This window comes from Leucoraja erinacea, chromosome 23 (genome assembly GCF_028641065.1).
Source record: "Leucoraja erinacea ecotype New England chromosome 23, Leri_hhj_1, whole genome shotgun sequence".
NCBI lineage: Eukaryota > Metazoa > Chordata > Chondrichthyes > Rajiformes > Rajidae > Leucoraja > Leucoraja erinaceus.
In genome coordinates, this window is record NC_073399.1 from 22,729,925 (window position 1) to 22,802,013 (window position 72,089).

The following is a 72,089-nucleotide window of genomic DNA, read 5'->3' on the forward strand; positions in this document are numbered from 1 at the left end:
TTGGAGGCCAGTGACGAGTGGGGTGCCACAGGGATCTGTGTTGGGTCCACTGTTGATTGTCATGTACATCAATGATCTGGATGATGGTGTGGTAAATTGGATTAGTAAGTATGCAGATGATACTAAGATAGGTGGGGTTGTGGGTAATGAAGTAGAGTTTCAAAGTCTACAGAGAGATTTATGCCATTTGGAAGAGTGGGCTGAAAGATGGCAGATGGAGTTTAATACTGATAAGTGTGAGGTGCTACATCTTGGCAGGACAAATCAAAATAGGACGTACATGGTAAATGGTAGGGAATTGAAGAATGCAGGTGAACAGAGGGATCTGGGAATAACTGTGCACAGTTCCCTGAAAGTGGAATCTCATGTAGATAGGGTGGTAAAGAAAGCTTCTGGTGTGCTGGCCTTTATAAATCAGAGCATTGAGTATAGAAGTTGGGATGTAATGTTAAAATTGTACAAGGCATTGGTGAGGTCAATTCTGGAGTATGGTGTACAATTTTGGTCGCCTAATTATAGGAAGGATGTCAAGGTTCGTTTTTATCATTTAAAAATAAATTGGATAGTTATATGGACGGGAAGGGAATGGAAGGTTATGGTCTGAGCGCAGGTATATGGGACTAGGGGAGAATATGTGTTCGGCGCAGACTAGAAGGGTCGAGATGGCCTGTTTCCATGCTGTAATTGTTATATGGTTATATGGTTACAATTTTGGTCGCGTAATTATAGGAAGGATGTCAACAAAATAGAGAGACTACAGAGGAGATTTACTAGAATGTTGCCTGGGTTTCAGCAACTAAGTTACAGAGAAAGATTGAACAAGTTAGGGCTTTATTCTTTGGAGCGCAGAAGGTTAAGGGGGGACTTGATAGAGGTCTTTAAAATGATGAGAGGGATAGACAGAGTTGACGTGGATAAGCTTTTCCCACTGAGAGTAGGGAAGATTCAAACAAGGGGACATGGCTTGAGAATTAAGGGACTGTAGTTTAGATCCCCATATGAGGGGGATCTTCTTTACTCAAAGAGTGGTGGCTGTGTGGAATGAGCTTCCAGTGGATGTGGTGGAGGCAGGTTCATTTTTATCATTTAAAAATAAATTGGATAGTTATATGGACGGGAAAGGAATGGAGGGTTATGGTCTGAGCGCAGGTATATGGGACTAGAGGAGAATACGTGTTTGGCACGGACTAGAAGGGTCGAGATGGCCTGTTTCCGTGCTGTAATTGTTGTATGGTTATCTGGCAACAGCACAGAACCTGCTGAGCAGCCAGCCTTGCTTCTCAAGTATACCGTGCGAGTGACACATTAGAAGTAACACCCAGGCTGGCCATGCTCAAGCTTCAGGGATGCAGCTAGCAATGGCTCCAGCCCAATAGCAAGCTGCCTATAGATAGGGACCACCACAATCCTCTGAACCTTTTGTACCATAGTATCAGCCCAGAGTGCAACAGGAACCATTGTGGGATAAGAGAAAGGAAGACACAGTATGTTGCATTGAGAAAATACCTGAGGAAATATTAAATTGATGTTTGATCACTGAGCTTGAAATCTTAACTCTGTTTCTCTCTCCATTGATACTGCTTGACTTGCTGAATTTATTCAGAATGTTCTACTTTTATTTCAAATTTCCAACATCTGTTGATTTTTTTTCTGCTTTTTGATTAGAGTCACTGATGTTTGTTTTATTAAAGATGTCATTATGATACTTTAATTTTCTTGGAGATTCTTGTTTGACTGTAAAGTTCCAGCTGACTTGTTCAGTCAGATGATTAAGTCTTGAATAATAATCAGGGCCAGCAAAGTTAGAATGGTTATGTTATAGAAGGGACTTTGTTTTAAAATGCCTGTCAATTATTTAAGTTTGGGAGAGTATGTATGTGGATTGTGACAAATGTTATTACAAGTTCCAGATATGATAGTATTTCATTGATAAGATGTGTGTTGCCATCTTCAGTAAAGACTGATGGTCCTCCAATGCCCTCCTCCATCTTATACCTCTTAAATAGTTTGAGCAATCTTCCAGAAATGATCATGTTCAACTCAGTTTGGATGGTAGTGAATGCCTACTATGTTCTGTGTGCTGAAGCAAAGCAAGAATTTCATTGTCCTATCAGGGACACATGACAATAAACTCACTTGAACTTGAACTTGAACTTGGTGAATTGGTGAGAGATGCATTAAGTTACATGCTCTAGAACCTATCTATAGATACCTTGGTTTAAACTGAACTGAACTGAAGAACTCAACAATGTCCCAGAATTTTCTTTATATTTTTGGTCAGTTTGCTGAAAGAGAAATGTCATCATCCATCATCACTGGAACAAAACCTGGCGCCCTACATAATAGCACCTTCACCGCAAAGGCTCACCACCAACTCTCCAGGGCACCTACACACAGCTTTACCATCAATGACTACAATCAGTACATTAAATCACAAAGCAACGGGGAACTCTAGATGCTTCTTAAATGTCATGATTAAAAAAACTGAGCTCTGACATCAGATATGCATCCTGATGAACTAGTATTGTACGGTAGTGTTTGTATGGCATTTGTACTTTCTCCCCGTGACCAAATTGGTTTTCCTGGATGCTCCATTTTCCTCCCAAGTCCAAAAGAAGTACAGGTTTGTATGTTCATTAGCCTTGGTAATTTGTCTCAAGTGTGTAGGATAGTGTACGGGGATCGCTGGTCGGCATGGACCCTAAAGGGGATGTTTCCACGCTGTATGAGAGTGGTGGCTGTGTGGAATGAGCTTCCAGTGAAGGTGGTGGAGGCAAGTTCATTTTTATCATTTAAAAATAAATTGGATAGCTATATGGACGGGAAAGGAATGGAGGGTTATTGTCTCAGTGCAGGTATATGGGACTAGGGGGGAATAAAGATCATAGAGCGTCGCCATGACCAAAGAGCATAGATTAGAGCGGAGATGGAAGCCAGTTACGGAAATGGCGCTGAGGATTACCCATGACATACTGCGGCCTTTTCGACGAGTGGACTATCTTGCTCCGCTCTATGATCTTTGCTTCTGGCCATCCAAATTTCATTGTATGTATTTACAATGACAATAAAGTGTATTATTATTAACCACAGTACTCTACCAGAAGATTAGCTAAACATTTATTGTTCATTCCTGGAACATGACAGTCCTGGTAACAAAAAGAAATGCAAGTTTCATGAGTCAATCTACTTAAAATGATTACAAAGTATATTTTTTCTCTCTCTTTAGCAAATATTTTTCCACCCTTTAAAATGCTCTTTGATTCTTCCTCTTTGACCAAACTTGTCCCAAAGTTCACTTTGCAAGCCCTGTGTCAACAGTTTGATTAATAGTAAGATTAAACGAGTACTTACCAGTACGAAGTTTGATCTGTATTTTATGAGGAGTTACGATGAGGGATTACGTGAAAAAGCCCGCTCAGTGCGCAGGTGCGGCATACTTCCAAGCAGCGGTGTGGAATCACAGATAGACACAATATTTGAAGTAAAGATAGTAAAGATCAAGGAGACATCAGTTTACTAGTTTGATCTATATAATGAGGGTGGGAGCGGAGGGCACGTAATCCCTCATCGTAACTCATAAAATACAGATCAAACTTCGTACTGGTAAGTACTCGTTTAATCTTACTATTTTACTTCGGAGTCACGTGAGTGACTACGTGAAGATTTCAAAGGTCTGTGATTTCAAACCGTGTAACAGTTTTAATTTCACTCACTGCCGAAGTTCTTGAGGGAGGAAGTGTTATCGTAATCAACCAATGAATCTGCTTTCTCAAGAAACAGAAAGGTATTTATTAACAATAACAACATAAATAGCTCCCCTGAGCTTAAATTAAATATTTGCAGTTTGTAATATTCTGTCTGCAATTAAATCAGGCTTATCAACGGTTTACAATAAAAATATTCTGAACGTCGTTTCCCTTGACCATCCTGCCGTATTGAGAATGTGGTCAACCGGGACGTCCATTCGTTCAGCCGCTGATATCAATGCTGCCCTAGTGGAATGGGATTTAAATGTATTATTATCTATTCCGGCAGCTTTCAGTACCTGTTTGAGCCACCTTGAAGTGGTTTGGCTCGTTACCCCGTCTTGGGGTTTCTTGTGGTTGACCCATAGGCTTTTCCTCTCCCTCTAAGATTGTGGGTTGTGTCTATATATTGTTGTAGATGGGTCACCACACTCAACCTGGACTCTGGTGGGTAGGCCCGGAATACCACCAGTGAATTGGGCATTCCTGGTCGCTTTGGTTATTACCAGACCTAGAATGATGAACGTGATGCGGTCTGGGGTGATCACCATGTTTATCCAGTCTTAGTTTTATGGAGTGACTGGACTCTGTGAGCGGATACGAGAGCCATAAGCATGAGCGTTTTTTAACGTAGATTGCTCAAGACTGAGGGATCTAGCTGGTGGCCATCCTCTGAGATATGTTAATATCACACTGATATCCCATACATGGGTATACCTGGGTTTTGGGGGCTTGTTATTGTAAATGCCCTTCATAAGTTTTATCATCAGTGGATGGGATCCCATGCTCTGCTGTCCTGCTGTTTTTAGATAAGCAGACAGGGCGCTTCGTGCTGTATTTACGGCACTGTAACTCACTTTTCATCATGGTGTAGATGGTCCAGGAACTCCAATACGTCAGTGGTTGAGTAGTTTCGTATGTTGTCCCTGCGTCCTGGCAGTATTTTTCCCATGTTTGCTTCTTGGTGACTGTTCGCAGGGATGCCGACATGGTGGTGATGGTTCATTTGGATAATCCCAGTCCCTGGTAAGGTCTATTCAAACCCTACACACAGGAGTTTGATGTTTTTATGGCATGGGTGGCTTCTGCCTGATACTGGGTGAGTCAACAACCGTGGTCCACTAGGGAAATCCATAGGTGACTCGACCACCATGTCGTGATGAACTGGGAACCATGGCTATGTAGGCCGGTCGGGCGCCTTCAATATCCCAGAGGCAGATTCCATCTGTATTGCGAAGTGCCCGACTGATGAGGCAGAAGGGAGTGAAGCAAAGGCAGAAATTCCCCCTATCCAGCGTGTAGGCATCTACCGCTGCTGCCTCTGATCTGGTTCCTGTCACATACATAGGTTACTGGTGATTCCGTCTTGTTGCAAACAAATTGATATCTGGCGTTCAAATTGCTTAATAACTTTAGCAGATATTTTGGGTTTGACATCCATTCAATGTTGTCATAAATTTTCCCTCCGTGACCTGGTGTCTCCCACTGTGTTCTAGCTTACCTAGGAGATAGGCAGCCGATAGTTAAAAAATGTCTTTTGACACACCATTGCCAGATCTGTTTTCCCAATTTGTTGCACGATAATGATTTTATGCTCCCCATATGGTTAATATAAGCCACCACCATAGTATTATCAATCCTTAACCGTACATGCACGTGCTGCATTTGAAATGCATATGCTTTTAACCCAATAGGCGACCACCATTTCCAAATAGTTGATGCCCAGTGTGTGTAGTAACGATGATTCTGAATTGGTCCATCTGTTACCTGTGCTGGATATGGAGTTAGTTGCTCCCCAGCCTAAAGCACTGGCATCGGTTTTTAATAACCAAGTTAGGATTGGTGATAATAATAGGGCTGAAACTGTGCCAAACATTGTCTGTCCACCACTGTAATTCTGATATAGCTTCAGTGGGTACATTCATGATTTGATTATGGTGACCCAAGCACCTTGGCAAAGTAACAGTCATATGGATAGAATTGATATTAAAGCCCAAATAATCCATGGTAGTTAACGGCTTCAATTTTGGTTTATCTGGGTGTAGGATGAACCTCAGTGTTTCAAGGAGCTGTTTCGTAGCTAGAACTGCTGCCACAGCTAATTCCTTTGTTTTTCCTAATATGAGGATATCATCCAATATATGCCATGATTATGCTTTTGTTTTCTTAATATTTTCATGGCTATTTTTAGTATTTTTGTAATTAGTTTAGGGCTGAGGTTAGACCATTGGGAATGCTCTATACTCCCATAGTTGCCCCATCCAGATAAATTTTAGGTATCTACAATGATCCTTGTGTATGGATATTAGATAGTAAGCATCTTCAATATCAATGCTTGCCATAAAGTATCCTTTGGAGATCAGAAGTCTGGCAGTGACAAAACGTCTCCATCTTAAAGTGTATATACTCAACAGATTTATTTAGTGATGTAGGTCAATGATGATGCGACATCCACCATCTTTTTTAGTTTTAGTGAATATATTCGATACAAATTCCAATGGTTCATGTTTGGTTCTTTTCCCATGATCCCTTTTGTAATGAGCCTTTCTAGTTCAGCTTGACCTTCTCGCTTCTCTTTCTTAGAGGGAAAAATGCCCTTTGGGCGCATTGCTGAACTGGCGGTAATATGCCCAATTTGAATTCAAGTTTGTATCCACTAATACTGTTGAGTATATATTTGTTATTTGTGACAGTACCCCCCCATGCTTTTTTTTTTTTTTTTTTTTTTTATTTTTTTTTTTATTTGTTTATTTTATTAGAAGTTAATACAGCACAAAACAGTACAGTGGAACCTAATTTTAGGTGCCAACTATGTAATACCGTAATCCATTCTATGTACAACCTCTAGTTTTATGTTATAAGAAGGAAATAAGCAGGACAAGAAAAAGAAAACAATAGAAAGAGGAAAAAGTGGAAAAATAGATGGTAGAGAGTAGAAAAACGTGAAGTGTGTATATAAAAAATCAAAAAGGAAGAGAGAAAGTGGAAAGTAGCAATAGAAGAGAAGGCCCCTTAAAAGAGAATTTTTCAAATCTGTATTCGGAGATGTAGATCTATCCGCGTCATGAACTGAAATCAGCAATCTTTACGGTACCGCTGCATCACATGATTCCAGAAAGTCGATGAAAGGAGACCAACTACTTAAGAATTGGTCATATTTATCTATTAGGCGGAGTCTCATTTCTTCAAGGCGTGCTATGTCTGTCATATTCCTAATCCACATTTTAACAGTTGGTATGGTTGTATTTTTCCAAAATTGAAGTGTCAATTTCTTTCCAATTATTAACCCATAATTAAAAAAAACATTTTGATCTTTATTTAAATTGGTATCTTCTCCTATTATTCCAAATATAATCCATTCCGTTTTGGGTTCTATTCTTGACTTGAAAAGCTTTGTAAATATATCAAATATACCACTCCAAAATTTATTCAACTTTGTACATCCTACAAATGAATGTGTTATATTAGCGTTTTGAAACAAACATTTATTGCATCTGGGAGAGGCGTTTGGATAAAATTTATTCAACCTCGTTTTTGAATAATATAGTCTATGTAATAATTTGAATTGAATTAAATTACGTCTTGCATTAATAGAACAGTTATGTGTATTCATCAAATATTTTTCCCATCTATCCTTCGAGATCTTTATCATTAGCTCATGTTCCCAATCTTCCCTTAATGCTTCTGTTGAGGGTGATTCTCTATTTAATATATTATTATAAAAGTATGATATTAATTTTTGTGAATCAGCCTTAATATTCATTGCTTCTTCTAAAGGATCTAAAAATATAGTTTGAAATCTATGTGTATATTTCTTCATAAAGTTACATACCTGTATATATTTAAAATATTGATTATCTTTCAATTAAAATTTTAATTTTAATTGTTGAAATGATAACAGTTTGCCCACTTCATACATATCCCCTACTTTCCTAATCCCCAGCCTATCCCATTGTTGATAAACCCCATGCTTTTTTAAACAAGTGTAAATGCCCCCCCAGTTGGTAGAGCACCCTTATTTTGTGTAAGCTGGCAGGAACCAGACTACCTACCTCCATGTTCATTGTTTTTTCATGAAGGCTCTGTTTTGCTGGTATGCTGGTGCTGTCGGTGGGGCGGCGCATTTTCCCTGGGGACACGCTCTGGGCCCATGTCTTAAAAAAGACCTTTGGGGGTAATAAGCAGTGGTCTCCGAGCTTTCACCAGTCCTTGGATGTGGGTGTTGACTGGTGGATGCCGAGGGGTGCTGCCAGCTGGGTGTTGGATGAGATGTCCTGCTCGTTCCCGGGCCTGCCCTCATGAGGCCCACAGGTTTAGCTGCCTCTCTTTCCGCTGCAGCGGTTTTGCATAGCCCCGCATATTTGGGGTTGAGGGCAGGTCTTATATTGTCCTGCCTTAGATTGTTGATCTGTTGGCAGGTGGTCATGTTAGTATGTTCCGTGGAAACGAGCAAAGGCAGCGATTTTCGATGTTAGGAGCTTCAGAATTCGCTGCTTTTTTAGCTCTTGACTACGAGTCTGCTGACCCAGCTGCCTCCAGATTTGACCGTTGACACTCTTTACTTTTAGTGCCTCTCAATTCAATGGCGCTGTACTCTTCTAAAGCTTCTAGAAAGGCCTTCTCCTGCAGGGCTTTGTTGGAGAGATGGTTGATACTGGCTGCCATCTGGGTTCCAGTAGTCTTCCTGCGCATGGAGGTGCCATATAGTGGCCCACGACACCCAGCAGCTCTTCATGATCCTGCTCCCCTGGCATACTCCTGCTGTCGTCCGCCTGCCCTGGGTGTAAGCCAGCCCAGCCCTGGCCTCCCTTGCTAGCCTCAAATAAAGAGGGAGCAAAAGGGTGCTGAAATTTCTGTGGGGGAGGCATATGCCCTACCTCCGTGGTCCCATCAATCCCTCGACAAGGAAGATGGCTAGTGCAATAGCACTGGGGTGGGAGTGTTAGCTCCCTTGGCATTCAGCCAGTGACCCCTCGTTTTTCTGGAGGTTTTTAGCTCCATGACCTCCTCTGGCTTGGGGAGAACGACATACTTGTTTTTTGCTGTCTCCAGCCTGTTCCAGAGTTAGAGGGAAGTTGATTCTGTAGAACCTGTATTTTTGGTAAGGTTTTGTCTTACCTGTAGTTAGAGGCTGCCTGCCGTTTTTGGGCGGCATTCTAGCAGTTCCCGGGCGGCGATTCTCTTTGTCGGGAGTCTGCAGGGGTTGCCGGTCGGGTTTTAAATTTCCCTCCGGTCCGCTGCTGTTAATCGAACAGCTGTTCAGCGGACCGGCATCAGCGCAGCACCCTGTCAGAGGTCCGCAGCGTGTACGGTCCCGTTTGCGCCTATCCCCCCCCCCACTGTCGGCTCCTTCGCTGGAGTCGAACGGGGGCCGCTTCCTCTGCTGCTTTGCTCCCCCTGGAGCAAAAAACACACGGCCCGATTAAGGTAGGTACTGCCTAACGTTCCTTATTTCAGGCTGGTTTACGGGAGCGCCCGACTCCCGCTGGGCCGCCGTTGCACAGCTGGACGTTAATGCCGCACCTGCGCACTGAGCGGGCTTCTTCACGTAGTCACTCACGTGACTCCAAAGTAAAATCACTGACAAGCATCTTGGTACATCTTATTTACAATGTTGAAGTCAATGTGTAAATAAAAATCGGTTTCATTTAATCTTAATTTTTGTTTGTGTTGAATAAATTCTTAAAATAATCTGATGGAAAAAAAAGAGCAAACTCTAGAAATACTCAGCAGTGGCTAATCCTGCTGCTCAAGCCTGCATCTGTGGAGCAGACATGATAGACCAACCAGTCCTTTCTTGCCTATAGGCCTAGAGGTTCCACGATTTGTGAATTATCCAAACAGGTCACATAAAAATTTCATGGGCAAAAACATATGTGGTGGTTGTATAATCATCTCTGCCAGGTAGCTCTAAGCACATAATATGGTCACATCAACATGTAATACCTTGCCTTTCGAATTCATTAAAGGGCCTGTCCCACGAGCATGCGACTATATGCGGCAAGCGCGACCAAACCGGAAGCGGGGGCTGCGCGGAGGTCGAGCGATCCCCGTACAGGGCCTGCCCCACTAGCATGCGACTGCATGCGGCGAGCGCGACCAAACCGGAAGCGGGGGCCGCGCGGAGGTCAAGTGATCCCATACGAGTTGAGGTGAAGTTCGAGCGAAGTCCACGGGAAGTTCGTGCTAGGCGTACGCCATCAAGATGCTGCGTACGGCGTCAAGACGCTGCGTATGGCGCTGAGACGCTGCGCACTCCCGTTAAGGCAGTGCATATGGCCTCAATGTGGCTGCGGGCCGGTAGGCTGTAGCCGCGCGGAATTTTTGAACAGTGTTAGTTTTTCGGAGCCCCACGCGATGTCAGGACAAGCTCCGCACAACTCCATACGGTTCCGGCGATCGAAGTGGGACAGGCCCCGCGAGGCCTTACGGCCCAAGCGACCACGTTAGGTCACACTTGCCACATGCAGTCACATGCTGGTTCTTGTACAGGCAAATGCATCACTGGTTCATCTTCTCAGGCAAACGTGGTACTCACTAAGCATCTCACTTGAAGGTAAGACAGTTTGAACACTGCAATATTCCCTGCTCTTTGAATAGTGCCATTGGATATTTTACCTCTGAAGTGGCAGATGGTTTGGTTTAATGTCTCATTGAAGAGTTCAACCTTTCCTCAGTATCAACACTGTAAAATCGGCCAAGATTTGTCACTCAAGTGTTTGAAGTGAAACTTGAACCCACCACCATCTGACTCAGAGGTTTGAGTGCTCCTAATTGGGTCACATCTGACACAGGGAGCTCAGATATTTTCAACTGATTCTAACAAGTTTGCCTTAAACTCATCAATGACATGATACATTTCCACATTGTTGTCATTATAATCTGCTGGGCATTTGACATGAAACTGTACAGACCAACAACACCCTAGGCTGAATACTATTTTTTTGTTTAGTTTAGTTTAGTTTAGAGATACAGCGTGGAAACATCCCCTTTAGGATCCATGCCGACCAGCGATCCCCGTACACTATCCTACACACTTGAGACAAATTACCAAGGCTAATGAACATACAAACCTGTACTTCTTTTGGACTTGGGAGGAAACTGGAGCATCCAGGAAAACCCATTTGGTCACGGGGAGAATGTACAAATGCCATACAGACTCTACCGTACAATACTAGTCCATCAGGATGCATATCTGATGTCAGAGCTCAGTTTTTTTAATCATGACATTTAAGAAGCATCTAGAGTTCCCCGTTGCTTTGTGATTTAATGTACTGATTGTAGTCATTGATGGTAAAGCTGTGTGTAGGTGCCCTGGAGAGTTGGTAGTGAGCCTTTGCGGTGAAGATGCTATTATGTAGGGCGCCAGGTTTTGTTCCAGTGATGATGGATGATGACATTTCTCTTTCAGCAAACTGACCAAAAATATAAAGAAAATTCTGGGACATTGTTGAGTTCTTCAGTTCAGTTCAGTTTAAACCAAGGTATCTATAGATAGGTTCTAGAGCATGTAACTTAATGCATCTCTCACCAATTCACCAAGTTCAAGTTCAAGTTCAAGTGAGTTTATTGTCATTTGTCCCTGATAGGACACTGAAATTCTTGCTTTGCTTCAGCACACAGAACATAGTAGGCATTCACTACCATCCAAACTGAGCTGAACATGATCATTTCTGGAAGATGGCTCAAACTATTTAAGAGGTATAAGATGGAGGAGGGCATTTAAAACCGAGATGAGAAGAACTTTTTTCACACAGAGTGGTGAATCTCTGGAACTCTCTGCCACAGAGGGTAGTTGAGGCCAGTTAATTGGCTATATTTAAGAGGGAGTTAGATGTGGCCCTTGTGGCTAAGGGGATCAGGGGGTATGGAGAGAAGGCAGGTACGGGATACTGAGTTGGATGATCAGCCATGATCATATTGAATGGCGGTGCAGGTTCGAAGGGTCGAATGGCCTACTCCTGCACCTAATTTCTATGTTTCTATGTTTCTATTGGGGGACCATCAGTCTTTACTGAAGATGGCAACACACATCTTATCAATGAAATACTATCATATCTGGAACTTGTCACAATTTGTCACAATTTGACATTTGTCACAATCCACATACATACTCTCCCAAACTTAAATAATTGACAGGCATTTAAAAAAAAAGTCCCTTCTATAACATAAACATTCTAACTTTGCTGGCCCTGATTATTATTCAAGACTTAATCATCTGACTGAACAAGTCAGCTGGAACTTTACAGTCAAACAAGAATCTCCAAGAAAATTAAAGTATCATAATGATATCTTTAATAAAACAAACATCAGTGACTCTAATCAAAAAACAGAAAAAAAATCAACAGATGTTGGAAATTTGAAATAAAAGTAGAACATTCTGAATAAATTCAGCAAGTCAAGCAGTATCAATGGAGAGAGAAACAGAGTTAAGATTTCAGGCTCAGTGATCAAACATCAATTTAATATTTCCTCAGGTATTTTCTCATTGCAACATACTGTGTCTTCCTTTCTCTTATCCCACAATGGTTCCTGTTGCACTCTGGGCTGATACTATGGTACAAAAGGTTCAGAGGATTGTGGTGGTCCCTATCTATAGGCAGCTTGCTATTGGGCTGGAGCCATTACTAGCTCCATCCCTGAAGCTTGAGCATGGCCAGCCTGGGTGTTACTTCTAATGTGTCACTCGCACGGTATACTTGAGAAGCAAGGCTGGCTGCTCAGCAGGTTCTGTGCTGTTGCCAGATAACCATACAACAATTACAGCATGGAAACAGGGCATCTCGACCCTTCTAGTCCGTGCCAAACACGTATTCTCCCCTAGTCCCATATACCTGCTCTCAGACCATAACCCTCCATTCCTTTCCCGTCCATATAACTATCCAATTTATTTTTAAATGATAAAAACGAACCTGCCTCCACCACATCCACTGGAAGCTCATTCCACACAGCCATCACTCTCTGAGTAAAGAAGTCCCCCTCATATGGGAATCTAAACTACAGTCCCTTAATTCTCAAGTCATGTCCCCTTGTTTGAATCTTCCCTACTCTCAGTGGGAAAAGCTTATCCACGTCAACTCTGTCTATCCCTCTCATCATTTTAAAGACCTCTATCAAGTCCCCCCTTAACCTTCTGCGCTCCAAAGAATAAACCCCTAACTTGTTCAACCTTTCTCTGTAACTTAGTTGCTGAAACCCAGGCAACATTCTAGTAAATCTCCTCTGTACTCTTTCTATTTTGTTGATATCCTTCCTATAATTAGGCGACCAAAATTGTACACCATACTCCAGAATTGGCCTCACCAATGCCTTGTACAATTTTAACATTACATCCCAACTTCTATACTCAATGCTCTGATTTATAAAGGCCAGCACACCAAAAGTTTTCTTTACCACCCTATCTGCATGAGATTCCACTTTCAGGGAACTGTGCACAGTTATTCCCAGATCCCTCTGTTCACCTGCATTCTTCAATTCCCTACCATTTACCATGTACGTCCTATTTTGATTTGTCCTGCCAAGATGTAGCACCTCACACTTATCAGCATTAAATTCCATCTGCCATCTTTCAGCCCACTCTTCCAACTGACATAAATCTCTCTGTAGACTTTGAAAATCGACTTTATTATCCTCGCATGTTGCTTACAGCCAACACTACTTCTATGCATATGCATCCCAATGACATACAAACTAGCTCACTGCAACTTTCTGAAAGATCCAAGATATGAGTACCCGACATATGTTTGGTGCCCTTTGCAGTGACCACCATATTGGGAAAGTCATGCTATCACCCAAAACGTACGTGGAAATGACACTGCCAAACAGGATTGCAAAGCTCCAGCTAATGTGTTAGCCTCTCCTAGGTTATCTCCTATTCTACAGCAGGATGTAACCTGACTACACCTCACTGGCAATTTAAAGGGGGATTCAGCTGCTCGTAGGCAGCACAGTTGCGCCGCAGTAAAGGTGCTGCCATACATCGTGGAAGACCCGGGTTCTATCTTGACAATGTGTGCTGTCTGTACTGAGTTTGTATGTTCTCCCTGTGACCGCATAGGTTTTCTCCTGGTGCTCCGATTTTCTCCCACACTGGTAAGACGTGGAGATTTGTAGGTTCATTGGCTTTGGTGAAATTGTAAATGCCCCTCGTGTGTAGAATAGTGCCAATGTGCGGGCATCGCTAGTCAGTACGGTCTCGGTGGGCCGAAGGGACTGTTTCCCCGCTGTCTCTCTAAAGTTAGCTAGGCTCATCTCCTGAGCCTTCTGCAGCCTGTTGCTATGATGCCGCAATGGTTTGGGGCCATTTGTAACATTCCTGATTGGTTCTATTGTGCACAAGTGGGTGACCTGCCATATCCAGAAGGATTTTGACTTAACTTTGAAGCTTCTGCCTGAATTATATGTTCCCACAAACCAATGAATTGGTAAGCATTGCCCTCTGAAGTGTAGCATTACTGAAAATATGAGAAAAGTCCAGCTGAAATCTCCTGAGGAAATCATAAGGTAATAAGGTCATTGGTGCAGAATTAGGCCATCGGCCTATCAAGTCTACTCCACTATTCAATCATGGCTGATCTATCTCATGGCTGATCTATCTCTCCCTCATAACCCCATTCTCCTGCCTTCTCCCCATAATCTCTGACACCCTGAAATGTGATAAAAATTCCCAAAACATCAGTTGTCCATTTCCCTCCTCAAAAGCTCACCCTGATTAACCCCTCCACCAAATTGTGAATGAAAATAAGAAAAGTACAAGCCATTGGAAAAAGGAAGGGGTGACAGCTTTCAGCAGGTGTCAATATCCAGCCACTGTGATCAAGGAGCAATACTGAAACCTGATCCTTTGGGAGGTCTGATGCTGTTAGAGAAAAGTGTCACCTGCCCCAGCCTTACAGAGCAACTATCAGTTGTCAAGGACACCGTGGCTGACAACATTCATACATTGGAATCCTCCCAAGCCTAAACTAACTTGAAACATATCATCCACTGCTCCATGGCGGCATCTCCTTCAGGGAAAACCTGATAGAGAATGGCAGATGGTAGCAAACCCTTGCAAGATTTATGGATTGCCCAAGGTGCAGGATGCTATTGACCACACACATTCACTTTACAAAAGCCTTGATTTTTCTGGAAATAAACTGCACCCAAGACCCTGCTACCCATCTGGAATGTATCAGTGCATCTTGCATGCAAATCCTTGGTATCCTGGCAGCATATTTCTGCTATTGGCATGTCCCCATTCCAGATAAATTAATTTTCTTGGAATCACGCAAGGAGTAGAAGTAGCAGCGGCTAATCTGGTCCTTCGTGTTTGCATTGACATTCAAAATGGTCCTGGACAATCTTTTAGCTCATAGTCATATTCCTGGTTTAACCACGTATTACTTAATTTCTTTCATATCTAACAATATTTCTGCCTTGAATATACCCAACAGCTGAACCTCAAGTGCTCGGGGGTAGCGAGTTTCAAAGATTCACTTCTTTTTTGGTAAATAAATTCTTCTTGTCTTTGGCCTGAATGCCTGATATCTTATTTGTGACTGTGACTCCTGGTTCTGGACACATTACCACGGGAATCCAGGAGCCTTGCATCTACCCTGTCAAACCCAATAAGAATTATATGCATTTTAATGGAATCGACTAAATTAAAAAGAAGTGCTAGTATTTGAAATATCTCCTCATCATCTTCATAATCTCTCCACATATAGCAAGCCCATCATCCAATGAATCAGTTTGGTGAACATTTGCTGCATTCCCCTATTAAAACTATGTCCTTCCTTCGATGGGGTGACGAGACCCATACATAGATGCATTCTCACCAGGCCCTGTTATTTGAATAAGATGACTCTCTACGTGGCTACTTAATTCCCCCAGTAATATATGTTGGGGATACAATCCACTTGTTTTACAAACACAATAAATATCATAGAATTATAGGAAATTGATGATACATAAGCAGGTCGTTTAACATAGCATGTCTGTGTTGGTTGAAAAACTAATCCCACCTTCCAGCACTGGTCTGTAGCCTGCAGATCACAACTCTTTAAATTCACATCCCCTTTTTACACGTTTCTGCCTTTTTCTTCCATTTAAGCAGAGGGCTTCAGCTCCCCACTACCATAAATGTTTCCTCATTTTCTCTCTAATCCTTCCAAAAAATATTTTAAATCTCTGCTGCCTAATTTTTGCTCCTTCTGCTAGGCCTCTTCAATTTACTCTATTTAGGTCCATCATCTTTTTTATATGCAATTGTCTCTCCTCTCCCTCTCTGTCTCCTCTGTTTCAGAGTTAACACCCCATCCAATCTGTCCCAAAGCTACGTATTTTCAGTGCCGGCAGTATCATTTCCATTATCATCCTTTTATTGTCATCATGCAAAGCAACAATTGTACAGTGCAAAATGAGAAGACATTTCTCAGGGAATACCGGAGCATCGCACATAAAAACTTAAACATTTCACGCATAAATAAAAACAATCCAGTTCCTGATAAAAAAAAACAGTACAAATAAAAAAAAAAATGCAGGTAAAAAAGCAACATTAAAATACAAGTAAAAAAAAAAAACAGTCATAAAATGTCCAGGGCATCTGATTTAAGTGGCCTGAGCCAGTGCCAGAGTTATTACTCAGTGCCAGTTATTAAATTGTCAGTGCAAAAGCAGCAGAATCAGGTGGAGTGACTGTTTAGCAGCCTCACAGCCTGTGGAAGGAAGCTGTTTAGCAGTCTGGTTGTCCGGGCTTTGATGCTGCGGTATCTCTTGCCTGATGGCAGGAGATCTAGATGTGTGTGGAGTGGGTGCAGCCTGTCCTTTGCTATGCTCGGTGCTTTTTTCAGGCAGCGGCTCTGGAACAGTTCTTGTACCGAGGGTAGCGAGACGCCAATTATCCTCTCTGCTCCCCTCAGCGACTGCACTGAATCCTCTCCAGTGCAAGTACAACTTTCTGGAATGTGGTGCCACGACTGTGTACACTATTCTGCAGTGTGAAGAAGGGTCTCGACCCGAAACGTCACCCATTCCTTCTCTCCAGAGATGCTGCCTGTTCCGCTGAGTTAATCCAGCTTTTTGTGTCCATCTTCGGTTTAAACCAGCATCTGCAGTTTCTTCTTGCACTATTCAAGTTGTGTCTTAAAGGTGTTGTAAAACTCCCTGCTCTTACATTGTTTTAATTAATGAAGATAAATATCTCATGCTTTTTTTAACCTTTTTATCCACTAGCCCTGCTAACTAGAAGAATTTGTAGACCTACTTTCCGAGATGTCCCTGTACCCCCTCTGTATTGACCCATTTATTATCCATTCCCTCGACTGACTGCACCTTCACAAGCGCATTGTCTCATATTCTTCTAGATTAGCATTCACAGTGTGTAAGCTCTTGGGACTTGTCAGTGGTTGCATTTGGTGTTCTGTGCAGGTAGCCAATTATTTCTTGGAAGTAGGCAACATTATAAAGGCATGTGACATAGTGACATCATTGTATCAGCACAAGTATATCCAGACAATTAAATTTAATCTGCTATTCTTCTGCTTATCAGACTGTCAATATCCTTCTGCAGTCTAAATCTACATCCGCCTAAAATCTAAATCTTTTCTCCTCACCATTGTCCACATCACTTTCACCTGAAGATTTTTAAAATCATGTCCCCTAAAGATCAAATCAGTAAAATACAGCAAAAAGCAAGGACTAAATACCAAGCCTTTGGAAACCGGTGATAACAGCCTTATGGTCAGAAAATCAGCTGTCGATCATTGCCCTTCGCTATTGCCCTTACCATCCTGTCCCTGAGTCAATTTTGGATCCAAACTGTTTTTCATCATGGATCCCATTTTTTTTTAAACAGCCTGCCTCAAGCTATCTTGTCAAAATTTTACTGAAAACCATGCTGACCAAGTGAAACTTACTGTACTCCTGAATCCTTCCTGTAACATGACATTCAGTCATGTTAGTCAAATCAATAAAACAATGCTGACAAATAAATAGAACACAATTGCTGGAGTAACTCAATGTGTCAGACAACATCTCCGGATCACATGGATGGGTGACATTTCAGGACTGGAACTCTTCTTCAGTTTGAAAAAAGCTCCTTACCCGAAATGATGCTCATCCATGTTCTCCAGAGATGAGATAGTCAAGTCAAGTCAAGTCAAGTCAAGTTTATTTGTCACATACACATACGAGATGTGCAGTGAAATGAAAGTGGCAATGCTCGCGGACTTTTGTGCAAAAGACAAACAACAAAACAACCAAACAAATTATAAACACAATCATAACACACATATTCTTTTACATAATAAATAATAGAAGGAAAAAACGTTCTGTAGAGTTAGTCCCTGGTGAGATGGGCGTTTACAGTCCGAATTGCCTCTGGGAAGAAACTCCTTCTCAACCTCTCCGTTCTCACTGCATGGCAACGGAGGTGTTTGCCTGACCGTAGCGGCTGGAACAGTCCGTTGCAGGGGTGGAAGAGGTCTCTCATGATTTTGTTTGCTCTGGAGTTGCACCTCCTGTTGTATAGTTCCTGCAGTGGGGTGAGTGAAGTTCCCATAGTGCGTTCGGCCGAACGCACTACTCTCTGCAGAGCCTTCTTGTCCTTGGCAGAGCAATTCCCAAACCAGATGGTAATGTTCCCGGACAAGATGCTTTCCACCGCCGCTGCGTAGAAGCACTGGAGGATCCTCGGAGACACTCTGAATTTCCTCAATTGCCTGAGGTGGTAAAGGCGCTGCCTTGCCTTACTCATCAGTGCTGAGGCGTGTGATGACCATGTCATATCCTCAGAGATGTGGACTCTCAGATATTTAAAACAGTTCACCCTATCCACAGGATCCCCATTTATACTCAATGGAGTGTACGTCCTCGGATGATGTGCCCTCCTAAAGTCCATGATCAGCTCCTTCGTTTTTTTGATGTTCAAGAGGAGGCTGTTCTCCTGGCACCAGAGTGCTAGATCAGCCACCTCCTCCCGGTAGGCCTTCTCATCATTGTCTGAGATCAGGCCCACCACCACCGTGTCATCAGCAAACTTAATTATTGAATTGGAGCTGAACCTAGCCACACAGTCATGTGTGTACAGGGAGTACAATAGGGGGCTGAGGACGCAACCCTGGGGCGATCCTGTGCTCAGGGTGAGGGACTTCGATGTATTCCCTCCCATCTTGACTACCTGGGGCCTGGCGGTGAGAAAGTCCAGGACCCAGGCACACAGGGAGGTGTTGAGCCCCAATTCCTGTAGCTTCCCGGCCAGTCTGGTGGGGACTATCGTGTTGAAGGATGAACTGTAGTCTATGAACAGCATCCTCACGTAGCCCCCCTTCTGGCTGTCCAGATGGGAGAGAGCGGTGTGCAAGACCTGGGAGACCGCATCGTCCGTGGACCTGTTCGGACGGTATGCAAACTGCAATGGGTCCATGTTCCGAGGGAGGAAGGCGCAGATGTGATTCTTCACCAGCCTCTCAAAGCATTTCATGACTACCGAGGTAAGGGCCACCAGACGGTAGTCATTCAGGCAGGCTGGGGAGGCATTTTTTGGTACCGGTACAATGATGGATTTTTTGAAGCAGGCAGGGACCACGGACTTGTCCAGGGAGAGGTTGAATGTTGTAGTGAGCACTGGAGCTAGCTGCGTAGCACAGGACTTGAGTACTCGCCCCGAGATGCCATCGGGGCCTGCAGCTTTTCTCGTGTTCACCCGTGTCAGTGACCTCCTCACGTCGTGCTCGGACAGCGAGAATGTGTGAACATTCCTCCCTTCAGCTTCGGTAGCCAGCCCGCTGTCGGTATTGTTGATAGTCGGCAGACCTGGAGTGGTGTTGCCCCTCTCGAAACGAGCGTAGAAGGAGTTCAGGTCGTCAGCTAGTGAGGTGCCGGCACATGCGGATGAGGGAGGGGTGCTCCGGTAGTTGGTTACAATCCGTAGACCCTGCCACAGGCTTCTGGTGTCCTGCTGCTCCATCTGTAACTCCATCTTGTCCCTGTACCTTCTCTTTGCGTCCTTCACCGCCCTTCGCAGTCGGTAGGACTCTGCCTTGTAGACGTCCATGTTTCCTGATGCCAGGCCCGAGTTGTAGGCAGCGGTGCGAGCATTCAGGGCCACACGAACAGACCTGTCTACCCAGGGTTTTTGGTTCGGAAAGGTGCTTACCCTTACCGTGGGGACGATGTTGTCGGTTACCGTTGCGATGAAGTCCATGACTGCTTCCGCGAACTCACTGACGTCACTGGAACTTGCTTCGAACATATTCCAGTCGACATCACTCAGTGCATCCTGCAGCATGGCCTCTGACTGGTCGGACCACCGCTTTACGTCCCTCGTCTCTACCGCTTCCCGAACTATCCTCTGTTTATACTCCGGCAACAGGAAAATAGCAGCGTGGTCAGATTTTCCTAGGGGAGGGAGTGAAACGGCCTTGTAGCCTTTCCTGAACGGTGTGTAGCAGTGGTCCAAAGTTCTCTCCCCCCTGGTGGCACACGTGATGTGTTGGTAGAAGTTCGGCATGACCTTCTTGAGATTTGATTTATTAAAATCTCCAGCCACCACCATAGCCGCATCCGGGTACTTGTTTTGATGTCGACATAGCACATCGTGTAGGGCCGATAGTGCCACGTCGGTGTCCGCCTGTGGTGGAATGTAGACGGCTGTGACGATCACTGAGCCGAACTCCCGGGGAAGGTAGAATGGGCGGCATGAGATCGTCAGGTGCTCCAGGTCCGGCGAGCAGGAACGGGAAAGCATCTTGATATTTCCAGGGTTGCACCAGTTGTTATTGGTCATGAAGCTGACTCCTCCACCCTTGGATTTCCCAGATGCTTCTGTTCTGTCAGCACGGTGGACAGTGAAGGACTCGGTTGGGCAGATTACCTGATCCGGAATCAGTGAGGTCAGCCATGTTTCAGATATTACCGTCTAGTGAGATATAATCTCATTATTACCGTCTAATCCGCTGAGTTACACCAGCATTTTGTGTTCTGCACAAGATTCCAGCAACTCCAGTTCCTTCTGTCTCCATCTGACTAAATAATTTCAGATTAATTTATGTCTTTCAAAATAAAGGTTACCCTATCCCTCATAACCGATTCCAATCATTTGCCCACTACAGTCATAGAATCATAGAGCTATACAGAAAAATAAAGGCCCAACTCATCCCGGCCAACCATTTTGCTTACTGAACTAAGCCCATTTACCTGTGTTTGCTTCACATTCCTCTGAACCTTTCTGATCCATGTACATGTTTAAGTACCCTTTAAAGATAATTGTACCTGTCTCGACCATTTTCTTCAGCAGCTCCCTTTATCCCTTGGAATCTGCACACTCTGAGTGGCTCAATTGTAATCTTCCATTGTCTTTCCGCTGATTGGTTAGCTCACAACAATACCTTGTCACTGTACCTCGGTACATGTGACAATAAACTAAACTGAACTGTACCACTTTCATCAGCAGCTCATTTCATTTAAGCGCCATCTTTTGCATGAAAAAGGTATCACCACTGAAGTTAAATTAACTGGTCTATAATTACTCAGTTTATCCCCTTTTCTGTTGAACAACATACAAATGTAACCATCCTCTGATGCTGAGGCTCCACACCTGCATCCAAGGAATAATTGAAAAATGATGGTCACTGCCCATGACATTTCTTCCATGGCTTCTGTTATATTGGATGGGTGACATTTCATCCATTAGACGGTTGCTCACTTTGCAGGTGCAGCAACACAGGACTTGTACAGGCCTTGTACTGGATTCTACCACTTTGTCTTCACCCGGTGACTCACACATCACAACTCAGCAAGAGCAGATGGCAGAGAAGAGAAAGCAGTGGAACATATGGGATAAGGATGTTCCGAGTTCCAGCCTGTAGCTGGGGAGCTGACAAAAAGTAGGATACTGCTGGAGCAGCAGTAGGGAATATGTGATATACTAGCTCACATTTGCCAGAATTAAACTCCATCTGCTATTGTTCAGCTCAATTCAAAAAGATGTCGATATCTCTCAATAGACTAAGACTTCCTTCCACTCTATCAACAACCGCCAATCTTTGTGTCATCCTTGAACTTACTGATCTGGCCTTCCGCATTCACATCCAGGGCATCCGCATACATTACAAATAACAAGAATCCCAGAATGGGAGGGTAAGTTCTGCACAAGTCTTCGTGGTGGGGATGTTGCAAAATTTACCTTTGTAAAATATAAGTTTGTAACAGTCATTGCTAAAATTGTGGATAAGTGGGATTTTGCAATACAGCGACCATCTCCAATAGGCAGACCAGGCCACTGAACCTCCAAAATTTAGTTTAGTTTAGAGATACAACATGGAAATAGGCCCTTCAGCCCTTGAGTTCTTGCCAACCATTGATCACCTGTTAACCTTACTTCTCTGTTATCCCACTCTCTCATCCGCTCCCTACATATTTGGGGCAATTTTACAGAGAGCAATTAATGTCCAATCCCACATGTCTTTTCAATGTGGGGGGAAACCGTAGCACCCCGAGAACACCTGTGGAAACTCCACACAGACAGTGCTTGAGGTCAGGATCAGTGATGTAACAACTCTTCAGGCTCCGCCACTGTGCCACTGCAAAGTATTAAAAACAAGAATATAAATTTAAACTTGTTGGCAAATGATTTGAGGATGGGTGTAAAAAGATTGCTTCACCCATTACTGCCATTACACCATTTAGGAGAGACGGTGAAGGCAGAAACTCTCATCAATTTTAAAGAGTACTTGATTGTGCCTTGAAACATTTGAGCGAGTACACCCCTAAAAAAGGGTCTCGACCCAAAATGTCACACATTCCTTCTCTACAGAGATGCTGCCTGTCCCGCCGAGTTACTCCAGCTCTTTGTGTCTATTCTTTGGTTTAAACCAGCACCTGCAGTTCCTTCCTACACCCCTACAAATTGGTTTTACGTTGGTAAATTCTCTTCATATCTTAAACTCCCCAATTGCCAGCATATTTTTCCTTTACATGCACTGGTGAGTATCAGGAGGGCTGGGAAATCACAGACATAAACTCATATTACTGTTGCTCTCACTGAGTGATGAAAAGACAATCTGTTATTGCTGTTAGACATCAAAAGCATCTATATGAGGCTCTGCCACGAGAAGACGGCAATGATGATAGGTTCCACACCATCCAGACCATGCCGTCTTCTCACTATTACCGTCAAGCAGGAGGTACAGAAGTCTGATGTTTCACATCATCAGGTTCAGGAATAACAACTTTCTTACAAACATCTGCCTCTTGAACACACCTGCACAACCCTAATCCTATCTCGGAAACAACGTTCTATCTCTTGCACGACCATGGATTTGTTCATATTTGTCTGCTTGAGTCGATGTACCGATGATATTGGTGTAAGTATGAGTTTTCATTTTGCCTTTACCTCACTGTATTTGTTCATATTAGAACAAACTCGATTTAACTTAACTTCATGACTTGTTTACTCAAATTAGAAATCCTGGTTTGAATCTGGTATCCAGATGTGTTCACTGGATTCTTAGATTGTATCCACTATCCATCGATACCCACAGACACACCTACATCAACCTTCCATGAACTGACTGAGTTGCTTAGCATGCATAGAATTCTAATTTTCCAATCTTTGATTTCCATTTTCATTTGAATAAGAATTCGTAGCTGAGATATGGCACAATGTATATATATCCAATGTAAATTTTGCATAATTCCAATGGAAATGTTCTACAACAGAATCTGACTCCCATGGTCTTCAATTTAGTAGGTCTGGATTCAGCACCTCCAAGCCTACATTTGACTGTTGCAATAAATGCCATCTCATTACTTCAAAACGTCTCCACAATTGAAACCTTCACGTGGTCCACCCTGTTTCGACTAATGCAATCAACCCGACGTGCACAAGCAAAAAGATCAAAGAGAACAAGTTGACCAACTTTATGCTGTGCATGCTAAACACAAGAAGAAGAAGAAAACATCTCCACTACTTTTTTAGCTGACCTCTACCATTAGCTGATTTCTACCATACAGCTATGGACTGAGTAGCTGTGGCAAATGTCACTACTCATTGAAAGGGCAGTCCGACAGTCCCCAGCTGTACAAGAAATGAAATGATGAACATTCACCCTGCTCAATGACCCATCTGTCTCCCCATACCCAGTTCAGTCCAGTTTAGTTTATTGTCACGTGTAGCAAGGTACAGTGAAAAGCTTTTTTTTTCCAACATTGCTGGCAGCCATGGGATAATAAGGTGGCTCCTGTGCAAACCAGGTTCTCGACAGAACTCATTCTATATAACAGAGAAAGAAGAAAAGATCAGTTGGAAGGCTCAGCAATGGAATCTACTCATTGATTATAACATATCATGAGGAATAATCTGGATCCTTCCACATGAATATAACCTAATATAAAAAAGATCAAAGTGTTTGTGAACTAAGTTCAAAACCACTAATTACTATGAAGTTATTAGAATCCTGGTGGGTTCCTCTGTGGCATTGTTCATGCATAGGATGAAGAATATAGGAAACTGTGTCACAGAATTGTTACAGTATTGGAGGAAACCGTTCAGCCTATTTAGGCTCTATTAGCTTGATGTACAAACAGGCCAGTTCACCCTGCTCCTCTGCCCTCTCGCTGTAGCCTAGGAGTTTCTTTATGTACAGATATTTATCTAGCTTCTTCTGAACATAATGGTGGAATCTGCCTTCTCCACTGCTCTGGCAGTCCATTCCATACACGAACCGTTCACTGCAAAATGACATATGTTCTCATATCTTGAAGCTTCTTTTGCCAAACACCTTCACGTTCCTTAGTTCTTAGTTACATAGTTACCATGTTCCTTCATTTTTGGCTGCACCAACAATGGGAATAGTTTTATCAACATGCCCTCTTTGTGCCCTTCATTATTTTCCATACAGTGATCATTTTCCCTTTCAAACTCCTCTTTTCTAAGGAGAGCAATCCCATCTCCACATATCTCAAGTCCCTTATCCCCAGAATCATCTCAGTATTTTCATTTCTGCACCTGCTCCACATTTCTTCGAACGGATGGTGCCCAGAACTGGGCACAATATTCTAGAGGAATGCACTAAATGCTGGAGTAACTCAGCAGGCCAGGCAGCATCTCTGGAGAATATGGATAGGAACTTAGTTCACAAACTCTTAGATATTTTTTTAACATATATGTATTGAATATAGAGAAATATTTTAATTCTGTATTCTTAATTCAGCAATTTCCATTGTTGACCCATGAATAAAAACTAAATCAATAACTCCTATCCAGGAATAGTTCGAATCTGCTTCTGTCCCTTTTTTTAACCTGGTCTCTATTGTTGCAACAACATCATAATCCCACATGTTTAATTGTGTCTGACGTTGTGGACCTTGGTCAACATTTCTTGCATTAACACGTGTATACAATATTCTAACATCTGCAGTGCTTTCTGTCTCTATCTTGGACCTTCTTGTGCTCTCTCAATCCGTTCCCCTCTGAAAACATTCTATTATTCGATCTAGTTTGACATATCTCCATATTCCTCCTAATGCCTTTACCACACTTTTCTTCATTTTTATTGCAATGGCACTATACCTGACCCCTCCCCCCCTCCCCCCTCCCCCTTTCAAATTAGCTTGAGCTATCCTCAAATCTATATTAATATGTACATTGATCCCTGCATTTATAGAGTGAAATCCATCTGGAAATTGCAAGCCTCATCTCTGGCTAATCCATTCTAACATGCCAATATACTAAAGCCTGCCCTCTGGCATAATTTCTCCACACAATTATCTATTCTAATACTTTATTCTATACTCAATGGCATGTGTTACTTGTTAAAATACAAAGGTTACGAGCTTTGAGATTCTGATTTTTAAATTCTTCAATAACTCGTTATCTGCCAGCAAGAAGTCATTAGTTTTTCTGCCTATATTGTTAATGCTAATGCTGACCACAATCACCCCAGTATTTTCTGCACCCACACATTGATACCTTGGTTCTGGATATCAGGGGGACAAAAGCACCAATGGGTTCCCTTGGTATGGAAATCCCCCTAACTGTTGCCCTCTTGATGGTTCTCCTCTCTCTATGCAGAGCAAGGCCACCTGCAGTTCCATGTAAAACACAACACATGATCTTCAGCTGTGTGCAATGTGGACTGTCCTTTTGATGTCAATTGAAGTATCCCCTCCTGCTCATCTCCCAGGTCTATACGTTGTCAACAGGATATTATTTGCTTTTGTTTTAATGCATTGTTTTGTATGGAAGATTCAAAATTTGTTCATGAATTTCCTGATCAAATTGAACAGTAACCAATGATCAGATGAACAAAAAAAAAATCTATTTTCCATACACAGCTCATTATTACCTCTCGCTCCTGGTGTCATCTGAGTAAATCCACGATACCAGTCCTTGTCCAATATGGTTTCCATGAGGTGATGCTCAATACCACACATAATTCATTTCACTTGCACTTTATGTGCAATGTGACAAATAAACCATATTGTATTGTATTGTATTGCATTGTATTGACATAACGTAACCGCATGAAAACTCCCTCTTACCTCTTTCCCCTCTCTGGCCATCTTTCTCATGAAGCCAATAGATGGTAATGGCCATCCACTGGCCACATATGCATTAGTATCGCTTACTGATAAACTTCAGCATAGCTCTGGTTAGTAACTACATTCAATGGGGCCCAATGCAGCTGGCAATAAGCTGAGGGGTGCATCCATCTACTCAGCACAGCTTATGCCACAGATTTCAGTGCTGATAATAATAATAATAATAATAATAATATATTTTATTGTCATTGCACATAAGTGCAACGAGATTTGGTATGCAGCTTCCATCCGATGTCATAACTTAAATAACTAATAAAATTTAGATTTAGATACCCCGAGAACATGGTTTGTAAAAAGAACATTAAACCAGTAAAACAGTCAAAACAGTTCAAACAGACTAAAGTGCAGATGTGTCTGTGCGACGTGACCATCCGAGGGAGACAGTCCATGGGGGTGGGGGGCACTCAGCAGGGCCGGTTCAGAGCCGCTATAGCTCTGGTAATTAAGCTGTTCCTGAGTCTGGAGGTGTGGGCGTAGAAGGCCTTGTAACGTCTGCCGGAGGGAAGTAGTTCAAACAGTCCATTACAAGGGTGTGAGGAGTCTTTATGGATACTGACGGCTTCCTGAGGCACCGTGTGCAGAAGTGAGTGCTCTCTATCGACTTACCGTTCAGACTCTCTATGTGGGCACGCATGTCCAAAACATGTTGACACACACTTTCTAAGGCACTGCTGGCTAGTTGTCAGCTTGACACAACTCCTTATGCCCCCTCCTCAAATAAAAACAGTAAATGCTGGAAATACTTGGCAGGTTTGGCAGGAAGAGTGGACAGAGGAACAGAGTATCTGGTCAATATCCAATCTTCAGACTAGGTGAAGGAACCTCACCCTGAAAACCTGACTGTTTCACTTTCCATTGAGGTTATGGAGAATATCCATCTTTTTCTGTTTTGCTTTTCTATTCCCAATTATGATAAGGTTTTGATTTTGGATTAGCTCATTATTTGCTTTTTGGGTTTTTTATGGTTTTTGTGGCAAGACAACTTTCTGAATCACCTCTCACATTTGGTCAGCATCTGTGCCATATCTAATTAGTCACTGACATTCATGTTACTCATCGTAAAATGAGAGGATACAGTACAGGAAAAGGCTCTTCAGCCCAACAAGACCAGCTGTCCATCAATATCCAATAATCCTACACTATTCCCATTTTATTCTACCCACATTCCCACTCACCTACACTATCACAATAATGTACAGTACTTAATCTACCAACACACACCTCATTGGGATGTTGTAGGAAAATTGAGCACCTGGAGGAAATTCACTAGGTCGCAGAGAATGTTGAAACTACATATGGAGATCACCTGTGATCAGAATTGAATCTGGGTCACTGGCCACTGTGCTGCAAAAGACTGGAGTGAGGTTTCCAATCAGTCATGGCCATGGCTGAATAGTGTGGAGTATTGAATAACTCGTGTTCATATTTTATAGAACTAATTTGTTGCCTGAAGCCCAGCTGATTGGAGACCAGGGTTAGTGACCATCCCTTTGGAAAGGCCCAGGATCAGAAGGGCCTTTGGATATGTAGATCATTAGAGGGATGTGAACAAGGGAGGTATGGATGGTATGTGATTGGATGGATCTGTGGTAGCAGATCTGCAGAAGCGGATTGAAAATCAGGAGAAGCGGCTGATTGTATGACAAAGAGCTGGAGATAGTTGTGGACTAGGGCGCAGAGGTAGCGGGTCGAGGGACTGCTAGGAAATGGCGGGGTATAGATTGGGTGGGGGTTGGCAGGGCGGTCAGTGATTTGAATAACAAATTACCTTCTGAGTCCCTTCTTGCCTCTCTATGTTTCCCAAGAACCTAACAACAGGTTAAACCAGTGGTTCCCAACCTTTTTTTGGCAATGCCCCACCTAATCACCTCTAAAATCCTGATGCCCCCCCCCTTGCTTTCCCTTGAGAGAAAACGGAGGAAATAGATATTATAAGGGTAACTTAGCAAAAGCTCTTTGAATCGCATTTCTAAATCCAATTCAATAAATAAGGTTCTCCCATGACCTCGCGCGCTTCGTGCGACGTGCATGAAGAGCGATGGCACGGTGATTATGTAATAACTACACAATAAAGACCTTTTTTACCCAAAACATTTATTTACTCAAAATAACATCTGAAACATAAACTACATATGTTTACCGGATGGAAAATCCAAAAAAAAAAAAATTTGAAAATTTGGACCCAGACCTCCTCAGTCGTGCTTAATTGCCCCCCTTAAAAGTCAAATTGCCCCCCTGTGGGGCATATGCCCCACGTTGGGAACCACTGGGTTAAACAGTAAATATAAATTTTGAAAATGAAGCCTCTTTAGAGTGTTATTGTGAATGGAATCAAGCCTTTCGATTCGATTTGTCCATGCGACTAAGTTAACAATCTGGATTCATCCCATTTGCCTGCATTTGGTCCATATCTTTCTGAACCTTTCCTATCCATATATATCCAAATATCTTCTGAAAATCCTAACAGTATCTGCTTCTATCGCTTCCTCTAAACGGTTTCAGGGACTGAATCATGCATTCATCCCCATCTTGTTAGTACCAAAAGAAATAAATTATGACGGGTTTAGTTAAGGAGAAGTTTTAGTGAAGTTTTAGTGAAGGAAACTTTTCCCCATATCAGAGGTAGATTAAATTAGATTACACAGATTTAGGGTGAGGGATAAGCAGTTTAGAGGGAATCCAAGTGGGACCTCTTTCACCGGTGTTACGACACCTAAAATACATTTCCTGAGAGAATGGTGGAAGCAGTCGCTGACAATTGAGTTCAGTTTAGTTTAGTTTAGAGATACGGCGAGGAAATAGGCCCTTCGGCCACTGAGTGTGCACTGACCAATGATCCCCATGCATTAACATTGCCCTACACACACTAGGGCAATTTTTTTACATTTACACCAAGCCAATTAACCTACAAACCTGTACGTCTTTGGTGTATGGGAAGAAACCAAAGATCTCGGAGAAAACCCACGCGGGTCAAGGGGAGAACGTACAAATTCCATACAGACAAGCACCCCTATTCAGGATCGAACCTGGGTCTCTGGCGGTGTAAGGCAGTTCCGCTCTACCACTGCTCCACCATGCCACCCTACTGTATTGAAAAAGCGTGTAGTCAAGAACTTGAATCACCAGCATAAAGGGCTATGGGCTGGTAAATAGGATTGATACAGATTAATTGCATGGACATGACAGGCCCTATGCTATATGACTCTGACTATATTAATGGATCTGTGAATTGGGTTTCTATTCAGATTTCTAAGATGTTAAATTGCAACTCGAACAAAACCCAGTACTTTTTTTTCAGGTTTAAACAGTTTCTGCTTAATAACTTCATTCTTTTTCTCATTATAGCTGAATCAGAATAAAATTAGAACCTAACAGCAATCTATTCGGATGATCTCAATTTTAAATCATCTTGTCCTCCAATGTACTATTGTTCAGCCATGGTTCAATCAGACAGTATAAGTGATAATGAGAATCAAAGGACTGCTGGTGATGCAAATCAGGAACAGAAAATGCTGGAAACACTTAGCAGGTCAGGCAGCATCTGTGGGAAGAGAGACAGAGTTAACATATTAAATTGAAGACTCTCCGTGCAGTTTTGTTTTCGTTCTGAATTCAATTTTTACTCAAAAAATGGGAACATTTGACCGATGGGAAGGATTTTTGAAAAATGTCAAACTACAACAATATTCTTGGTTTATCAAAGTTGATATGGGGGAAATATAGGAGCAGGCAAACAACCAACTTCTTGGGAGTATTTCGATCATAGAAAGTTTTTAAGGAGGTTAGAGTATGGTTTACCATAGCAGCAAGTAAGTAACAAGATGGATTCATAAGATAGCAAACCCATGATGGGATAATATTCTGGGACTGGAGCCCTCTGAAAGGTTAGAGATTCCTGAGTTTCACCAACTTTGCTTGGTGAATCTTTGGAATTCTTTATCCTGGGAGGTTGTGGAGCTTTGATTTAAAGATGCAATAGATGTTGTTTTTGAGTGAATGGGTAACTGTGGGCTTTGGGGAACTGACACAGACGTGATGCAGACCTTCTGTGGAACAATCTTAAGGGGTCGAGTGGCCCACTCTTGTCCCTATTTTCTTACATTCTTGCATCTTTGTGAATAACAGTTTAGCCTTTAAGACATTTATCTCATCTCTAGACATCTTTCTTCGTTATTTCTTCCCGTGACCTCTTCCCCCAGAATTCCTCCAGGTCTCGGCTTGGAGAAAAAATGTTCATTTAAATCTCACTCCAGAGACTTGGGCACATAAAGCTTGGCTGACATTCAGTGTCGGACAGAAGTAGGGTCATGCCGTCTTTCAGATGAAATGGCAAATTGAAATTCACTCAATTGAAGGCATTTTTGAAGTAAAGTAGCAAGTTATCTCTGGTATCCTGGCCAATATTGATCAACCAACAAACATCATGAAACTAGGTTGATTAGTTGTCATTTTACTGTTCCTGGAGATTTAGCGAATGCAAGCTTGCTGTTGTTTTTCCACGTTACAAGAATTCCTGAAAGTACTTCATTAGCTGAAGTACTTTGGCATGTTGCGAAAGGTCCAAAAAAGGAACTTTATTCTTTCTTACGTTCTTTTCCATTTGCTTCAAAATGTCTACCCTGTTCTTTTTCCATTTTGCTGGATTGGTGTAAATCTGTCACCACAAAACATGGCAGCAACTCTCTTATCTTCCAGGGCTGAATTCACGTCTTAAATAGCTCAGATTCATTATGTCAGCAGTTTATTCAGTATTCTTGACCTCCTTGCCTATTGAACTCCTTGCCCCATTAGCCTGGCTTAATTCATTTCTTCTAACCAAGCCTGAAGCAATCCTAAATTCTTCACCAGGCTTTATCTACCTCGGTTCTCTGTTTACTCACAGAATAACATTTCTCAAGTGCACAAGCGAGGGATAGAGCCACTTATCTCTACTTTCCAAGTGCTGCATCACAATTGAATTGTAGCTTTTTAGTTTCACCACCCATGGGATTGCACTCTGTCAGTGCCTCAGAAATAGGTCACTAAAGGGTTAAACATTGTCATACTAGTGCTCACATTCATCCATTGGTGTCTCTATTTTCCCACAGCCTTACTACCATCCAAAATCTCAGCGCTTGTCAAATTCTGGCTTTTGTGTTTCTCTGACTTCAATTTCCAATCTCCAGTTTTCATCGATCCACCAATGCTCTGTGATTCCCTATCTTAATCCATCACCTGTCTTCCCCTTAGCTATTTCTTTAAACCTCTCTCATTAGCCAAGAATTTGGATCACTCTGCTACTGTGTCCTTACATTGCTTGCTTGGTAATGTACATTAGGATCCATTAGCATAAAGTCATCCAGCATAGAAACAGGCATTTTAATGTACAGGGTAATGGCAAGCATTTAATGTCATTACTAATTACCTTTATCACATTTTGAACATTAAGTATTTCCATTAAGCTTACTAAAATAGCATCCTCATAAAGCTGTTGATTGTTCTTATATAGCAGTTTACTATGTGAGTAATTACAAGTTCAGAGAATTGTTAAATCTGTCTGTTCTTTAAATGTTGAATCATTATTGCTATGACCATGTTGCAGATCTGCTTGGCACTGGACACAAGCAATGATGCTATTGTCCTTGGTGCTTTACGTAGTTACCACCTGCTCTGCCACACAAACGCTGGAATCAAGCTCTCGTCCTCTCTCTGCCTCTGCAAACACTCAGCACTCCCCCTCCTGGCTTTTCTTCAGCTTACAGATAACAGTTTTATGACGTTTATTCAAACATTCTGCTTTGCTAAAGTGGTGTGGCATTTCGAGTGATGGACATTGCTCCTCTGTATCCCTGTTGCCACTTCAAAAACAAAGCTGTGGTGTATTTATGTACAACATGAAATTAACAGTTGTGGGCATGAAATATAATGACATCATCATATGTGTGTGATGGTATAAGCCCACCTACCTTTTGTTAGATCATATTAAAGCATACATCCTTGCTTGAAGCTTGTGCTGTCCTGTAGATATAGTTGTGGTTACAATTGACCAGCAAACCCAGCAAACCCCAAGAGTGTCCATAAAGTATATCACAACAACTTCCTTGGACAGTTGAGATATCTTTGTGACTCAAGTGTAGAAGTACCGTTCCAGAGCGGAAACGCCAAAGCTTAAGGCCAAGGGAGCTGAAGCATATCCACAATTGTATTGGTATTTTTCACATTTTACACAAGCATTTTACACAAGCATTTTACACATCGGCAGAGCAGGAGAAGGTTGTAGAGGTGGGGAGGGATGAAGAGGTCTGGAAACACGATATTAATGAGACCTGGTGTTTAGAACTGAGACTCAAGAGTTTGCAGATGCTGCAATCTGGAGCTTAAAGCAAACTGCTGGAGAAACTTAGAAGGCCATGCAGCATCTGTGGAGGCAGAGGGATAGTCAACATTTTGGATCAACCTGCATCAAGACTAATAGTGCAGATGAAAAAAAAAGTCAGTATAAAGAGATGAGCTGGAGTGACGGAGAAACTGAAGGAAATTCACATTAGTCAGGAAAAGGTGTTGGGTAGACTGATGGGACTGAAGGCTAATAAATCCCCAGGGCCTGATGGTCTGCATCCCAGTTACTCTAAAATCATGGATGCATTGGTGATCATTTCCCAATGATCTATAGATTCTGGATCAGTTCTCGTGGATTGGAAGGTAGCTAATGTTATCCCATTTTTTTAGAAAGGTGTGAGGGAGAAAGCAAGGAATTATAGACCAGTTAGCCTGACATCAGTGATGGGCAAGATGCTGGAGTCGATTATTAAAGATGTAATAGCAGCACATTTGGATAGCAGTAACAATATTGGTCCAAGTCAGCATGGATTTACGAAGGGGAAATCATGCTGACAAATCTTCTGAAATTTTTTGAGGATGTAACGAGTAAAATGGACAAGGGAGAGCCGGTGGATGTAGTGTACCTGGACATTCAGAAAGCCTTTGATAAGGTCCCTCACAGAGATTAGTGGGCAAAATTATAGCGCAGGGTATTGAGGGTAGGGTATTGGCATTGATAAAAAATTGGTTTGCAGACAGGAAACAAAGAGTAGGGATTAACGGGTCCCTTTCAGAATGGCAGGCAGACTAGTGGGGTGCCACAAGGCTCGATGCTGGGACAGCAGCTATTTACAATATACATTAATGATTTTGATGAAGGAATTACATTAGCAAATTTTCAGATGACACAAAGCCGGGTGGCGGTATGAACTGTGAAGAGGATGCATGGCAGATGCAGTATAATCTGTGCAGGGTGACTTGGACAGGTTGGGTGAGTGGGCAGATGCAGTATAATGTGGATAAGTGTGAGGTTATCCACTTTTGTGGCAAGAACAGGAAGGCAGATTATTATCTGAATGGTGTCAGGTTAGGAAAAGGGGAAGTGCAACGAGACCTGGGTAGCCTTGTACATCAGTCACTGAAAGTAAGCATGCAGGTACAGCAGGCAATGAAGAAAGCTAATGGCATGTTGGCATTCATAACGAGATGAGTTGAGTATAGGAGCAAAGAGGTCCTTCTGCATTTGTACAGTGCCCTGGTGAGACCACACCTGAAGTATTGTGTGCAGTTTTGTTCTCCAAATTTGAGGAAGGACATTCTTGGTATTGAGGAAGTGCAGCGTAGGTTCACGAGGTTATTTCCCGGGATGGCGGGACTGTCATATGATGAAAGAATGGAGTGACTGGGCTTGCATTCACTGGAATTTGAGAGAGGGGATCTTATAGAAACATATAAAATTATTAAGGGATTGGACACGCTGGATTCAGGAAACATGTTCCCGATGTTGAGGGAGTCCAGTACCAGGGGCCACAGTTTAAGAATAAGGGGTAGGCCATTTAGAACTGAGATGAGGACAAACTTTTTTATACCGAGTGTTGTGAATTTGTGGAATTCTCTGCCTCAGAAGGCAGTGGAGGCCGATTCACTGGATGCATTCAAAAGAGTTAGATAGAGCTCTTCAGACTAGCGGAATCATGGGATATGGGGGGGAAGGCAGAAACGGGGTACTGATTGTGGATGATTAGCCATTATCACATTAAATGGCGGTGCTGGCTCGAAGGGCCGAATGGTCTATTCTTGCACCTATTGTCTATGTATCTATATATCTATGGAGGGACATGATCACCAACCAGCTGCTGAATCTCAATATCCTCACCCCTTCTTCAACCTGACTCCATCTGCCCAACATTTCCCTCTTCAGGTTTAGACTGTAGACTTTAGACTGGAGACACAATGTAGAAACAGGCCCTTTGACCAGCGATCACCCCGTGTACTGGCACTATCCTACACACTAGGGACAATTTACAATTTTACCAAAGCCAATTAACCTGTATGGCGTTGGAATGTGGGAGGAAACCAGAGCACCTGGAGAAAACCCACATTGTCACAGGGAGAAGATACAAACTCTGTACAAACAGCACCCGTAGTCGGGATCGATCCCAGGTCTCTGGTGCTGTAAAGCAGCAACTGTACTCGTCCCTGCTGCTGCGCCACTGTGCTGCTCCATTTATACTGGTTCCACTATCGCCTTTTACCTCCTGCCTCACCCCATCCTCTCATCTCATTATACTGGTTATCTCACCGCTACACTCAGTTCTGATTCAGGTTATTGGGCTGAATTGTTGATCATTAGGTCATGAAGTCGTAAGGAACAGGTGTAGAATTAGGCCATTTGGCCCATCAAGTATACGCCGCCATTCAATCATGGCTGATGTATCTCTCCCTCCTAACGCCAGTCTCCTGCCTTCTTTCCATAACCTCTGACTCCTGTACTAATCAAGAATCTATCTATCTCTGCCTTAAATCATCCTTTTGCCGACACAGAAACTGCCTAATGCCCGTGTCCCACTTAGGCGATTTTTTAGGTGACTTCAGGCGATGAAGCTGTCACCACATGGTCGCCGGGGTGTCGCCTGTATGGTCGTGAGTAGCCTCCTCAGTCGCCCAAAGATTCGTAGGTGCTACACACTTTCTCATTCATCTGGAACTTGTTCCTCCACTCCCTTGAAACTCATCAGGTTTTGTTTCCCAGGCACACTTGGAACTAACTAGGGTTTTGTCTTTCTGAACTCTATTTAATCTTACCATTTATTATTCAGTGGCAAAACATCTAAAAAAACTGTGAATTAAAAGTGCACCCAAGAATAAATAGCAATAATATCCAATAGTCTGGAAGATCTGCTATATTGGCATCACTGGAGTCTCGAGCGTGCCGGATTCATGGAGTTTTACTTATGACATATGGTAGTGGTATAAATCCTTCAGTAATTGCACATTAATGCAGCAATCAAGCTGTTCTAAATTTTCAGGGTAAAATGTCCCAATTTTGCAATTCTTCAAAGGTCCACCAATTAGACATTGGTTCCAAATGCAGCACATGTTCAGAGCAGTAAATATCAGTGGAATACATTTTCTTGTTCAATGTGTGGTTGAAAGGCTAAACATTGGCCACAAGACTGGGGAGAACTGCCATGATTATCTTTGGATGTTGCTGTTTCATCGCTTATAAAACATCAAAGGAGATGGACGGAGCTTTGATTTGACAATGCTTTAAAAAAATGACATCTCTTTCAGTCATGACACTACGAGGCATCAGTCTGAATTAGAGTCATGGAGCCACAAAGCCATACAGCATGGAAACAGAAACTTCGGCCCAAATTGTCCATGCTGACCCAGTTGCACCATTTATGCCTACATTTGGCCCATATCCCTCTAAACCTTTCCTATCCATATATCTGTCCAAATGTCTTTTAAATGTTATTATGGTATCTACCTTACTACCTCCTCTGGCAGCTTGTTCTATATACCCACCATTCTTGTGGAAAAGATGCCCCTCAGGTTCTTATTAAACCGTTCCCCTCTTTCTTTACGTTTTTTGTTTCTTGATTGTCCGATACGATACAATAGAACATTCTTTATCCCAGGAGAGAAATTGTTCCGCCAACAGTCAATTGATCTGCCAACATAAAAACACAAAATACATGAAAAATAAAATTAAAGTGACGAGTGGAAAGGATTGGGGATGTGCATAAATTGTGGGGGGCATCTTACTGCAGACATTGAAGGGGCGGAGCCTTCTCAAAAAGTACAGCCAGTTCTGCCCCTTCTTGTACGGGGCTCACTGGTCCTGGACAAGTCCAGTTTACTGTCCAGGTAGACAGGGGTGTTCCTCTCCTCTTAAAGTCCACCATTAAATCCTTAGTCATGTAGGTGTTGAGCTGCAGGTGACTCAGCCCACACCACTCAACAAAGTTGTTGACGATACCTCTGTGTTCAGCTTCCCTTCCCTCACTATCAGCCCACAATTGCAGAGTCATCTGAAAACGTGTCCCACTCTGGGTAAAAGAGCCTGTGCATTTACCCTAACTATTCCATTCATGATTTAATACACCTCTATAAGCTCATCCTTAGCTTTATGTGATCCAAGGAATAAAGATCCAGCCTGCCCCACCTCTCACTATAGCTATAACTGGCAACATCCTTGTAAAATTAGATGTTCAAACTTGTTGATCCCATACTTTTGTGATTCAGAGATGAGAGTAGTGTCCAAAGATGACGATGGTGGGTGAGAAGTGCAGCCAGAACACAAGGAATAGACCCTTTGGATAATGGAACAGGGGCTGCAACCTCACACTCCATATACACCTGGTACACAGACTCTTCCAGTCCGCAAAAGTGGCAGGCGGCTGGCGAGTCTGTGAACCGCGAGAGAAACAGGTCGCAGGGGACTCATCGGTGCAATACACTCCAATCCAGGTCCCCGATGTAGAGGGGGATGATAACCAGCTTTTGTTTTTTAATACATTTTTTAATTAAATTATTAAAAATAATATTTACAATACAATAAAACAAAACCCACCGCCATAATACAAGACAAACAAATATACTAAATAAACTACTATACAACTATGTTCCAATCATTGTCAAGGATGCATTCAACCCCCTGCAGTGCCCAGCGGTCCCGGAAATCCCCCAGGGCGCCCACGGACAGCGCATAGTCCCTCTCTAACACCACACGGGCACGGACGTAACCCCAGAAAAGGGGCAGACAGTTGGCTCGGGCAGATACCTCTCTTGCCTCCTTTAACATGTGCCTTAAAGCAAACTTCAACCATTCAATAGTTCTTTATCTCCATCTCTTATTTGGCTTCAAGGTTGCCTGAGCTTCAGTGGGTCATTTGTAATGACAAAAGGTGCCTTATAAAAATGCCATGATTTGTATTGTCTTTGTTTGTGGGCTTTGAGATTGACGATTGGATTGAGACTGGAATAAAGTCTACCTCGCCTGCCTGCCTCCTCCCTTAGTTTAATAGTCTGTCTGGCCACTCGGATGTAAGTACTGCTAGATATTCAACTTGAATAAAAGCTTTCAGAGCAGTGAATTAAAAAAACCCAATGAGCCAAAAGTAACATGTCCATTGCTTTGGGCTGTTTAGAAGTGTTTTCACCTGTAAATTGAGTTGCAGCAAGTAGCTCTGGGTAATTTTGAATAATTGCTTCAGTGAGGAAATAAAAAAGAATCTTGGCAGGGAAATTCAATCACTTCTTTATGCAGAATGTGATTGAATTAAGTTAAAAAAAAGATTGTTAAACATAATCGGTGCTTGCTGGAATGCTTTGACTTCAAACAAGTGCTTCTGTGTGTCTGTTGGCAGGTAGCTGTGGAGTCAGTCATAGTGCAACATGTGTTTGATTAGAGTGTGAATATTGGAGACCAGCAGGGAATGGCACTGAAAAGCTGACCACAGTGAAGGGAGCAGACCCAGGTGAAGTCTTTGTATCAAAAGGCCTGACCATTGTCCATATAATGAACTATTGGTGTGAGTGACCCATTCCACATAGTATCACCTGAAGACATTGAATGGATTGCTAACCTTGACATTGAACCTTGACTGCTGCCTCTGCCACACATATTGATGAGTGGATCTACTGCAGAAGGTAATGATGCATTCAATGCTCCAGACCATTTTGCTTTTACATTGCTGGAACAGGCCTCCTTCCTGCTCCAATTCTCTTTCTGGAGGCGAATTCTATCACCACAATGGTCCTGCGTTCTTCCCAATAATCTTAATATCAGGTCATCTGTTTACGTAAATTTGGCAAATCATATTAAATAGTTGGGAAGTGTGCTGTTGATGCCCAAGTGACTTGTATGTAATACCTGAGTGCAAATCACTCCCTCTCATGCCCTGCCTTGACTGGCCTTGAATGCAATTTTCACAGGTTCCTGCACTGTGTGTGATGGATAATGTCTGTTTTCAGCCCCACACCATCATAGTTTGTTTAAGTCATTAAACTTGTTTTCTTCAATAACCATTTCTGATCATCTTTTGTAAAACAGTTAAAAAAATAACTTTAAAATAAAAGAAACACTGGATGGTATCAAGGTTTATATCTTCCACACAAGAAGAGCAGTTGAGAGCAAGTTGTATTCTATACGCTAACTATGGAGACATACATCTTGCAATAACAATAATAATTTAGCTGTCAAGGAGTCATTCACGTGTAATTAGGCCAATAGTTTTCAAAGCAACCCCTTGTTTAATGTTTACACGAGAATTGACTGAGTAAATGGCCATTTTGATAATATGAACCTTACATTACAAAATGTGCATCAATTACACTAATTTTCATCTCCAGGAATAACTCCAGATTGTTTGAAATCAGAAAGGAATTTTCAGCAATGTTTTCAGCCTGCTGACCGGAAAACCCAGGGCTGGGACACAGGGAAACATTACTTACATGCACAATATTTCAGAAAGTAATGGGATAAATATCTAGAGCAGAATTTCCTCTTGTCTTCCAAATATTTCCCTGCAGTTTTGATGGGAGATAGGCAGAATCCTTCAGTGAACAAGTGTTTGCACAAAGCTTCCACTGGAGCTCAGCACAGTCCCCACTCAAATTTGTGTGATGATATTTTGACTTTGTACAATAGAGTGAAGCCAGAGTTGGTCGAACCTTTGGACATCTCTGCTGTTTATTAATTTGGTTTGAGTTCAAATAGGAATAACTATTGTTGGAGTTGCAAAAAACTCTAGTAATCTAGTTGCTAAATCACCAGCACAATCACAATTATCCTTCTGCTGTTAGCTGGCAATTAACGTTTAAAATAACAAACAACAAGACAAAGGAGCAGGAGAAGACCATTGAAATGTCTTTTTTTTAATCAAAATCTTTTTTATTTAGTTTTCAGGACATAACAAAGTGCAAAGTTATCTATTTGTTACAGACAGAGTGTACGAAAAGAATAAATAAAAAACAACATGTTAACATATAACAAGACAACAACAATAAAATAAAAATGAGATACCAATAATCCCTCCCCAGTCACTGCCAGTGAGCATATGCAAATATCAGCCTGTCACAACAATAATCCACGATAAATGAATGGGTAGACTGTTAAGTTGTTAAACTGTGCTTGATGATCAAGCATTTATAAATGCTTGACCATTGAAATGTCTTGTCTATTTCACTATTCAATTAGATCAAGGCAGGCTTGAATCTGACCTCCATGTACCCACTTCAATACCATAACCGCTATTTAATTTCTCAACCTTCTGAGGTCCACAGCTGCTTTAAAAAGACCACCATAATCCTGGTGCCAAACAAAAGTAAGGTAGTGTGCCTTAATGACTACCATCCAGTGGCTCTGACATCCACCATCATGAAGTTGTTCCAAAGACTGGTGATGGTGACATCCACCTCCCAGATCCACAGCAGTTTGCCTACCACTACAAAAAGTCCACAGCAGATGCTACCCATGTGGCCCTAAACACCTCTTTAAACACCTAGACAAAAGGATACCTATGGCAGAATCCTATTTGCCGACTATAGCTTCACCTTCAACACCATTATCCCATCCAAACATCTTCAAATGCCTGGATCTAGGAATCTGCACCCCTTACTGCCACTGAATCCTTGACTTTTAAATCAGTGAGAATAGCTGATAACACCTCCCCAACAACAATTCTCAACACATCCTTGTCCCACCAGGATGTGCTCTCAGCCCCCCTACTATACTACCCAAACACTCATGACAGTGCAGACAAATGTGGCTCTAGCTCCATTTACAAGTTTGCAGATGACACTATTGTGGTGAGCTGGTTCATGAACAATGACGAGATGGGGTACATGAAGGAGATAGAGGATTTAGTAACAGTCTTTCAGGACAACAACCTCTCCGTCAATGTCAGCAAGATGAAGGAGCCAGGTGTCGGCTTCAGGAAGCCTGGAGGAGTACCTGCCCCCATCAGCACCAATGGATCTGATGTGAAATTAGTTGAAAGCGTCAAGTTCCATGACATAAATATTACCTACGATCTGGTGTGGACCAACCACATTGAAGCAACAGCCAAGAAGGCATACTGATGCGTCCATTTCCTCAGGAGACTGAAGAAATTCGATACTTCTTCAATAATTCTTACAAATTTCTACAGATGTGCCATAAAAAAAACTGTTGGTTGCATCGCAGCTTGGTTTGGGAACAGGTCTGCCCAAGACCACGAGGAATTGCAGAGAGTTGTGGATTTTGTCCAGTCCAACATGCAGTCCAGACACCCAACCACTGACTCCATCTAGTCTTCACATTGACTTGGTGAAGCAGCCAACATAATCAAAGACTAGTCCCACCCAAGTCATCTTTCTTCTCCCTAATCCTATCCGGCAGAAGAAACAGAAGTTTGAAAGTAGGCATCAACAGAATCAGGAACAGCTCTTTCCTTCTGTTACCAGGCTTCAGAAAGGCCCTTCCATGTGCTAAGGTACTGATCGATTCCCCATTTTCCTTTGCAGAAATTTGACTTTGTCTCTGGAACTTTTACGCATTAATGCTGAAAACTGAAGCCTGAACTCTGAATTTTCCCCTTTGCTCTATATATTGTACTTGAGTTTGGCTTGATTATATTTATGTATATTATCTGATTTGATTGGATAGTAAAGAAAACAAAGGTTTTCACCAAAGATCCTAAAGCGGAGCAAGATAGACCACTCCTACTAAATGCAATGGGCTGACGTGTAGCACGCAACGGAGCGGAACATAGGCCTTTTCATCATCCATTTCAGTAACCCGACCCTACCCGACTCGCAGTGTGATCAACGTTGCGGGGGAACAGTTTGTGTTAATAAATTATAATTCTGAAAATGAGGAGAAGATTTTTCCCAAAGAACTTTGAATTTTACGAGGATGTTTCCGTAACCAGCTTCCATCTCCGCACTAGTATCTTTGCTCTGCTATGGGATCTTTGGTGCGGAGACGGAAGTCGGTTACGGAAATGGGGCCGAAAATTACCCATTAATCTGCCCATGACCATACCACGTCTTTTTCGTCGAGTGGATTATCTTGCTTGCTATAGGATCTTTGGTTTTCACTGTATCTTGGTACATGTGACATTAATAAACTTAAACCTAAACTTGAACCTAAATGGCTGAATGATCTTGGCTAACAAAAACAAAAACCTATTAGTCTCAGTTTTATTGGTCCAATAAATTCATAAAATGTAGACATCCAGATATCTAGTACTCTTGTTATGGGGAAATTTTTCCCATCAGATATTGTTGTTATGGTTCCTTGTCCTGGTATGTTCTTCTGATTTCTCCCTATCTATCCTATCTATTAATTAATCATCTGAGTAACTTGTTAGATCACCCATTATCTACCAAATTCAAGGGAGTACAACAAGCCTCTGCACATCCTCTAAGGCCAGATATCCTTCCTGAAGTTTGGTACCAGGAACTGAATGCAGTACTTGTTGGGGTCTGATTATACAGCTGTAACACAACTTCCACTCTCTTGAGATCAAGCCCCATATTTTATTAGACAAACTCCCCCTCCCATTCTCAATCCGACCTCTCTGTCCTGGGTCTCCTCCATTGCCAGAGTGAGCAACACTGGAAATTGGAGGAACAGCACCTCATATTCCGCCTGGTCAGCTTGCGTCCTGATGGCATGAACGTTGAATTCTCCCAATTTTGCTAGCCCTTGCTGTCTCCTCCCCTTCCTTAACCCTCGAGCTGTCTCCTCCCATCCCCCCGCCCTCGGGCTCCTCCTCCTCCCTCTTTCCTTCCTTTCTCCCCCCACCCCCCCATCAGTCTGAAGAAGGGTTTCGGCCCGAAACGTCGCCTATTTCCTTCGCTCCATAGATGCTGCTGCACCCGCTGAGTTTCTCCAGCAATTTTGTGTACCTCCCATATTTTATTACCTTTTCATATTAGCTTTGCACCTGTACCTTGTAAATAGATGAGTGAACAGCCATAAAAACAAACCTGAGATCTTGAATAATATGTAGACTTAACTTTATCTCGAGGGAAAATAACAAACAGACCTTATGTACTGAACATCAACACAGTCTTGAAGTGGCTCCTTAACTGTAACTTTATGTCAGAATTCAGTTCCTGGTTCATCATGGGTCCTCTTCATTTCTTGTGTTCTCTTCACTCCTACATAATCTTGCCAATTTACCACATGGTTCAAAAAGTTCAGGAGATAATTAATTTCATGTTCAATAGTCATAGGAGCAGAATTAGGCCATTCAGCCCATCAAGTCTACTCCACCATTCAACCTTGGCTTATCTATCTTTCCTTCTCAACCCCATTCTTCTTCCTTCTCCCATAACCCTTGACAGCCCTACTAATCAAGAACCAAAAAAAAATGTTTAAATGATCTTGTTGCAAGGATTGTTGATTCAAACTCCACACCAAAGTATTAACAATGCAGCCAACATTACACATAACTGTCTGACTGTAATGGTTGTTCATGATGCGAGAGACCTCTTACCTGAGGAAGCTGAGCAGTGTTCTGGTCAAGTTGGGATGGCAACTTAAACCCACCCAGTGAGGTATCGCAGAGGTATAGCTATTCAAGTTATAGCCTCACAGTTCTGGAGACCCAGATTCAATCCTGACCTCTTCTGCTATTGCATTGATATGTTCTGTGTTTCCAGTTTCCTCCCACATATCAAAAACTCACAGTTTGGTAGGATAATTGAATCATTGTAAATTGGCCATATTATGTAGGCGAGTGGTATAATCTGGGGAGAAAGAAATGGGATCCGTGTAAATGGGTGCTTGATAGTCAGCACACTCAGTAGGCCGAAGGGCCTCTCAATCCCCTGTCCCACTTAGGAGACCTAAACAGCAACCTCTAGTGACCTTGCCCGCCACTCAAGGTTTCCATCAGGTCACCGGAGGTTTTGGTCACTCTCCCTAATGGTCGAAAGTGGTTTCCACTGGTCGAGGCTTCATCTAGGTTGCTGCTAATTTTTCATCATGATTAAAACAGGCCTCGACTAAAAATAGGTTGCCGTTTTAAAAATCGATAATTTTTTAGTCGTAGGTCTAGTCAAAGCCGGTTTTCTTCATAGTCGAGGAAGGTTTTCAACATATGCGTGGGAGGTGGTAGGAGGTTGCAGGTCACCTCCACCTTGATTTTTTTTGGGTGGCGGGCAAGGTCACCAGAGGTTGCTGTTTAGGTCTACTAAGTGGGACAGGGGCAAGGCTGCTGGGCATGGCTAACCATGACATCAATACTTTTGATTAATTAATTGCTGCTTTGCAAATATAACTCATTCTCTGTAAGTAGTGAAGTTTGTGATGGGGAAGTATGCAAATTAAGGTCCAATTTTTTATTTTTTATTTTTTGCATTTAAAATATTTAAGTAATTGCTGAGGCAAACTGGTGTAAATGGAAGTCTCCTTTGATAGACAAACTGTGTAGGAAGAAAATGCAGATTCTGGTTTATACCAAAGATAGACACAAAATGCTGGAGTAACTCAGTAGGTCAGGCAGCATCCCTGGAGAAAAGGAATAGGTGATGTTTTGGGTCGATACCCTTATTCAGATCAATTTAATTTTCCTTTGAGACAAATTTCATCCAGTGTTACTGACCACGTTTGTAGATTATGAAATTTAAATTAATTCAGTCACGCACCCATGAACTGAAATATGCAAATTACAATTACAGTCCATTGAGATTTAATTTATTCTTGGCAAGATCTAAAATATAATTTAAATTAAGATACCATTTTGAGGAAATATCTCACAAGGCTTTCACAGATGTTTGCTTCTGTTCATGCCAGTGGAAAGGAACATTGTTGCCTCTTCTTGCCTGTTCCAGGATGTTTTGAAGTCTGCATACTAACACACACTTAATACTTATACCAAGCCAATCAACCTACAAACCTATACATCATTGGAGTGAGGGAGGAAATCGAAGATCTCAGAGAAACCCCATGTGCTCACGAGAAGAACATCCAAACTCCGTACGAACCAGGGTCTCCGGCACTGCAAGCACTATAAGACAGCAACTCTACCGCTGCGCCACCGTGCTGCCCCTTTCTTTGACAAAATCTGCAGTATTTTAAGGGTAAGTAACAGTCCACGGCTGACACGCTCCCTTGGCAGGCACATCACCTGCCTAATAAGGCACATCACCTGCCTAATAAGGCACATCACCTGCTGGGCACTAGTTATAAATCAGCTAAAAGAGATGCAATTTTTTAAGTAAATAACCTGACATTTAAAATGACGATGAACTCACATTTATCTGGACCTTTCTGCATATTTGGGATGGTTAGCACGATTCTGTTTTAATTATAAGTTTTTGATATGGAGTTACAATCACCTAGGTTAACACAGCAAACTACTTGTGCACAGTAACATCTCATTGCAATGAGATGAATTATCAGTTATACAAAACATAATGTTGATAGAGGGCTAAATGCTATCTTCAGATTTTTGGCAGTAACTATTACTGGATTATTCATTTTCCTTTGACTGTGTGGGTTTCTTCTGGGTGCTCTCATTTTCTCTGGTTTTCCAGGCAGGCAGGATGGTCGGTTGCCTCTAGTGTATTGGTGCATGGTAGAATCTGGGGAGAGTTGATGGGAATATGAGCAGCAAGCTGATTAAAGTAACTAGGTGGAAATGCCAGAGACTGCAAATGCTGGAATCTCAAGTAAGAAGCAAACTACTGGAGGAGTTGAGCAGCATCTGTGTGGAAGAAAGGAATTGTCAGTGTTTCAGGTTGAGATCCTGCATCAGGACCAAGAGTGCAGGGGGAAAAGGAGAGGGGGAATGATGAGACAGGGGCCAGAAGGAAAAGGTGGACTGTGGAGGGCTGAAGGATAATGGGCAAATGGAATCAGATGGTAATTTTCTGTCCCATACAATTCAGACCTCTCTATCCTTGTTGCCCACACAGCATTCATCTGGGCTCCTTGCAGTCCTTGGGGCTTAGTATTTAATTAAATTAGTTCAGATATTCATCATCTTTTAATTTATCTCTCCATAGATGTTGCAGTAACTTGTTTCATTATATTTGTTTACTCTCTTTTGCCTCTAATGGCTATTGATTAAAGTAATTATCACTGACAACTTGTGTCAAAGACATTCCCTCTGTTCTTTCCAACTCTCCTCTCCACAATTTAAACACACACCAATATTCTCACTTTTCCAATTCTTGACAAAGAGTCATTAAGCTGAAACACTGACTCTTTTTCTTCCTCAACAGATGCTGACTGACCTGCCAAGAGCTTCCAGTATTCTTTGTTCATTATTCTGTCATGGTTGTTGTAAGCAAAGATCTTATAGCGGAGCAAGATAGGCTACTCCTGCGAAATGCAATGGGCTGACGTGTAGCACGCTACGGAGGGGATCCTGGGCATTTTCCCCCGCCCATTTTAGTAACCGGAGCCTACCTGACCCGACCCGACTCGCAGTGTAATCAATGTTGCGGGGCAACAGTTTGTGTGTGTGATATAGGGTTAGATTCATAATTCTGTCAGTTCATACTTCTTGTCAAGAATAAAATTTGACTCTGGTAATTGTCTTTTTTAATGTTTTTTAAATAATTTATTTTTAAATGGCTCACAAGCAGTGTTTGAGTTGATTTTGTAGTAACCGGAACCGACCCGACTCGCAGGGTAATTGACATTGCGGGGGAAGTTTTTGTGTGTGATATAGGGTTAGATTCATAATTCTGTTAATTCTTGTTAAAGAATAAAATGTTTATAAACACACATACATGAATGTGATATAAATGTATATAATCATATAACACACACAATTATATTTCTTCTGATCCAATAATGAACTTTATTTCAGACTAGACAAGGGACATTAAATAAGAAACATTGTAAACCTCCGCGCAACTTCACACACACTAGGCCTTATCCCACCCCCTCACTCTGCACTCCATCGCCTGCCCCCTCACTACAATGTCTCCCCCCCTCCTATGGCCCTCTGGCCGCTGCTCCACACTCCCTCTTCCTGCTGCCCCGGGGCTGCTCTCTCTCTGGCCTCTCCCTCCCTCTCCCCCAGGCCGCACACTCCCTCTCCCTGGGCCCCACACTCCCTCTCCCCTGGCCCCACACTCCCTCTCCACGGGCCCCACATTCTCTCTCCCCGGGCCCCACACTCTTTCTCCCCGCTGCCCCGGGCCGCACACTCCCTCTCCCTGGGCCCCACACTCCCTCTCCCCGGGCCCCACACAACCTCTTCCCGCTGCCCTGGGCCGCACACTCCCTCTCCCCAGGCCCCACACTCCCTCTCCCGGGCCCCACACTCCTCTCCCCGGGCCCCACACAACCTCTCCCCAGGCCCCACACTCCCTCTCCCCCCAGCCCCCATACTCTCTCTCCCCGGGCCCCACACTCCCTCTCCAGGGGGCCCCACACTCCCTCTCCCCCAGGCCCCCACTCCCTCTCCCCAGGCCCCACACTTCCTCTCCCCAGCCCCCCACACTCCCTCTCCCCAGGCCCCACACTCCCTCTACTGCTGCCCCGGGCCACACACTCCCTCTCCCCTGGCCCCACACTCCCTCTCCCCGGGCCCCACACTTCCTCTCTCCCCGGGCCCCACACACCTCTCCCCGCGGGCCCCCACACACTCCCTCTCCCCAGGCCCCACACTCCCTCTCTCGCGGCCCCACACTCCCTCTCCCGGGGCCGCACACTCCCTCTCCTCAGGCCCCACACTCCCTCTCCCAGGCCCCACACTCCCTCTCCCGGGCCCCACACTCCCTCTCCCCGGGCCCCACACTCCCTCTCCCGGGGCCCCACACTCCCTCTCCCGGGGCCCCACACTCCATCTCCCCGGGCCGTACACTCCCAGTCCCCGGGCCGCGCACTCCCTCTTCCCGGGCCCCACAATCCATCTCCCCGTGCCGCGCACTCCCTCTCCCCGGGCCCCCACACCGCGCACTCCCTCCCTCTCCCGGGGCCCCACACTCCCTCTCCCACTGCCCCGGGCCGCACACACTCCCCTACCCCCTCTCCCCGCCACACTACCTCTACCTACCCGGGCCGCCGCACACTCCCCTCTCCCCGGGCCCCACACTACCTCTCCCCGGGCCCCACACTCCCTCTCCCCGGGCCGCACACTCCCTCTCCCCGGGCCGCACACTCCCTCTCCCCGGGCCCCACACTCCCTCTCCCCAGGCCCCACACACTCTCCCCGCTGCCCGGGGCCCCACACTCCTTCTCCCCAGGCCCCACACTCCCTCTCCCCAGGCCGCACACTCCCTCTCCCCGGGCCCCACACAACCTCTCCCCGCTGCCCCGGGCCGCGCACTCCCTCTCCCCAGGCCCCACACTCCCTCTCCCGCTGCCCCGGGCCGCACACTCCTTCTCCCCGCTGCCCCGGGCCCCACACTCCCTCTCCCGCTGCCCCTTGCCCCGGGCCGCGCACTGCTTCTCCCCGCTGCGGAAACAAAGATCCGATCTTTGGCCGGAAGCAAGATGGCGGAACAAGATGGCGGAGCAACATGGCGGAACAAGATGGTGGGGGCTGGTCGCTAAAATGGGTCATATAATCACCCATGAATCCGCCCATGAGCGTACTACACGTTTGCGTGAGAGTAACCCATCTTGCTCCGCTATAAGATCTTTGGTTGTAAGTAGGGCTGAGTGTCTGGTGTGAGACATCATTCAGGAAAGAACCCCGAGTTATGTCAGGACTGGGAACTTGAAGAGGCTTGTGTAGTCTCCCACTGTTCTGTCCGAGTGAACAGGTACCCACAATGTATAACTTGTGTGGGTTAACTCTCAGATGACCTGATCTTCTACAGGGGTGTCCCTCAGAGTTTTGTGCTCATCCCTTGACAGTCCCTGTTCACCCAGTGTGGCCGTGCTGTTTCCGTGCTGTAATCTGTTTCTGTGCTGTAATTGTTATATGGTTATATAGGACATGACTTCAGAATTAAGGGACAGAAGTTTAGGGGTAACATGAGGGGGAACATCTTTACTCAGAGAGTGGTAGCAGTGTGGAATGAGCTTCCAGTGGAAGTGGTGGAGGCAGGTTCGTTGGTATCATTTAAAAATAAATTGGATAGGCATATGGATGAGAAGGGAATGGAGGGTTATGGTATGAGTGCAGGCAGGTGGGACTAAGGGAAAATAATTGTTCGGCACGGACTTGTAGGGCCGATATGGCCTGTTTCCGTGCTGTAATTGTTATATGGTTATATGGTTAAACCCCCTTTTCACGGGGCGACTTGACGCAAGAGGTAACCAGAGTTTAACATCGTGGGAACCTCGTGCGATAACAGTACGGCATTCGTGGACCACCGTTGCGCTAACAGCAGGTAATCGTGTAACTTGGGTACTCGGGAGAAAATTCAAACATGTTTGAATTTGTCCAAGAGTGACTTGTACACTTGTGGTTGAGCATTGCAACATTTTATGAACGTAGTGGCCAGTGCGATATCCGTAGTAACTCTTGCGGTTACCGTGGGAACTCCTGCGAATGGTGAACCCGGAAGTTGGATAGAGTGAATCCAGCCAGTTTGCTATTTACATACAAATCTAATAAAACTAGCTAACAAGCATTTCATTAATGTCAGTGTGTCCCTTTTTGTCTGAAAGCAGTTTCTAACTGGAGGAACTCCGCGGGCCAGGCAGCATCTACGGAGGGAAATTGACAGGCGAGCCTTTCCTCAGGCTGCCTTATTCTCTCTACCCCCCCCCCCCCAACCCCCACCCCACACACACAAATGCTGGAGAAACTCAGCGGGTGCAGCAGCATCTATGGAACGAAGGAAATAGGCAACGTTTTGGCCCGAAAAGTTGCTTAATTCTTGTGTATGTGTCGGAAGGAACAGCAGATGCCGGTTTAAAGAGAATGAGTTCGACGGCAGGCAGCATCTTTGGGGAGAAGGAATGGGTGACATTTCGGGTCGAGACCCTTCTGATATGCTGCTTGTCCCACTGAGCTACATGTTGAATGGGTCGCCTGTCCACGCGGGTGCAGCAGCATCTATGGAACGAAGGAAATAGACAACGTTTCGGCCCCGCTGCACCCGCTGAGTTTCTCCAGCATTCGCATGTGTGGGTGGGAGTTGGGGGGGGAGAGAGACATAAGGCAGCCTGAAGAATGGGTCGCCTGTCCATTTCCCTCCGTAAATGCTGCCTGGCCCGCGGAGTTCCTCCAGTCATGCCTGTGTGAGAGGGAGGGAGGGAGAGAGAGAGAGAGAGAGAGAGAGAGAGGCAGTCCTGGTCAGTCCTTTGAAGATAGACACCAGTTGCTTGGAGCAACTCAGCGGGACAGGCAGCATCTCTGGAGAGAAGGAACGGGTGGCGTTTCGGATCGAGAGCCTTCTTCAGACTGAAAGTTTCACCTCTCAGTAGATCATAAAATAACACAATCATCACGGTCAATGTGAGACACAGTCTTTATTCATATTTGACAAAATAAAAAGACAACTTCTTGCACATATTGAGAGAAGGTGCATCACACCAAACAACATTTGTCTAAAAAAACACAGATTATTCTTCAGCTCATTAAAGAGCTCGGGTGAAAAAAACAAATATAGTGTGTGACAACAAAGTAACATCATTTGTGCCACGTGATTAACTACACTACAGTCCACGATGTTCATTCACGATTAACGGGAAAGATCGGGAGACGGACAAGTCACTCGCACAAATGACAGAATTGCCGAGTACCGTGGGAACTCTTTACTCTGCCCCCGTTATATCATGTGATATCGTGCTAGACCACGACCACTCCACTCTGGCTACATCTTGCGTCAAGTCGCCCCGTGAAAACTAGCCATTATGTGGTGGCCAAGTACAACGCTAACTCTATTTAGTTTAGTTTAGCTTAGTTTAGCGATACTGTGTGGAAACGAACCCTTCGGCCCACTGAGTCCACACCAACCAGCGTTCCCCGCATATTAACACATCCTACATGCACTAGGGACAATTTAAATTTATACCAAGCCAATTAACCTACAAACCTGTACTTCTTTGGAGAGTGGGAGGAAACTGACGATCTCGGAGAAAACCCACAAGAAATGGAGAATGTACGATCACGGGAAGAATGTACAATCTCTGCACAGACAGCACCTGTAGTCGGGATCGAGCCCAGGTCTCTGGAGCTGAGAGTGCTGTAAGGCAGCAACTCTACCGCTGCACACCACTGTGCCGATGTTTAAGTTTGCTCATATTACTGTTGTTGGCCAGATGTACAACAAAAATGAGATGAAGTACAGAAAATAGATTGAGAACCTAAAGTCATGGTGTCAGGACAATAACACCTGACATCTTGCACTTAATGTCAGCAAGATGAAAGAATTGATTGTCGATTTCCGGATTCCAGGTGGGTGTACACAATTTTATCCTCACCAATGGAGCAGGTATAGAGATGGTTGATAGCTTCAAGTCTACATCAGCCTATCCTGGTCCCTTCACACTGATGCCATGATCAAGAAAGTATATCGGCAAATCTAGTTTCTTAAGCACCTGTGAAAATTTGGTAAGTACACAAAAATATTTTTGAACTTTTATAGAAGAGCTGTACAGGGTATTCTGATGGGATGCTTCTCATCATGTGTGGTAACTGCTCCGCTCTTGACTGTCTGAATCTGCAGAGAACAGTGAATACAGCTCAGTCCATCACAGGTTTGTCCCTTCCTTCCATTCAGTCCACCTTCATGTATTGCATCAAGAAGGCCCGAGTATTGTCAAAGATTCCTGTCAACTTGACCATTCCCTTTTTTTTCTTCCAGCTTCTGGGAGAAGATACAGGAGTTTTAAAGTTTGGATATCCAGACTTAAGAACAGTTTCTTCCGCATGACTATCAAATTCCTGAACTAATCGCCTCATTCACTCCCCATTCGCATAGGTGCTGCCATGCACTCTTAAGGGCCTGTCCCACTGTACGAGGTAGTTCTCCCGAGTTTTCCCCTGATTCAAACTCGGAGAATGTCTGTAGAGGGTCCGTAGGAGTTCGTGGATGTCTCGTTGCGGCTCGTACGAGTTAAAAGCAAAACATTTTTTAATCACGAGTATTTTTTTACGGGAGGTCTGGTCCCCCAACACAACCCATTCCCCAATGCAATATTCTACCTGTTCCCCCAACGCAATGGCAGGAGCGTTCTGTAGCTGGGGAATGGGGATGTCTTCAAGAGCCTGTCGAGCACTGGCTCGATGTTATCCCACTTTCCCACTTCTTACATGTTAGGGGCAATTTACAGAGGCCAATTAATAACGTTTTAGTTATAGTTTAGTTTAGAGATACAGTGCAGAAACAGGCACGGCCCACCAAATCTGTGCTGACCAGCAATTCTCACACACTAACACTATCCTACACACACTACAGACAATTTCCATTTATACCAAGCCAATTAACCTGCAAACCTGTACGTCTTTCGAGTGTGGAAGGAAACCGGAGATCTTGGAGAAAATTCATGCAGCTCACGGGGAGAATGTACAAACTTTGTACAGACAGCACCCAAGGTCACGATCGAACTCGGGTCTCTGGCACTGTTAAGCAGCCACTTGAAAAGCCGTGCCACTGTGCCACTCATTTGCTTGGTCTAAAAGCCACTGAAACAACTAGTGTGTAGGTAAATGGAAACATGTCGGAGGGATTGATAAGATTGTGGGGAGAATAAAGTGGGACCGACATAGGATTAGTGTAAATGGTCAGCCTGGATTTGTTGTGCCGAAGGGCCTGTTTCTGTGCTGTACCTCTCAAAGGAAATTCATGTTTTTATTTTTTACTCTGACCTGGTTGATTAGTTATCTCAGTGCAATGATAAACCTAACACCAAACAAAATACTAGCAGGTAGACACAAAATGCTAGAGAAACTCAGCGGATGAGGCAGCATCTATGGAGAGAAGGAATTGGCGACGTTTCGGGTCGAGACACAAAACGTCGGCAATTCCTTCTCTCCATAGAGGCTGCCTCACCCGCTGAGTTTCTCCAGCATTTTGTGTCTACCATCGATTTTTCCAGCATCTGCATTTCTTTCTTAAACAAAATACCAGCAGCCTGGGGCAACTCATAACTCTCGTCCCAAGGAGCTTGGGAATTAATAACCCATGTGAACAACAGATTTACTGGTTGAGTTGATAGAAACACAATACAGGTGCACAACCTTTTATCCGGTGTTCCGGAAACCGAAAAACTCCGAAAACCGGCCATTTTTTCCAGATGTCGTCTGCGCACCAAAGCTCACGTTTGGTGCCAAACTTGACCCGAAACGACCCACGGTCAACCCAGGTCTGTACTACTGTAGCGGCTGCCTCCTCCCCGGAGACCGGGAGACGCTTAAACATCTGTAAATCATTGCTTAAATGTTAGTCAGTTAGTTTGGAGGGCTTTTATGTGAAGGGGGGGGTGAAGGGGTAAACTTTAATTCTTAGTCCCCTACCTGGTCGGAGAGGCGGGGAGCGGTCAATGCCTTACCGGGTCGCCGTGCAGTAAGCTCCGCAGCGCTGTGGCCGGTGGGGCAGCGGGCGGCGCCGGTTGTAGCTCCGACCCCGGCAACTCTACCCCTGGCTGCAAGGCGCTCCAAATCCAGCGCGGCCCGCAGCCGGACGCCCCAGCTCCACGAATGTCGGGAGTCGGCGGCGTCGCAGCACTGGGATACCAGCGGGGAGCGGGCAATGCCTTACCGGGTCGCCATGCGGCAAGCTCCGGAGCGCTGTGGCCGCCGACCCAACGTTCGCGGAGCGTCGCTGGATTTGGAGCCACGCAGCCAGGGGTAGAGTTGCCGGGGTCGGAGCTCCAACCGGCGCCGCCCGCAGCCGGACGGAGCCCCCAGCTCCGCGAGGTTGGGAGTCGCCGACCAGGTAGGGGACTAAGAATTAAAGTTTCCCCCTTCACCCCTACTCCACCACCACCACATAAAATCCCTCCAAACTAACTGACTAACATTTATGCAATGATTCTCCTGGTCTCCGGGGAGGAGGCAGCTGCTCCAGACTTTTCAAGCCGCCCGCGCTACCTACCTAATCTACGCTAAAAATCTTCCATTCGGAAATCCGAAAATGTCCGAAATCCGACAAGTGTCTGGTCCCAAGGCTTTCGGATAAAAGGTTGTGCACCTGTAACATTTTCTCAAGATAATGGTTATCATCAAAATGCCGATCCACTTACCAGCTAGAAATCACAATTCATAAATTCAGGTGCAACTTTCACTTGAAGTAGTTAAACCTAAAAAAAATGTTTGGAATTTTTTCCTAGCTCAAGTCATGCTCATTTGAAAGAAAACAATTGGATTGAAATAACTCCATTCAGGTCCTCAGAGGTTGCAAAGCATTGTAGTGAATGAAGCAAGGTGGGGGTGTTGCTATTATATTTTGCAAATATGCAGCCAGAAATGTCCCACAAACAATGAATTATACAGCTGGAGCATCTGTTTGTAGGTGAAAAACACCCAAACGTGTTCCTGCTCTCCATTGAAAATGCACGTGATCTTTTCCAACCACCTTAGGCAACTAGTAGGAGGGAGAGAGAAAATGGGGAATTACAGACCAGTTAGTCTAACATCGGTAGTGGGGAAACTGCTAGAGTCAGTTATTAAAGATGGGATAGCAGCACATTTGGAAAGTGGTGAAATCATTGGACAAAGTCAGCATGGATTTACGAAAGGTAAATCATGTCTGACGAATCTTATAGAATTTTTTGAGGATGTAACTAGTAGCGTGGATAGGGGAGAACCAGTGGATGTGGTGTATCTGGACTTCCAGAAGGCTTTCGACAAGGTCCCACATAAGAGATTAGTATACAAACTTAAAGCACAAGGCATTGGGGGTTCAGTATTGATGTGGATAGAGAACTGGCTGGCAAACAGGAAGCAAAGAGTAGGAGTAAACGGGTCCTTTTCACAATGGCAGGCAGTGACTAGTGGGGTACCCCAAGGCTCAGTACTGGGACCCCAGCTATTTACAATATATATTAATGATCTGGATGAGGGAATTGAAGGCAATATCTCCAAGTTTGCGGATGACACTAAGCTGGGGGGCAGTGTTAGCTGTGAGGAGGATGCTAGGAGACTGCAGGGTGACTTGGATAGGCTGGGTGAGTGGGCAAATGTTTGGCAGATGCAGTATAATGTGGATAAATGTGAGGTTATCCATTTTGGTGGCAAAAACAGGAAAGCAGACTATTATCTAAATGGTGGCCGATTGGGAAAGGGGGAGATGCAGCGAGACCTGGGTGTCATGGTACACCAGTCATTGAAGGTAGGCATGCAGGTGCAGCAGGCAGTAAAGAAAGCGAATGGTATGTTAGCTTTCATTGCAAAAGGATTTGAGTATAGGAGCAGAGAGGTTCTACTGCAGTTGTACAGGGTCTTGGTGAGACCACACCTGGAGTATTGCGTACAGTTTTGGTCTCCAAATCTGAGGAAGGACATTATTGCCATAGAGGGAGTGCAGAGACGGTTCACCAGATTGATTCCTGGGATGTCAGGACTGTCTTATGAAGAAAGACTGGATAGACTTGGTTTATACTCTCTTGAATTTAGAAGATTGAGAGGGGATCTTATAGAAACTTACAAAATTCTTAAGGGGTTGGACATGCTAGATGCAGGAAGATTGTTCCCGATGTTAGGGAAGTCCAGGACAAGGGGTCACAGCTTAAGGATAAAGGGGAAATCCTTTAAAACCGAGATGAGAAGAACTTTTTTCACACAGAGAGTGGTGAATCTCTGGAACTCTCTGCCACAGAGGGTAGTTGAGGCCAGTTCATTGGCTATATTTAAGAGGGAGTTAGATGTGGCCATTGTGGCTAAGGGGATCAGGGGGTATGGAGAGAAGGCAGGTACGGGATACTGAGTTGGATGATCAGCCATGATCATATTGAATGGCGGTGCAGGCTCGAAGGGCCGAATGGCCTACTCCTGCACCTAATTTCTATGTTTCTATGTTTCTAGTACATAATGTACAGAGAATGATGGCTATACACATGGCTACACATGTTGGAGTCTAAAACAGGAATGATTCATTTCCAAGTCAAAGGTCACTGACTGATTTACTGAGCATGTGCAAGAATGAGTACAGCTCATATGCATAAATTACAGGGATATTGTCACATACTTTCTTTTTTGACATTTTGAGATTACATGTCCGACGATCCCAAAACAAAGCAAACTTAAACGCTTTTCATAATATTGCACCGTAGTAATATGGTTTAACTTAACAGAATAAAACAACTGTTCTGTCTTATTTCACAATTTCAATCATAGTCCCACTTATGACATTTCAATAACATAAACTAACAATCACATGCTTTCTTCTCATAAGCAGGTATGTCCATCAGAGCAAAACACGTTACTTTGTGACATACTCGTCGTACCTTTCCGGTGGCCGGACAGCTCTACCTGCACTAGTCTTTGTGATGGTGTTTCTTTCAGAAATGTCTTTCTTTTCAGTAGGCACATTCTGTACATCACTTCTAGTTTCTTCTCTTGCGTTACTTTGGTTTTCTTTTGATTTCTCTGTGTTAAGAGTTTCACGAGTTGCCTCTTTTTCCGCTGATGCATGTTGTGTTGGTCTTTTCCATGTCAGCTGAGGTTGCAAAGGTGTCCCAGTCTACTCCATGTCTGGTGGTTTCTCTGGAGTTATGTGTGGAGGTAGTTCTCCGGTCTTCTTCAGATCCACACGATTATGTCGGATTAGAAGTCCTGACTCTATCTCGACTTCGTATGATCTCTCATCCAGTCGTCTCTGAACTGTTGCTCTCTTAACCGTTTGTGTTTCGTCTTCCCTGGTGTGGGCTTGGATGCATTTGACCTTGTCCTCTCTCATGCTCAAGGACTCAACTACGTTGACATAATTGAATCTGGTTGATCCTGTGGTGTGAGGGAGGTATGCTTGGGAGAGCATATCTGCTAGATGCATGTCTTATCCCTTTACCCACTTGGTCTCGATGTGGTAGTGTAGCATCCTCATCATCATGCCATGGAGATGTTTTGGTGCTGTATGCAGAGGCTTTTTGACTATGACTTCCAATAGCTTGTGGTCACTCTCTGTCCATAAGTGTACTGATGGAAGCGCTCGAGCGCAAACACTATTGCTAGTGCCTCCTTTTCAATCTGAGCATATCTCTGCTCGGTTGGCATCAATGCTCGACTCACATAGGACAGTGGTTGTCCCTTCTGCATAAGTGTTGCCTAGACCTGCCTTGCCTGCATCACATTGTATAGTTAACTGTTCATCTGGTGTGTAGTACGCCAGGATAGGTGATGTTGTCAACAGCTCCTTAACCTTTGACATTGCCATGTCATGTTCTGATGACCATTCCCGTTCTGCTTATTTGTGGGTCAATCTCCTCAAAGGCTCGAATGTGTCCGACAACCTTGGCAGGAATCTTGCCAAGTAGTTTAGACTGCCTTGTAATCTTTGGGTTTATGTTGGATTGGCCCGGTTGGGTATCTCTAGGATAGCTTGGATCTTCTTCAGATCCGGTTTCAGGCCACAATCTGTAATTATAAGTCCTAGAAATATGATACATGTTGTTTTCACTACCGACTTCTTTCGGTTCTGCTTGATGCCTCTGTCTCTGCATCGCTGAAGAAGATCTTGCAGTCGTGCATCATTATTTCTTTTTGCATCTTCTCTGATGTCCCCTACTCCGAATAGGATGATGTCATCTGCAGCACATTCCACTCCCTTTAATCCTTCTAGGGATTGTTGCAGCTTCTTCTGGAAAATCTCTGCACTTACTTTCAGTCCAAATGGCAACCTCTTCCAGCGACATCTCCCAAAAGGGGTGTTCATGGTTGTGAAACTGCTCTCCTCATTTAGTTCGCAGTGAAGATATCCTGACTTCAGATCAAATTTGGAGAAAATCTTTGCCTTGGATAGCTCATGGAGTACATCCTCTATGACTGGTAGTCTGTGGATCTCCTTTTTCAGGACTTTGTTGAGGGGTCTAGGATCTATGCAGAACCTCAACTCTGTGCTGTCCTTTTTCTCCATAATGACCAGCCTGCTACACCATTCAGTTGGTTCTTCGACTTTAGTCAAGATGTCCTGCTTGACCAGCTTCCAGAGACCATCTTGTCCTTCTCTTTCACAGCAACAGGTACCGGCTTTGCAGAACACTGTGATGGGGTCACATCCTTTGTCCTAGTTACCAACTTTACCTTGCCAGGCAGTCTCCCAGGTCTTTTGTCGTCAAAGACATCTTTGTATTTCTTGAGTAATGAGCCAGCCTCATTAACAGCATTCAGGCTCTTGAAGTTCTCGTAGTTTCATCCGTTGTGCAGCTCTGCCACTCAGGAGCGGTGTGAGCCAGCCTTCCTCTACTTGTGAAGCGAGCCCGGTACTTCTTGTTGTTCATCTAGTTCCAGAGTACGACTCGCCCTACCTTCCGCCAGCAGGTTGGACCCATTGTACATCTTTAAGGTGATTTTCTCTCGTCTAATGTCCTCTTTGTTGGGTGCAAGATGCTTGGGAATCACATTAACACTGGCACCAGAGTCAACCTGAAACTTGATGGCTACTGTGCCGACCTGCATCTCAGCAAATAGGCCTGAAGAGGAATAGTTTCCGGTTGCATTGATCTCAATGCAACTCACACACCCTGTGTCAGAAATGGACGTTGTGCCAGATGTCTCTACGACTTTGTGCAGACCCCGTTTCTGCATGCTCTCCTTCCTCTGCTTGCAGCAGCAGGTGAAGCAGTTTTGTCATCCGCATCTGTTGCAGCCCTTCCCATACGCTAGGCATTCCTCCTTCCTACCCTTGTGCATCCTTGCACAGAACTTGCACTTTACTAGTCCCCGATTCTTCCTCTGCGAAGGAAAATCAAATATCTTTTCCTTTGGTTTGAATCGTTCCACCTTGTGTATTGTCGGCTCTTCGCCGATGACCTGCATTCTTGCCGCTGTTACCTCCGAGGATCTACATATGTCCACAGTCCCCTGCAGTCAGATTCCTCTTCTGAAGGAGTGTCTTCCTAGATGACCAGTTTGCAATACCAATGACGATGCAATCTCGAATGAGGATTTCTCTCAGGCATTCACAGAAGTTGCATGTTTTAGCAAGCTCCTTCAGCTCTGCAACATACGGTTCAATGCTTTCCCCGATTTCTGGTCTCGTTTATTGAAAACGAATCTTTGATAGGTTTCATTCATCTCTCCTATGATGATGGTAGACATCTTGTCAATGATGACTTTCACATCTGTCTCATCTGCTACCATCTCGAACGTCAGGGTATTGTAGATTTGCACGCCCTCCGGTACAACAGTATGCAGGAATACTGCTTTTTGATACTGTTTCTACCTCTTTTCGACTTCTATTATCACTGCATAATTTTCATACATTTGTTTAAACATTTTTCACTCTTCCACCCTGTTCTCGTTGAGCTTTAGATTGGGTTGTGGAGCCACGTGGAAAGATGGACTGGTCTGCGCCATTTTGAAATATCAGCGTATTCCCTCGCTCTTACTAGATTTTATCTTTAAGCAGTCTCCACAGCACATCGTTTTAAACTTCGACTCCCACAGCGTTGATTCACACGCAGCATCTTATCTTTGTGTGTTCACTGACCTGCATTCACTCGTGCATGCAGCTAATCTGGTCGCTAAGTGTTGAAACATTGATTCCTGGAAGCTTTTCAAAGCATTTTTCCTAATCATCATAGTGTCCATTTGATTCACAAATGTTCACTTTCACTGCTGCCACCATGTTTTGATATCTGTCTGCTTATAAAATAAGTAAACTAGTTCATAATGTACAGAGAAAGATGGCTACATGCACACTCATGTTGGAATGATTTATTTCCAAGTCAAAGGTCACTGACTGATTTTACTGAGCATGTGCGAAAATGAGCACAGCTCATATGCATAAATTATAGGGATATTGTCACAGTAACCTCATTCTTAGATCTCATCTGAAAGATGACACTGGGCAGTGTTGGACTCCCCTAGTGTCTTCAGCTTAAGCTCCTTATAAACCTGCAACTTTCTGACTCAAAGATGGAAATGCTGCCAGTGAACAAAGGCTGATGCCTGAGGCAGTGGAACAGTGAGGCCCAGGAACTCTATTGTGTACAGAGTGTTATTATGTGTAGTGCATTAGGCATTTCAGAAACACAGCTGTCGAATGCGGGCAGGTTCTTTGTGTATAGAGAGCACATTTGTTCATATCTCTGTGATAGGGTATGTGTAGTGGGCACACACAATACACACATTCCTGGTGATAGCCCACCATTCAGGTCCCTAAACGCACTCCCTCCACAATCTCCCCTCTGTCCCTCTGATCTCAGGCATCATTCCCTCCTCACCCTTCTCCTTTAGCCCACCCCACCACTTTCTGATAATCCCCTCTCTACTCGATCATCTCTCCTTCACCTTCTTCCCCCTCAGCACCCCTAGCCTTCTCCCCACTCCACTCAGCACATCTCCATGCCCTTCCCACCCACTTCCTCACTATTATGAATCTTCTTACAGGGCCCAAGCAATTTCTTTTCACAATCATCTTTCCATACAATTCTCTCTAATTCTCTACGATTATCTCCTTCACCTTGCCCCATGATCACCTCCACAACGTTGATTTTCCCAGTCGCTCGTCCTACTCGGCTATCGGCTTTCATATCTAGAAATCCTATAGAGGCACACAGCATGGAAACAGGCCCTTCGGCCCTGCAAGTCCAGACTGACTATGAAGCACCCATTTACACTAATTCAACACTTATCCCATTTTATTTTCTCCACATTCACTGCAGCTCCACACATCCAACACTTGAATGAATGTTTTATTGTCACATGTGATAAGTCAATGTGAAATTCTTTGCTTGCATACCCAAGGTATGCAAATAGTCGCCCATAAAGGGCACTTACAAAGTTATAAAGTACCCCCGCGCCATCCCCTTTGTTTTACCTCCTCCCCACCTCCCGCACCATGTCCCCCTTTGTTCTCCCCCCTCCCCCTCCTCACAGTGGTCCCCCCACGCTGAGACCTCCAATGTTCCTCCCCCTTCATCACGGAGGTCAGGTGGTCACTGGGGTGGTGAGGCAACAGCTCTACTGGTATCAATCTGCCAACCCTACCACTCTCCATTGGAACTCACCAACCACCATGGAGATTTCAGAGGCAAGAACAGCAGCACAGTCTCTCCATGAATGCAAGTGCAAGGCCAAAAGTTTCATTTCCAATTGATAAACATTGGAGCTGTGGTTCCATACATCAGGCTGGCAATGCCCCCCTGGAGTACTGCCTCATCCTGTGATAACACATGCAATGAGGAATTATCATACAGGACTATTCATTTTGTTTAATCTCTTTAGGACTTTAATGGTAAAACATAAAATTACTGCAGATTAAAAAAAAAATTCCAATCTAATATTTCCAACTCCCACATCCACTCTTCATAACTCAGGTGCCAAACCCTAATGGTCAGTTGTATTTCCTTTCTTTGTCAATGGCTAGACATTAACCTGACAATACTTTGACCAACTTTCTACCCAGGTCGGAGTAGAAGAGAGTGATATGACCCAGAACCACTTACACCATAATTTTCTGCCCGGGCATGTTGTAGCATTCAGGACTCAATTCTGAACTCTTCAACCTCTGATAACTCATTCTTCTGTCCCATCTGCATCAGCACTGGTCACTTTTGTCAGCCATCATATAGGCTGTATTTTGTATTGTCTAGTTTGCTAGATATATTCTACCAAGCACAGTTTACACTGACAAAGAAAACAAGACTTAAAGTAACTTCATCAAGTCATCTGAATTTGGTCTATCAGAAATATTCTCTTTGTTCTACTCTTCCTTCCTCATCTTCTCTGCCACTAAACCCTAATTTGTTTTCTTACTCTCCATGTTTTGATGAAGGTTCCTGGACATGAAATGTTAACCGTTTCTCTTGCAGCAGATGCTGCCTCACTGCTGACTCTTATTATCTCAGTGTCTGAAGTTTTGTTTTATTTTCAATGTTTTTGCTACGATTCTTGTCTCCTTTCATACAAATCCTGATGGATCAGATTTGGGTTAATTTAGATGTTATCATGTTTATTCATTACAGTTTATTTAGCTTGGTTTTGGATGCCTTTTGGAAGATAAATGTAGGTAGAACATTGGCTGAAATGTCCAATAAATCTAATTGCACCAATTTAGAAAATCCTACCCCAGTTATTAGAATTTAAAATAAATTTAAATATATGAAACCAATATTTGGATTCTAATTCTGTAATGTTCCACCAAGTGAAAAAGTTGCCCCTCAGGTTCCTGATAGATCTTTCTCCTCTCACCTTAAACCTTTGTCATCTGGTTCTTGATTCCCCTACCATGAGAAAAGATTCACCCTTTCAATTCCCCTTATGATTTTATACGCGTCTAAGGTCACACCTCAGCCTCCTGCACTCCAAGGAATAAAGTTATAGCTTGCCTAACCTCTCGGATCTTCAAGTCCTGGTAAAATCCTCCTAAATCTTCTCTGCACTCTTTCCAGCATACTGTTATCTTACCTACAGCAGAGTGATCTGAACTGAACACAATAATCCAAATGTCGCCTCACCAATGTCTTGCACACGGTAACCTGATGCCCAATATCGGTACTCAATTCCCTGACTGAAATAGGGAATATTCACCACACTATCCTGTGATGCCACTTTCAGGGACCTATGTACCTGTTCTCCTGGATCGCTCTGATCTACAACACTCCCCAGGGCTCTATTGTTCACTATGAAGGCCCTGTCCTGGTTTGACTTCTCAAATGCAAACTATAAAATGAATCTAAAGTAAATTCTATTAGCCATTCCACAGGCTACCTGCCTAGCTGATTAAGATCCTGCTGTAATTCTTGATAACCATGATTAATTTCTACAATATCACCTATGTTAGTGTCAATTAGCAACTCACCGATATTTGCATTGTTGGCTGAATGGCTCATTCCTGTGATGTACTGTTCTATTCCGTGTATATTTCCATCCATATCATTGACATAAATGATAAACAACAATAGGCCCACACTGATCCCTGGGTCTCAAAACTAGCTACAGGCTTCCAGTCCAAAAAAATAACTTTCTGCCATTCTGATTTCTACCACGATCCAATTCTGATTCTGGTTTGGTTAGTGAGTGTCACTCTATACTCATGACTGCGTAGCCGGTCATAGTGCGAACTCCATCATCAAGTTCGCTGACGACACCACTGTTGTGGGACGCATCACTGATGGGGATGAGTCAGAGTATAGAAGAGAGATCAAACGACTGTCCATATGGTGCCAGCACAATAACCTGGCCCTCAACACCAGCAAAACCAAGGAACTGATTGTGGACACCGCCAACCATTTGCCGTGCTTTATTTCAAACCAACCACCACCAACCATTTGCTGTGCTTTATGGGTTCTGGGTTTTATAGTCCCTCCGGAAGGGGTGTGGCCTTCAGGAGAGAGAATCTCAATATTTTTTAAACACTAATAAATCTTTTATTTTTCATCGATGGGAAAAATCCTCTTGTTCTGCGCAGCGGAGGGGGACTCTGAGTAAGATGGCCAAAAATCACAGCCGTACGTGGCAGCGTTTTTTCTAAAATCAATATACAGAACAACAGGAAGTGGTCAAGATCAGACTTTTAGTAATATAGATTATCATTTTATAATTTTAGTCAGGGTAGGCAGTGCCTACCTTGCGTACCCTGATGGCACGTGCCTGGTATTAGTTTAGTTTACTGTTATGTGTACCAAGGTACAGTGATAAGCTTTAGTTTATAGATACAGCATGGAAACAGGTCCTTTGGCCCACCAAATCCATGCTGACCAATGATCACCCATACACTAGTTCTGTCATATTCGACAAGTTACAGAAGCTAATTAACCTACACACCCGCACATCTTTGGGATGTGGTAGGAAACCAGAGCACCTGGGGAAAACCATGCAGTCACAAGGAGAACATATATACTTTGTACAGACAGCACCCGAGGTTGGATAGAACCCGAGTCTCTGGTAAGGCAGCAACTCTACTGCTGTGCCCCTGTGCCACCCACTATGCAATTGTCCACTCCACCCAATCCCGTGCACTACGTCCACTCTCCCTGAATCCCATAAAATCTAAACTTCTAGAGCAGCGTATCATGCAGAACCTTATCAAAGGCCTGAAAAATGCTGGAGAAACTCAGCGGGTGCAGCAGCATCTATGGAGCGAAGGAAATAGGCAACGTTTCGGGCCGAAACCCTTCTTCAGACTGATGGGGGGTGGCGGGGAGAAGAAAGGAAAAATGAGGAGGAGGAGCCCGAGGGCTGAGGAAGGGGAGGAGACAGCAGGGGCTAACAAAATTGGGAGAATTCAATGTTCATGCCCGCAGGATGCAGACTCCCCAAGCGGAATATGAGGTGCTGTTCCTCCAATTTATGGTGTTGCTCACTCTGGCCATGGAGGAGATCCAGGACAGAGAGGTCGGATGGGGAATGGGAGGGGGAGTTGAAGTGCTGAGCCACCAGGAGGTCAGGTAGGTTTTTGCGGACCGAGCGGAGGTGTTCGGCGAAATGATCGCCCAGCCTCCGCTTAGTCTCACCGATGTAGATCAGCTGACATCTAGAGCAGCGGATGCAATAGATGAGGTTGGAGGAGATACAGGTGAACCTCTGTCGCACCTGGAACGACTGCTTGGGTCCTTGAATGGAGTCGAGGGGGGAGGTAAAGGGATAGGTGTTACATCTCTTGCGGTTGCAACAGAAAGTGCCCGGGGAGAGGGTAGTACGGGAGGGAAGGGAAGAATTGGCAAGGGAGTTACGAAGGGAGTGGTCTTTGCGGAAGGCAGACATGGGGGGAGATGGGAAGATGTGGTGAGTGGTGGGGTCACGTTGGAGGTGGCGAAACTGACGGAGGATTACTTGTTGTATGTGACGGCTGGTGGGGTGAAAAGTGAGGACTAGGGGGACTCTGCCCTTGTTGCGAGTGTGGGGATGGGGAGAGAGAGCAGTGTTGCAGGGTATGGAAGAGACCCTGGTGCGAGCCTCATCTATGGTGGAGGAAGGGAACCTCCGTTCCCTGAAAAATTATGACATTTCAGATGCCCTGGTGTGGAACACCTCATCCTGGGAGCAGATGCGGTGTAGACGGAGGAATTGGGAGTAGGGGATGGAGTCCTTACAGGAAGCAGGGTAGGAAGAAGTGTAGTCCAGATAGCCATGGGAGTCAGTAGGTTTATAGTGAATGTCGGTCAGAAGTCTATCACCTGCGAGGGAGATAGTGAGGTCAAGGAATGGTAGGGAAGTGTTGGAAATAGTCCAGGTGTATTTGAGTGCCGGATGGAAGTTGGTGGTGAAGTGGATGAAGTCAGTCAGTTGTGTGTGGGTGCAGGAGGTGGCACCAAAGCAGTCATCGATGTAACGGAGGTAGAGGTCAGGGATGGGGCCCTGGTATGTAAAATGCCTAACTGAAATCCATATAGACAACATCCATGGCCCTGCACTCATCAAACGTTTAATTATTTCAAAACAATCATTCAAATTTATGAGACACGGTCTCCATGCACAAATCCACTCTGATGATCCCTAGTTAACTCATGTCTTTCCAAATGCAGTTATATCTTATTCCTCAGAATCCTCTCCAGTAACTTTCTTATCACAAATGTTCGGCTTGCCGGTCTACCGATCCCAGATTTCTCTTTGCAGTCTTTTCTAAATAGAAATAGAGACAAAACATTAGCCATCCTCCAGTTATCCGCCACCTCACCTGTGTCTAACGATGATTCATATATGGCAGCCTGTACTCCTGCATTTTCTAGCTTCCCACAATGTCCTTGGATTTATCTGGTCAGGCCCAGAAGATTTATCTACCTTCATATATCTTCGAACATACAACTTCAAACATCTTCAAATGTATGGCATTTCCTTTAATGCGGGAGATTTTGTCTTATGAATTTGATTTAGCTTTTTGGAGGTAACCACAAAGGTTGATGAGGACAAAGCCATAGACGTTGTCTATATGTATTTCAACAAGGCCTTTGAAAAGGTCTCACATCATAGGCTACTCTGGAAGGTTAGATCTCATGGAATCCATGGAGAGCTAGCTTACTGAATAGAGAACTGGCTTCACGGGAGGAAGCAGAAGTTGATGGGTTATACGGACTTGAGGCTTGTGACTGGTGGTGTGCCTCAAGGATCGGTGCTGATATTTGTAGCATATCAACAATTTGGATGAGAATGTACAAGGTATGATTAGTAAGTTTACAAATGACACTAAAGTGGGTTGTAGGTTAGATAGTGAAAAAGGTAATTAATAATTACTGCAAGATCGTGATCAGCTGACTAAATGGGCTGAGGAATGGCTAATAGAGTTTAACACAGATAAGTCTGATGTGTTAAATTTTGGGAGGCCAAACCAGGGCAGGACCTTCACAGCGAATGGCAGGGCCCTGGGCAGTGTTGTAGAGCAGAGGGATCTACAAGTATAGGTACAGTTCCATGAAGGTGGCATCACGGGTAGATAAAGTGGTCGAGAAGACTTTTGGTACATCGAGCTTCATCAGGGCGGTTGCTTGCAGTTTTGATGGCATGCTATAGAGAGGTTTTTTTCTCCTGTTTTTTGTAATATATTGGAGATTTTATATTCTGAAACTAATTATTGGCATAAGTACTCTTGTCTTTATCCTTCACTTCTGACTGATCGATGCTTTGAGTGACACAATGAGCTGACAATGGATGGATGCTGAATTCCCTGAGCTAAAAGCATTTGTTAACAAGATAGCCTGTGGCTATATTGAATGTTCTGTAATTGGAAAACGTTACTCTGAGCTGGAATTCAAATGTTATATAAGGCCTCACCAAAGCATAGGGTGAATAAAACCTTTCAAGAGTAATACAAATTAATAAGTCAATAAAATTATCATTTAGGAGCAAAATTGTATTTTCAATGGTGGTGGCTTTAGACACTAGTCAAGAACGATCAGACCGGTGTGCGATGGGATTAATGCCAACGAGAATGCTGCAAAAGGCAGAATCAGCTGAGGCGAATGCTGTTGATGTTCTCACCTCTTAAATCAAAATAAATCAAGATAATCTGGATCACACCCTGGGATTCTGGACACCGCATTCACATTGCAGGACTGAGGAAGACTGTGCACTCAAATTAATTGGATAAGGGATTCAACTGAGTTCCCAGTTTACTTACCAAAATGGGTACAAAAGAGTATAGCATTACTTTGGAAAGATGGCAGGGGGGGTTTTCCCAACAAAATTTATATGTCAGCTTACTAAATAGATTCTCCAATTACTATCACAATTGCATGTAGACCCTCTATAAATTGGTTGTTGTATTTCCTATATTGCAACAACTACACTGTAAGTAATTACATAGCTGTAAAATTAAATATTTATATGGTGAGCAGTTTAGAATATACTGCCAGGGGTAATCATGGCGGCAGCTTCAAATAGGAGCTGAGTAAGTATCAAGAGCCATGGGGAGAGAATGAGGGAGAGGAACAGACTGGATTACTCTTACTTATGATGCCATTGGCTCTGTGGGTTGAATGGGCTCCTTTGCTGTGAACATACTGTGATAAATGCAAGCGTTTCTTTAAATGGGAGGTCAAAAATAACATTGTGTTCTTTTCGATATTTTATTACCTCGAGAAAGGTGGCGGACAGCATTTTATTTTGCAATTTCCATAGGAGAAACTAAAACTGTCAAGAACGCATTTTGACGTGAGAAGGGAAAATAATGTTTAGTCCATGAACCATGAAGTGAAGAGAAATAATATTACATGCAAAGGTGATAGTTTACTTAAGATCATTCATTACAGGGTTTGTTGGAGAAAATAATTGGTTATTGATCCAGGGAAAGTTAGCTGTCATGCACAGCAGACTTCAAGATGAATGAGTCACATGAACAGAGAGGCAGTTTGAGATGGAAATTACCTCATCCAGAAAATAATTTGTAAAATGTCATCTATAAACTGGTTAATTCCCTCAATAGGAAGGAATGGCACGACATCTATATTAGATATAGATATAGATATATTAGATATAGATATAGCCTGAAGAAGGGGTTTGACCCGAATTATTGCCTATTTCCTTCGCTCCATAGATGCTGCCTCACCCGCTGAGTTTCTCCAGCATTTTTGTCTACCTTCGATTTTCCAGCATCTGCAGTTCCTTCTTAAACATCTATATTATTCCTCCTCTGGATATTGGCCTTGGAGAAAGGCATTTTCCTGTGAAGAGCTTGAGGTTTTAAACAATGAGAGCATCAAGGTGACTTTAATTCCATCCTGGAATAAAATTTGTAATGTCTGAGTCTAGTTTTTTGAAAAACTTTTTTGGAAGATATGTAGGTATTGATTGAAATAAATATAGGATTTGTGGTAAAAATATCATTTTTGTAGCATTTATTCGACCGATTAAAGACATCGGGAGTGTTTTCCAGAATTTGATTAGATTATTTAGTTTCTTAAGTAAGGGACTATAATTGTCATTAAACATAGCGTGATAGTTTCTAGTAATTTCAATTCCCAAATATTTGAATTTTTCTGTGGCTATTTTAAAGGGGAATTTCAAGAGATGTGTTGAGTCTTTCGGTTTTATCGACATAATTTCCCTTTTGTTCCAGTTTATTCTGTATCCTGAGAAAGATCCAAAGTCCTCAATTAGATTTAATATGTTTGGTATACTGATTTGGGGTTTTGTGATATACAGTAGTACATCGTCTGCATATAAAGATATTATGTTATTTGAATATTTTGTATTATAACCGTAAATATCCGGGTGTGTTCTGATTTTTTCAGCTAAAGGTTCAATTACCAGAGCAAATAACAGCGGTGATAATGAACATCCTTGTCTATTGCCCCTTGATAATTGGAATTTCGTAGATAGTATATTATTAGTTAATATTCTAGCCGTGGGTTTGTTATATAATAATTTTATCCATGCGATGAAGTTCTCTCCCATTTGAAATTTTTGCAATACTTTAATCATATAATCCCATTCTACTTGATCAAACGCTTTTTCTGCGTCCAATGAAATGATAGATAACTCTTGTTCTTGAGGTTTGTGAGAGTGCATTATGTTAAGCAGACGTCTCAGGTTATTAAATGAATGTCTCTTAGGTATAAATCCCGTTTGATCATTTATTAATTTACTAACATATTTACTTAGTCTTCTAGCTAATGTTTTCGCTAATATTTTTTGATCCGTATTTAACAAAGCAATAGCTCTATATGAGCCTGGTTCTTCTATATCTTTATCTTTTTGAAGTATTAATGTGATCGTTGATTCTGCTAGTGTTTCAGGTAAGATTTGTTCTTTAAAAGCGTATGTATACATTTTCTGTAGACGTGGTGTAACTATGTCGTAAAAACATTTATAAAATTCATTACTGAATCCGTCTGGTCCTGGTGTTTTTCCATTCTTAAGTGTGTTTATTGTGTCTTCTATTTCCTTAGATGTAATTTGTGCTCCCAGTTCCTCTTGTTCCTTCAGTTCTAGTTTTGGAAGGTTACAATTGTCCAGAAATTCTGAAACTTTATTATTGTCTATTGTCGTTTTCGATGTGTATAAATTCTTGTAAAATTAAGCAAATCTTTTATTGATATCATTAGGTAGTGTTAATAATTCCCCTCTATCTCAACCAACACGCGGAGCTCAACCGACCAGCGAGGCTGGAGAACACCACCCGACCCGCGGGGCTGGAGAACGCCAGGTGAGCCCCGGGGCTGGAGAACGTCACCCGACTTGTGGAGCTGGAGTACACCACCCGACCCATGGAGCTCACCTGACCCGCGGAGCTGGAGAACACCACCCGACCCGCGGAGCTGGAGAACGCCACCCGACCCGTGGAGCTCACCCAACCCGCGGAGCTGGAGACTGCCACCCGACCCGCTGGGCTGGAGAACGCCAGGTGAGCCCCGGGGCTCGAGACATTCAGCAGAGCTGCGGGGCTGTAGAACGACTGTGGAGCAACGGATACGCAGACGCGGAGCAATGGAGCGGCAGAACACCAGCGCGCACCAAGCCAGCTCGGCCGACCAGAAGCACCAACAGACGGCGACGTGTACGAAAGCACCGCCGGGGACGCAGAGGTGGGTTAAAGGCCAGGTTAGAGCTAGCCCCACACAGGGTAGCGATTCCTAGCCTTTTCCTCGCCAACGTGCGCTCACTGGCAAACAAAATGGACGAACTCCGGCTAAGGGTCACCTCCCACAACTGGATCAAGGACTGCAACATCCTGATCTTCATGGAAACTTGGCTCAACTCCGACGTTCCTGATAGCGCCATCCAGCTTACGGGGCGTCATTTACTCCGAGCGGACAGGACATCAGGCTCCGGTAAGACCAGAGGTGGGGGTCTGTGCATTTATGTAAATAAAGCATGGTGCACGGACTCCACCATCATCGAGAGTCACTGCTCAGCTAACCTTGAGTTCCTCTTGGTTAGATGCAGACCGTTCTATCTGCCCAGAGAGTTCACCTCCACTGTTGTGACTGCAGCCTATATCCCTCCTGATGCTAATGCCAAGCTTGCAATGAAAGAGCTGCATACTTCCATTAGCAATCAACAGACGCACAACCCTGAGGCAGCCTTCATTGTTGCGGGTGACTTCAATCACTATAAACTGAAGACTGTACTCCCCCAAATTCCACCAACATGTCTCCTTCCCCACTAGAGTAGACAAGACACTGGACAAAGTATACACCAACATGGCTGAAGCTTACAAAGCCGTCCTTCTCCCCCACCTTGGTCAGTCTGATCACGTCTCATTGTTCCTGCTCCCTAAGTACTCCCCACTCATCAGACGGGTTAAACCAACTGTGAGGACAGTTAAAGTCTGGTCAGAGGAAGCGGACGTCACACTTCAGCAGTGTTTTGGAAACACTGACTGGAAGGCGTTTGCAGCCCAGGCCACCCTTGACTCCCACACGGACATTGATTCCTACACATCTTCTATTCTGGACTTTATAAACTCCACCATCAATAGTGTCACCTCCCTCAAACAGGTGACCATATTCCCGAATCAGAAGCCATGGATGAACAGCGAGGTCAGGCTACTGCTGAAAGCACGGGACACCGCTTTCAGGTCAGGCGATGCTCGAGCCTACAGCTCATCCAGGGCTAACCTGAAGAGGGGCAACAAGAAGGCCAAGCGCTGCCATAAGCTCAGGATTGAGGAGCACGTCAATAACAACTCTGACTCCCGATGCATGTGGCAAGGCATCCAGGCCATCACGGACTATAGACCCTCCAACACCACCCCCACATCCAGCGAAGCCTCCTTCCTTGAGGAGCTTAATCACTTCTATGGCCGCTTCGACAGGGACAATCTAGAAACAGCCATCAAGGCTGTGCTCCCTGCCGATCACCAACCCCTCACACTCACCCCCTCAGACGTATACGTGGCACTGAGTAGGATTAATGCACGTAAGGCTGCTGGCCCTGACGGCATCCCCAGGCGCGTGCTCAGGGCCTGTGCTGCGCAGCTGACAGACGTCTGGACTGACATCTTCAACCTGTCACTTGCCCAAGCATTTGTCCCCATGTGCCTTAAAACACTATGTCTGTATATATGCTAATGTAAATATTTATTCAAATCATATGCTATGTCGCTCTTCCAGGGAGATGCTAAATGCATTTCGTTGTCTCTGTACTGTACACTGACAATGACAATTAAAGTTGAATGTGAATCTGAATCTGAATCTAATCTTTAAAATTGCATGATCTTTTTCCTGTTTTTTTCAGTTGGCTTGACAAAAGTTTATGGGGTTTATTCCACAATTCGAAATGTTCTTGTTTTGTAATTTGGAATAGTCTTATAACTTTCTCTGACAATAATTTATTTAGCTTAAATTTCAGTATTAAAATTTTATTATGTTTATCCATAGTTGGATCGTTAGCATTATCTATATCTAGTTGTCTGATTTGTTCTTCTAATTGTCTTTGTTCATTCTGGCGAGGAGGTGAGACTCTCCCGTGAGGGACTGTGGCGCTCCCGTTGGAGTGGCCCATCCCGAGGGTGGAATGGCGCTCCCGTCGGAGCGGCCCAGCTCGAGGGAGGAACGGCACTCCCGTCGGAGCGGCCCAGCTCGAGGGAGGAAAGGCACTCACGTGAGGGCAATCCGGCTCGGGACTGGAACGGTGCTCCGGTGGCTTGGACGGTGTTCTGGCGGCTATGACCTGAGACCGGGGTTCAGCCGCGGGCCAGCGGCTGTGTCCGCTGGACTGGAGGGCGGCAGCTTCGACCACCCCGGGCCGCGGTGTTTGAGCCGGCCCGTTTGCAGGGTTCGGTGAGCCGCGGGACTGTTTGTGCCATCGCCCGGTGGGGAATCGCCTCAACGCAGAGGGAGAAGAGGAAGGAAGAGACTGCAGCCCTAAGATTTTTGCCTCCACCACAGTGAGGAGGTGCTTGGAGGATACACTGTGGTGGATGTTAATTTGTGTTTAGTGTTGTTTATTATTGTATGATTGTATGTATGACTGCAGGCACGAAATTTCGTTCAGACCGTAAGGTCTGAATGACAATAAAGGAATTCAATTCAATTCAATTCAATTCTTCTTTTTGTTT